The following is a 70,514-nucleotide window of genomic DNA, read 5'->3' on the forward strand; positions in this document are numbered from 1 at the left end:
AGGCACCAGGCACCCCGACTCGCAGAGCCCCCTGCAGCCGCCCCGGCGTTCGTAGTTCCTGCAGGAATAGGGCTAGTGTGTTTTGCTGCTGGCTCCGGCGGGGCCCTGGCTACACCTGCCCTGCTGAGGGACTGGCAATATGCAGCTGCCTGGGAGAGTCACCAGCTGGAGTATGAGTGCTCAAGCCTTGTTTCCCTTGCTGGAAAACACTCCATTTTTAAATACAGCCTCTCAGCGGTGAGATCCAGGCAGTCAGGATTGCTTCCTGTAGGGAGCAGCCTGGTGACTCGAGGCTGCTGCCTTCAGCGGCGGAGCTGGACGCTTCTCCTCGCTGATGGGATGAAGCTATAAAGAATCACTAGGAGAGGCTGCAACTAAAGCAATGATTAACTCAACCTATTGAATAAGCTCAGTAAGAGGTGGCAAGCTTTCTGAGGCACCTGGGCTATACCAATAGACAAGGGAAGTGGGTTAACGGTGTGTTGCCATCAAAACCATATAGCACAGAGAAGAAATGAAGTTCTGTAACAACAAGTAGAGTGCAGGTGCCCCAGGAAGGTTCAGCTGAAGTTCACCAAGTTGTTGACCACTAACGATCTCTAAAGACCCCAAGAAAGGCCCCCAGGATCAAAGTGACATACCCAAGTGCCTTATGCATATGTAAATAATTTTGAGGAAGTAGGTAGTACAAAGTACATCTTCCCATCTGAACATGCTCAGAAAAGACCCTGAGGGGCTGGATATCGAAGAGTGGAGCGTGTTGATGGGTCGTAGTTTGGGTTTTTTCCTTCCCACACAAAATTCCATTTTGTTTTGTGGGTAAGCAAAACTGCATATTGCAATGTCTTTCCTTGACTGGTAGTTTTTTCATAACAGGTGGGATCTCCAGGTTTAAACCCTGGTGCCTGAAAACCCCAACAAGGACACATGCTTGGAATAAGGGTTCACAAGTCTGGGGTATGCCATGCTCCATTGTTCTATTCCACGATTCACAACAAATGGTTCACAAACAATTCCTGAGGGGAGTGTTTTGATGGGGTGGGGGATTTATTCCCATGTTTCAACTCTATTATCTAGATTGGACAAAACTGTTTAAGGCACCAAGGCCATACCCCATTTGTTAGCCATTTGAATATGCCAACCTGGGGATAACATGCCTTTCTATTCGTGGTGTATGGATTCACCGTGGGGTCTCAATACATAGCGGATCCCCCCTTTGCAAGGGGCACAGATCCCCTGCCCAGCAGGCAGCTCATTGAGGAGCCCGGCAGGACCTTCTTTGCCAAGCTGCTTTCCAGCAAGGTGGCCCCCGCCTGTGCTGGGGCCTGGGCTTGTTCATCCCCAGGGGCCAGAATCGGCACTTGTTGGACCTGATGAGGTTCATGCTGGCCCCTTTCTCTAGCCCAGCCTGGTCCCCCCATTCTAGCACACCCACTGTGGTACCAGACACCCCCATGTCCCATTTTGTGGGTGCCAGCAGTGCCCACATCCCTACTGGGTTCAGGCACTGAGGGTGACACAGCCCCAGAAGCGGGATGGATGGATGAGCCCCAGCACCAGGATAGAGGAAAGATTTAACATTTCAGATGGGGGTGCACCCCAGAGGGTTCCCAGCCCTGCACCCCGCAAGCTGCTCACTGGCAGGGCAACCCACTGCTCTTGTGGGAGCAGCGCTGCCACCACGGGGGCTTGCAGAAACAGACACAGTGGTGCCGGCAGTCGCATCTCCACCAAGCCTTTGGGCAGCTGCACAGCTGGGAGCAGCCCTCCTGCAGGCACAATCCTGCCCAGCACGGTCCTGAGGCTGCCTGCCCACGTGCCCTGCCCATGGGGACATGGTGCTGGGACCTGGGGTCTGCTGGGGCAAATACCCAGCAATTTGGTATTCCCCATTCCCCTGCGGGCCAAGCCATCGTTGAATGCATGAATGATACTCTTAAATGCCTGCTTGAAAAACAGAAAAGGGGAATGACCCAGAGGCACGTTCAGAGAAAGCATGCTATATTTTGAACTTTTTGAAAATCTCTGTCAACCATGCGGTGCCTTCCATTGTACGATATTTTGTGTCAACTGGTGACAAGCAGCAAAAGCACCAAGGTGTCTTAGTACGTGGGAAAGACCCTCATACCAGGCATTGGCAGGACCACATGGATTGTTAACTTGCGGGAGAGGTGATGCTTGTGTTTCTACAGATGAAGGTCCGCGATGGATACCTGCTCGCTGTGTGCGGCCTGAGCTTAGCGTGCCGGACCGTGGGAGCGCTGCTGCCGCCAGTCAACCCAACAACTGATGTGTGGGTCTCCTTAGCACAGCAACTGAACACATCCTGGCTTGGTGTGCCCTTCCTGACTTGCAAACGTTGTTGCAAACAAGTGAATGTATGTGGGGAATGAAGAATCTTGCTGAAAGCCTTGATATCGGGGATAAGTGATTACCTCTGTATAATGTTAATCCAAAAGAAGCTGATATTGTTTGCACTTTGAGCGTCGATAGTTGCCTTTAGGTAGATGCTAATGTAGTAGGAGGCTATGATGGGACCATGACACCCACATAAATCAACACGTGAACATGTTGATAAGCATAATGCGCTTAAACGCAATATAGCTTTGGATGAAGCAGGTAATGATGTAGTTGATTTATGGAACTGACGCGAACATACTGCAGTGGTTCTTCTCTTATCCGGAGTAACAGCAGGGAAAGCATTCAAGAGTTAAATCACCTTGTTTGGTAGGTAGTTAAGAACGTGAGTCAAATTGGCCACTATTACATACAAAACAGAGCAAGGATTGGCTTTTTGTTGTTGGCTCAAGGACAAGGCTGTGAGGATTTTGATGGTATGCGCTGCATGGATTTTAGGCGCCCCATTGCAGCAACATGTTATCAAAACCTGAGAAAATGTCAGCCTTTTTGGCATCCATTCACTCAATTGGCAGTATCGTTTGTTTGCTATTGCCTTGTTTGCCGTCATGTTTGCAAGGGCCCTGCAGAACATGGCAAGCCTGGTACTAGCTGTTCAAAAAAAACCCCCAAACAAACGGGGGGTGGGGGAGGGGGATCCTGGTAAGTGTAGAATCGTACGGAACAGAGACAGTGGGATAATGTGCAGTTTTGGCCTTGCTTTGGCGATGTGCAGCTGAGATCCTGCAGCAAAGAGGTCAATAACTTTGAGGGAGTATGAGAAGAAACTAGGATGCGACAGAAACAAAGGAGGAATGTGATGTCACCTCTAGAAGATAAGGAAACAGCATGAACAGTAGAGAGTAGCCTATAGTGAACAGCGCTAAGGAATGTGTTGTATGAATTTGACTGATCACTCGAACTCTATTCATAAGCAGCTTGCAGAGTTGAGAAAAAACGTACAGGCCATAAAGGTTGAGAACGGGTTAACGGACTGGCTGCAGAGTTTAGGAATTACTGGAGGGTTAAAAGACTCCTTTCTGCACGGGGATAACGATGTTAATTGCCATTGTAATCTCTTTAGTGATAATGGGCTGCGTGTGGAATTGCTTTATGAGAATGATGAACAGATTGATAAAAGGGGTCTGGATCGCTCAGAAACAAAAAGGGGGATTTGTGGAGTGGCTGGAAGACAACGGACATATTATGAGCAATGCAGACCACGTAACGTTGTTGTAATAGCAGGCCAAGCAGGCCGCAGCTGTAACAAGCAGCAGGTGTTGTGAAGGACATATGCAAGGCCAAGAGAGACAAAGAGACTGTGTATTCGCAGAGAGATAAGGGAGCTGGACAGAAAAGTGAGAAAAAACCGGATGCGTGCACAAGGGGGGAGCAGTGTGTGGGCACCACACCGGGACTAATCCTAGGGGAGGTGGAAGCGTGTGAACGAGTCGTTATAACCTATCACCTTTTACATAACAAAGCCTGCGTAGAGTGTGTATTTTTAGCTGGGGGTATAAATTGCTGTGAGTCTGTTAATAGCATCTGTAGAGTATAAATTGCTGTGTATCCCTTAATAAAGTGGCACCAACTTGATCACATTGGTCGTATCAGTTGTGTCCGAGCCTTCTGCGTCAACAGGGTAGTGCCACTGGCTCTGCCATCACAGCAGGCCAGTGGTGTGGGACACAGTAGAGGGAGCCCAGGGTAGAAGAGCCGCTGCATGACAGCGACAGCAGCAGGGCCTGTGCAGACTGGTGCTCCCTTGGCAGAACATCTGCGCTCGCCCTGCAGTAGAGGACAGGGAAGAGAGAGAAGGCTGTTGCCCTGCAGTGCTCATGCACATGTGCAAGCCCACGTGTGCAGGTCCAACTTCTGTTTAGTGAGGACTGGCAGGTTTCTTGGACAGACACTGGGAAGGCAGTCAGGTGTCGGGTGGCCTGAGGATCCTGACCTCTTCTTCCTCAGCCAAAGTCCCACGAGTCCCAGAATCACACAATGGTCGTTGTTGGAGGGAACCTCTGGAGATTATCTAGTCCAACGCCCTGCAAAAGCAGGCTGTGCTAGAGCAGGTTGCACAAAATCCTGTGCAGGTGGTGCTGCAATGTTTCCAGAGCCTCTCTGGGCAGCCGGTGCCAGTGATCTGAAGCTGGAGTGCTGTGCAAGGGTCCTGGTGGGGGGCAGTGCCTGGACTAGCTGCAACATCAAGGCACCGCAAAGGGGCAAGGAGATGATGAGCACAACAAGCCCATGCCACGCTCCCTGCCTCCCCACATGACAGTGCCTGTGCCCAGGTCCCTGATGGCTGTGGAGGCCACCTGGCACTGGGCACCCTTTCCCCTGGCTACCCGGAGGCTGCCTTAGGCTCTCTCTAGTCCACTCAGGCCCCCTTCTGAGGCCTTCGTTGCACCCCAGAGCCCTCTGCAGAGCCTCAAGCCCTCAAAAAGACACCGGACTGGGGGCCCGGTCCCCTAGTCTCGACCATTCCACTCGAGTCCCCGCAGCACCCCTCCATAGGTGTCTGGTATGCCCCAGGCCTCCGGTTGCTCCTCTAGCGTGGCCGCTACTACAGCCAGAAGGCAGCCAGGGAGGGGGGCAACTGCCCAGCAGCAGCAGCAGCCTCTTTGCTCCCACTCAAAGCTCATGGCGCTCCCTGCAGCCACTGCAGCCGTAGGCTTGGGCTTGGAAACGTGGTGCAGCTGTGAAAGCAGAGCAGCCTGGGGAAGCCCAGGAACTCCGTGGCATGAGCAAAGGCCCCAGCTCGTGGATTTCCCCTGAAGCCCAGCTGGCCCTGAGAGGCCACTTTCAAGCTGGCTTGCGCCTCGTACAGAAGCCCACGGGGATGCCAGCAGGAGCCAGACCAAGGCATTCTCTGCTTCCAACTGCCACCCCCAAGGCCCTGAGCCCTCCGATGACCTGCCTTCCTTCCTTCCACTGTTCCCTCATGCTTCTCTCGGAGCAGGCAGAGCTTCAGCCCTTTGCGGTGACCCTTTGTGCCCGGCTTGGCAGCCTGCCTCCTTCGGCAGGTGCCGGCTCTGGAAGTCCTTGCCTCGCACAGGAGACTGCAGTGCACTGGCGCATGGTTAGCCATGCCAAGGGAAACACTTTATTGCAAGAAGGCAGCCTGCTGAGTTCTGCCGCTGCGAGGAGCGTGGGCAGGACAGAGCAGGCCTTTGTCACTGAGGCTGCCTTTCATCAGCAGGAATTGCCCCAGCAGGAAACGGTCGTCGTGCGCTGCAGCCTGCCCTGGATGCTCCTCATCGTGCTGCTCCAAGCTATTTCGCTCTTAGGTACTGCAGGAGCTCCTGCAGCCGAGTAAAGAAGTCCAGCAGCTTCTGGACTGGAAACGGGCAGGGTGGAAACCGGCTCGATTCTGTTGGCCTTGGCCTTGGCCTCTGCACGGGGGTGTAGGTGAAGACTGGCTGTGGCCTTGCAGTAGTGGTTACTGCTGGGCGCAGGCCCATCTGCACCAGGATCCAGTTGTAGAAGTGCTGGGTGGAGGTGTAGACTCCGGGCTTCCTTGCTCTCGCACAGCCCGTCCCCCAGCTGGTCACGCCAACAAGCCAGAAGTAGTCGGCGCTCTTGTCTTGGCACACGAGAGGCCCACCGCTGTCCCCCTGCAGCACAGGAGAGAGGATGAAGGGGTTGTTGGGTGGCCACCGTCAGCCCGGTGGCTGGCTCCTTCTCTCTCAGGGCACCTGCCAGAGCTGCATTCAGTGGCCAGCCAAGCTCTGTAGAAGCTTGCCTGGCAGGGGGCGGTGGGCCTGTGAGGCAGGGCTCGCTCTCACCGCTCTTCACGGTGGTAGTGAAGGTGTGTCAGACGGCTGGGATGGTGGAGCTCTGGGCTGCCAAGGGCACCGGGTGGGCCTTCTGGGCAGCGTGCCAGGCCTCTGGGACAAGGCGGGCAGGCCCTGGGCAAGGGCTTGCCCATGGGGAAGGGCGGGTAAGGCCCCCAGCGGTGGGGACCCAGCCTTGGGAGTGTGAGTGGCCATCAAAAGGCCGTGATGGCGCATGTTTGGGCGGTTGTGGCGGGGCTGCCTGCGCTGCCGGGGCTGGGCTTGTAGCACGCTCCTACCTGGCAGGTGTCGATGCCGCCCTGCGGATAGCCGGCACAGATGTTGTGGGTGTGGATGGCCCCCCTGTACCAGCCGCTGCTGTTACAGACCCTGGCATCAATGAGGTGGACCTGGGCCTCCTGCAGCGCGTATGCTGATCCTCCAGCTGTGAAGAGCACAGAAAGGAATGAACACCCAGCTGCTCATTGCCAGTTCTCCTCCCCCGTCTGGCTGAAGCCCTCCCCCGGGGCTTGGCTTTGCGTGCGGACAGGCGCTGGACCGCTCTTGCTTTTCTGCCTTGCTCTGGGTCAATGGCTCCGGCCCCTCTCTCGAAGAGAGAGGCTTAGGCCCCCACAGCCTGACTCTGGCTTTCGCCTCTGCCATCAGGAAGCGCATCCTGCTTCCCCAAGCTGGCCAAGCTTGCACTGGCACCGCCACTGCGTTTGGGCCACTCATCTCTTGCTTTCCTGGCACCCCAGCCACTGACGTAGCAGGCTGTCAGCTCTGAGACTCTCAGCGAGGCGTCGGGCACACAGGCAAGCTGTACGTAGCTGTTGCACTGGACAGGCTGGTCCAGTTCCAGCAAGGCAATGTCGTTCCTCTGTGTGACGTTCCAGTAGTGCTGGTGAACCAGCAGCCGCCTGACGGTGCGCATCTGAGCCTCAGGGCCCAGCTGAGTCAGGTGCGTAGCACCGAGCACCACGCACAAGACGGTGATGTGCCTGGAAGGCAGATGGAGAGAGGGCTCAGAGGGAGCGCAGCCACGTGCTGCAGCAGCCCGGCACTTGCCCTGCCTTCTGCTCGACGAGGGAGAGAGGCAAGCAGCGCTAGGGAGGCTGCGACTGCCCTCGCGTGCCCTGGGCTCAAGCAGTGTCGAGCGGGAGGCTGCTGGGAAGCAGTGGCACGAGCCCAGCCTTCTCCTGAGCAGCCTCTCGGCGGGGCTCCGGAGTGCCCAGGCACTGGGCGTGCTGCAGGGCAACGGGACGGCAGTAGCACGTGCTGCTGCGCTCAGGGCACCTGCTAGTTTGTGGGACTAGCCCTGACCCCTGGTCCTCCTTACCTGACCTCGATGAAGCAGTGGGCTGCTGTGAGGACCCACTGTGGGCTGATGAGGGAGCCCCCGCAGATGTGCGCCGTGCCTCCTTCCACGAGAGCCTGGATGCTGACGATCCAGGGCCAGGCCCCTGGCTGGGCATCTGTGCCACCCACGACGCGCGACATGCCGTAGTGCAAAGCCATGGGCCGAAGCCTGCAGCTCCCTCTGTAACCAGAAACTCCTTACTGTGCTGCTGGATGGCTTGCGCCGTTGCGGCTGAAGGCCAGCCGTCTTCCCTCCCCACAAGGCATGGCCAGACGGGCCGAGGAAACCCGTGGGGCCAAAACCCGCTCCCCTCGCCCGGCTTTCTGCTTCAGCCCGTAGACGAGTTGTGCCGGCAGCCTGCCGGCTGTCTGTCAAGGCACTGAGCCTCCCACATGGCTTTCAGGAACCTGGGGGGTGGCCATGGGGGACAAGCAGGCCCCCTCCAGTGAAGCCCACAAGGCTTGCCCAAGCTCCCTCCCAGGGCCTGGGGCCACTTACCCACAGCTGTCCCATGTGCCGTGCACAGGACAGCACACGGCCAGCAGGACAACGAGGAGACGCAGAAAATCCATCGCTGCCAGCGACATGCGGCAGCTGCAAGGACGAGGGCTTGTCGCCACCAGTACGGCGGCCGATGTACTGCCCGCAGGATTCCCATTGCCCGGGGTTCCCTTGGACGTGGGGCTGATGTTTTTTTGGTGGGTTTTTTTTTTTTGGGGGGGGGGGGGGGAGGGTAGGGAGGGGAGGCAATAGGAGGGGTCCCAAGCAGGAGTGGAGGCAGAAGCTGGGACCGCTAACCCCGACAGAGCCTTGTGGAATGCCTTGCTTGCGCCATCAGGGTGGGCAGGCCCCATGGCAGGCAGCGGCGCCTGGCTCCCAGCTCTGCCTTCTAACAGCTCACAGGACAAAAGCGAGCATGGCCTCGCAGCCTCTTTGGGAAGTTCCCTGCCGCCCTGCTCTCTGCAGCCCTATGCCACCAGCTCCTTCCCAATAAAGAGACACCAGAGAACGAGGCTACTACAGGCAGCACGCGCATGCCTGGGTGTCCAAGAGCCAATCTCTCTTACGGCTGCTGTGCAAAACCAGTGACCTTGCCAGGTCCTCGGCATAATAGACTCGAAAGGCAAATGAATATGTGTGGTTTGATACACTCTTCCAGAAATCTCCCTGCAGTGTTGCCTGTGAAAAGCCACACTTGTGCTGGCATTCGAGACACCTGTGAACGTCGACCCTACAGCCCTGTGGCAGCCTGTAGCCGTGGGAGAAACCTGCATGAGGAGGAAATCGGCATTTCATCCTCGGCGTAAGCTTGGGGTGTTGTTCTGTAGAAGGAGGAGTGCTGCCTTATTGCCCCAGCATGGGGTAGGGGAGCGCGGAGGTGGCGGCTCCTGAGCCTGGGACAGTGCGCTTCAGCCTGGAGGCAAAAGCCATCGGTGGGAGTCTTCCCTCCAGCCTCCTGCCTGATCTCTGCAGGGGCCAGGGGACGTGTGCTGGGGCTGCAAACACTGCCATAAAGCCAAGAGATGTCGCCAGGGGCTGCTCCCAGCTCTGCCTGGGCGCTGCTGCTGTCAGATTCAAGCACTCGCAAGTGATTCCTGGCCCAGGAGTACATGAAAATGTCTCCATTACTTCCACCACAAACCTGTGTCCACCTTGAAAACACAGAACCTTTTGCATCAGCAGTACCTTGCCAAAAATGTTGGGAGGAGGAAAACAACTCCTGGTTTCTCATGAAGGTCTCTCACATCGGCTGAGCAGGTTTGAGGTGAACTTTTCTTCTCCACAGGAGTTTGCATCGTGCCCAAAAGCCATTTTCTGTCAAAAGGGTTTTTGATGGGAAATGTTTTACTAAACCTCTTTGAAGCCCATCCTAAGCATTGCCAAGAAAGAGGGAATGACTGAAGCCTGTGTCAGCTACTTGGCGCAGTAAAGGAAATATCACCCGCCTTCCCAGAGCCTCAAGAGGGTGGCTGGGTGGTCCTGGTGCTGGGATGGTGGGGCCGGGCACATCACAGCCCCCGGCAAAGGTGAAGCTAACAAACCAACCTGCTTCCCTCAGCAGCCAGAGCGTAGCCTCCAAAGTGGCCTGAAGCTTTCTAGTGTTTGGCATGTTTCCTTGCAAGGAAGGCAGGCTCTGAATTCCAGCATTCCAACCCAAAAGAGACATCTCTAAGAAGAGCCCTTCCGCATGGTGGGACAGGATGCCGTCAGGAGGAGGAAGGGTTGGAGGAAACAAGAAGTGCTTCCCCTGAAGAGGCAGGCTGTAATTGCCAAGCGATGGGTTTCAGTTCTGCCTCTGGGTGATCGCCCCTGGAGTCTCCAAGCCCATGGAGGTGGCTTGGAGCTGCCGATGGCTGGAGACCCGAGTGGCTCACTGGCTCCTTGGATTGACGGATCCCTTCCTTAGGGACCTGCTGGCCAGCCTGCAGTGGAGCTTTGGGTCTGCACAGGTTCAGAGATATTTATTACCCACCTGGCAGTCCCAGCCCTGGGCTTTTTCTGGTGTCACCCTTCTCCTTACTAGCCCCACTTAGAATGGACCACCAAAGCGTGCAGATACATTCATGCCCAAGGACGCCACGTCTGAAGTCCCCTTTCCAGCAGCCCATCTGCACAGAAGCCCTTGCGCTTGCCTGCTAGATTTCCCTTCCCCTTGCTCTTCGATCATTCAGACACCTCCCAACACTCCACTTGCTTCTTGGAGATTCAGGCAGTTAAAAGCTTGCCTCTCCTTCACTACTCCGCCCAGTTAAGCCTTTAGCCAGCTCTTGATATGTCTTTATTTTATCATTTCCTTTTCGTCTGGAAGATTTCCTGCATGGTGATGCCTTGTGGAAGATGAACCTCATTGGTGGCAGCTTGTCCTTGGCATAGGCCTGAGGAGTGTCTTTTGTTTTAACGGTGTGTGTTTTTAACCAGTTGCGGAGATGTTAGCCATGTCCGCAGGAATCTGGTCCACTCTCTCTGCCTGAGCAGGGCTTGCTCCAGAAGAGCCCTGGGTGCGGGAGCCAAGTGGGAGCTACTGTGGGAAAGCCATTGCGTTCTGTTGTCGCTGGGAGCACGGTCCTGTGTTGGAGGACCAGTTCTCATCCCCGCTGCTGAGGGGTGGTACTCTGTGAACTGCCTGTGGAGATCATAGCGGTGCCACAGGGATCTGCTCCGCGCTCTCTGCATTGGCAGGGTTTGCTCCCTGGGAGCAGCCCTGGGTGCGGGAGTATACTGGGAGCTGCGTTTGGAGGGCCCTGGAGCTGTGTTATCCCTGGGAGTGTGGTGACAACTTGGAGGACTAGGTCTCCTCCTCCTCCCTGTGGAGCGCTTGCAGTCTGTGGTTTCCACGAAGCAGCTGTGGAGATCATTTCTGCGCTGCGGGGATCTGCTCCGCGTTCTCTTCCTGGACCCATTCCTCTGGCAGCGGGAAGAAGGGCTGAATCGGTGCTCCTCTTGGTGGCTGTCTTCTCGCGCAGTGTGCAGCACGTGGTCAAATGGTGGACGGCGCTGTGGGCATGCAGCTCTAGTGCAGGACTCCAGCCTCCTACAGACGCAGGAGTGATGCAAGGGCGTGTCCACATGGGAGGTGATGCTGAGCCCGCCTGGCCAGGAGCTGCTGTCCTCTGCAGAGTCCTCCATGCCCGTCGCCATATCCTGCCAAGAGAGCTGTGAAAAGGTCCTGTCCTTTCCTTCTGGAGGGGATGGAGCAGTGGGAAACCTCCAGAGCTCTCTGAGGCGACAACTAAAGACCTCCCCGAGGCCCTCCTGGAGGGCTGCAAAGGCAGAGGGGCCAAAGGCACACAAGTAGGTTGGATCTAGGGGCGATGCTTTGAGACGGAGCAGCGTGGTGGCTCTGAAGAAAGCTGCAGTGTGTGGGGGCAAGGAGAGCAATGCCAAGACCCCCGAAAGAAACCCGCTGTCCATCTGCTGCCCTGACCCACCTCCCCAGAGTTACCTTAGTCCAATCAGGCTGATCCCGTGGTCCCACAGGGTCTGCCTGCTGCCTGCCGCCCTGCTGCTGACCGAAGAAGGAGCGGGCATATGATGGTGCTGGTGACATTGATGCCTGTTGACTAGATTTCCCATCAGAGCATCTGGGGAAAATAAGAAAAAAGAGTGATGTCCACTTAGGGCTGCTCTTGCAACCTCCACTGGGCTTCACTCATCGACTCGGAGCGGTTTGTATGACAGAGAGAAGACATGTCAGGCTACAAATGGGGACTTCACTTGGGGTCTTCCCACCAGCTCTGCCCCTGTCACAGCAAGACCTCCTCTTCATACCCGCTATGGCCTCCATTTCGTGGAATCGTAAAATCACAGAACAGTTTGCGTTGGAAGGGACCTTGGCGATCATTTAGGTCATGTCCCTTGCCACAGGCAGGGACACCTTCCACTAGACCGACTTGCTCAAAGCCCTGTCCAAGCTCGCCTGGAACACTTCCAGGGAGGGGGCATCCACAGCTTCTCTGGGCAACCACTTCCACGGTCACCCCACCCCTGCCATAAAGTAATTCTTCCTAACATTAAATCTAGATTTACGTTCCTTAAGTTGAAAACTAATGGCCCTCACCCTATCACTACGCTCCCTGAGCAGGAGTTCTGTCCTCCTCCCCACCCCCACCCCCCCATCTTCCCTGTAGGCCCCTTTAGGGACTCTGCTCTCTATCAGCCACCTACAGAGAGCAGACAAATAGCGGTTTACATGGGGGCAGCAGCCTAAAGCCCAGCCAGGGAAGGGAAGGACTGGCGGCAGGTAGGTCACGTTCGACAGCCCTGAGTGGTGCGGGTAGTAATTGCCTCCTGGGACGGAACAACTCAGGAGGATCAGAAGAGAAATAGCAAAACCCTGAAAAGGAAACGTGTTCTGAACACCTGTTAGTCCTGGCTGTTACCTGATATAAAACAGTAAGTAGGCTTGCTGCCCGAGAGCTGTGTTGCGGTCACAGTAAGCCACAGACGTATCATCCATCTGGTACCAGAGTCCATTGCTGGCCTGTCAAAGAAAGGCAAGGACATGTGGAGATGAACTGCATGGTTTCTCCCGAACGACACAGGCAGAAAACTACACAAGCAAGAGTCCGCCAAGGCAAATCCCATCCAGCTGGTCAGGAGACCTTCTCCCCCAGAACCTTGGCTGCCAGAAAGAGCGCCGCCAAAGTTTGCCTTCCCCAGCACACATAGTCCCCGAGATGAAGGAAGTGGCTCTTTACCTTTGTGTAGCAGAAATAGTGTCCTGCCAAGGAGCTGCCACCGCTGTGCACCAGGACAGCGTATAAGGTGTAGAGGGGCGGTTCTGCAGCTCCCTGAGACATGTATGGCTGGAGATCCAAGTACTGGGGATACTGCACAAACTGTGGAGAGACCAAGAGGGCTCATAAGGGATCCTGGCATACGACGTGAAAGAGCCTGGCAAGACCGGGGCCCAGCTGTGTAGAAATACATCTCTGGGGCTCATCAACACTCGCTTGTCCCTGAAGCAGCAGGTGACGCCTTGGGTGGCAGGAAACTGCTCTCGGCCAGAGCAGCTCTGTCGCAGCAGAGCATGTGCTTGCCTTGCCACAGGAGCTCTCCTCTCCCCAGAAGGGAACACCAAAAGCTCCACCTGAACAGCTTGTGACAGAGCGTGCTGCTTTAGGCAATCTCCTGCTCCACGACGAGAAAGAAAGTGGCCCTCCAATTGCGTACACACCTTGCCGATCTTCTTGCCGGAGAAAAAGCGTTTCAGGCAGAGCGTGAGAACCCTGGGCGCGCGCTCGATTGTAAACCTCTTGAGGGCGGTAACCTTCTTGCCACAGCTTGAAAGCAAGCAGAGAGAAAAGCGCTGAAATGCACCCTAGCTTGCCCCACGGCAGCCAGACAACCTTTCCCACCTCACACGTCCTCACGCCATTTCATGACTTCAGAACCGTTAGGCTGGAAGAAAGAAAAGCTGTGCCTCCTGATTGTGCATGGAACCTCCTGAGGCTCGATGACACGCAGCATCTCCACACAGCTACAAGTCTTAACCTGGTGTTAGTCATCCTCTTACCTGTCACATCGAAAGCTGTTCTCACCAGCCAGCTGCTCGGGTTTGACAAAGTCCTCCAGAGCTGCAGTGACAGATGAGGCTGCCTGGAGGGGTGAGAAAGGAGAGCTCTGAGCTGGGGGAAATGCCCTCGCCCAAGCACTCAGGAGGAGTTGCCCACAAGATCCAGGGAGCTGCCGCTGAGGAGATCCACTGTGACCCTGCAAACCTTGGCCAGAGGGAGGCAGAAAGAGGGTATGATGCCGAACATTTCCCTCCCTTCCCAGAGATTCCCGGCCGGCACTATTAAGAGCTACCTCACCGTGCCACCGCTCAGTTCAGATACCGATGGTGTGCAGGGTCATCAGGAATGAAAACAACACGAGCCATCAGCCTGGGAGCCAGATGGGTGTTGAGGGAGGGCAAAGAGAAGGTGGCTGAGAGTCCCTCAGGGGTGCAGAGAGGATAATGCGTGCTTGTCCAGCTTCAAAGCCGGCATCTACAAGGAGTCCACTGCCACGGCCGTTGCAGGAAGACACCACCCATACCACTTCCCACCACCCCCACAGCTCTCCTGTGTTCACAGTGCACTTTTCAAAGCCAGCCGCGCAGATTCTGGGAAGCCACAAGGAGCTTGGGACGACTTGAAGCCCTGTGAGAAACCCTCTTACTGCGATATCCAAAGGCACATCCAGGAAGGCCTCGTAGGAATCGGAAACTGCTTTGCAGCTGCAGCACGTGACTGGAAGGCAAACGGAAATGATCAGCGACAGGCGAAGTCGATTGACCGTGCCCGTTTATGCTCTTCATCCCTACTCGAGCCAGCCCCACGCTCAGCTGTCTCTCACAGACACACGGCAGGGCACAGGCAAGTGTAAGGAGAGCAACAGTTGTGGAAACATACCTCTGGACCTCAGGAAGCCCCCAAATATTTGGTGGACGATGGTAGTATATTGAGAAGAGATGTCCCAGCTGGAAGGAAATGGTAAGGCAGAGAGTTATCTCCTCCAAGAGTTTTCCTGTGCCTGAAAGCCCTGGGCATAGGCTTTCCTTGATGGGGTACGTCAAGGAGGCCAAAACGCTGGGCAACATTGAAAGGTCGTTTGCTTGTGCTTACGCGCTGCTTCCAGCCAGACAAGCTGTCTGCATGGCAGTGACAGTACAGCGTAAGAAGTCGTGGGCGTCTTCCTGCATGCCAAGCGTGAAATGCCCTCCTATTCCTAGTCAAGAGGAAGGTAGTACTTCAGTCCTCTACCAACAGAGGATAGCATGTCAAAGCAGCTGAGATGACTTACGTGAGAGGGCATTGATGACGGCCCTGGGCTGGATGGCACAGGCTGAGGTGGACAAGGCATCGTTAACGTGCGCTTCCATGATGCACATCATGCAGAAGCCTTCCTGCTGACCTGAAGAGGAAGGGAGGGAAGGAGGGAGGGAAGAAAGCAAGCTGGTCAGGTTAGTCAAAGAGCCGTTGTGATGGGAAACCTCATGGAGACCTTGGAGTTCTGCTAGGACAGTCTCCTAGTCGTCCCCAGGTGCCAATGGCCCAGCAAGCCCACGACATCTCAGTACACAGAAAACATGCTTGAGAGGGATGCCTCGCTGACAGAAGTTTTCTGTGCAACCAGCAAATATGTAGGTTATATGTAGGAATAGGGAACGACGGGCAGCACTAGAAAGAGGCGTCTTTGTGACAGCAAACACGCCTCGATAGGCCAAGCGGCTTGTAGGCTTGAGTGTTCCAAGAGCACCACCTTGGCGGTGGCTGAGAAAGAAGGGCTGCTTTTCTCCTACATCCAGCGGCAGGTTCTGGGGGTCCTTGGGAAGTGCCCAACAGACTGACAAGGAGATCTTCCAGAAAGTACTCACAGGAGTCGCTGTGCTCACAAGAGAGCAGGTAGTTGGCCAGAGGTGGGGTGTACGTCAGGCACTGCAGCACGGAGTTGAGGAAGCACGTGTTGCCCAGGTTGTAGAGGCCTGCTCCAGCTCTCTGCCTTTGCTGCCAGCCCATGCAAATCTTCTCCGGGGGAAAGAGGATCCTTTGTGGTGGAGCCATTCCCTCGGCAACGACTGCAGGGAAATGATGGTTTTGTTGCACAAAAACCCTGGGTAGGCCTGGTTGCTCTCAGGAAAAGCCCCAGAATTCCCTTGAGGTTGTCCCTACAGCAACGTTGCGGGATGGAACACCAGCCGTGCCCACTGCATTTGGGGATTCACCAAGGCCAAGGCTGCCGGTGAAACCGTTACTCACAGGAGTTGTTCCCCATTGCGGCCATCGCTCCTCTCAGCAGCGCAGCGGGAAGCTTTGGCTGACAAAGGATGTCCGGACGCAGTCCAGAAAAAGAAGATCAGCTCCAATCCCGTCACCTGGTTGCAATGAAAGAAGCGGAGCTCAAGAAAATCATTCAAGCACCAAAAAACCCAGAGGCCAGCAGTCACCATCAAACGTGTTCCAGTGGTCGTTTGAAGTGCCTGTAGCGACTGTTGGCAGCAGAGCCCTCTGGCTCTCCAGCCCACATTTGCCCACCCTGTCTGCAGGAGTGACCGCCTTTTGGCCGCTCCTTTAACGGTTGCCATTGCTGGGCTGTGTTTCCGGTCTCCCTTCCTGACCCACCAGTCAAGGTGGGCTTCGGGTCAGGCTACGCTGAGCCCAACACCTCGGGCTGCCCCCTCCCTACTTTCCTAGCCTAGGCGATGGGAAAGACATAGGAATTAGCCAAGAGGAACGCTCCCCATAGCGCCTGCCTGGCCAGCCTAGAAGGGTGGAAGAGCTCAGCCTAGAGGTTGGGAGGCAGAGAGCGGCCTCCACTTTTATTCCCGATCTACCTCCTGTAGGATCTGTGCCAAAAGTCAAAGCCAACTTACCTTTGAAAGAGGGTGGAAGGTGAGGAGGGGTCAGCAGGAAAGGAGAAATGTTTAGAGAGAGGTAGCCACGCAAGTAGCTCAAGAAGGAGTTGTCCCAACGGGCAGCTCGGCCCAACTGGCCCGCTGCTCAGGATGTCCAGCCCTGGCCAGGTGAGGTCACAAGTTCCGGGTGGGTGTCGCATCACTGCCCCTTTGTGACACGGGGCTGCACGGGGACACACGGTGGCCACGCAGCCACCACCTCCCCTGCAGCCAGCAGGCGGCTGCCGCTGGGCTTCCCCACGTGCTGCTGGCGAAGGGCTGTTTGGCCGCCGGCACAGCTCCCACCTCTTCCCTGCGCCGCACAGCCAGAGGAGGAAACTCCTGCCCAGGGCTGGAAGCTGCCCGTGCACAGCTGTGGCTGGCACCGTCCATTGCGCAGGGTTTCTTTGCCACTCTTCTCAGCTACAGGGCTGTGCACGTGAGACTCGTGGAGCAAAGCACCTGGGCTCTGACAGGTCCGCTGCCAAGGAATTTCATCTACCCGCCGAGACAAACCCTGACCTTGAGGCATCCAGTTTGGCCACCAACTCGCTTGGGTGGCTTTTGTTGACCCCTGCCCCTGGGGACGGCTGGTGTTTCCCCTCTCTTGCCTGGGGAGGCTGCTGGGAGAAGGCGTGCCCCGGGGCATGCTGGGAGCTGTAGGCCGGGGACAGCCCCATGGCCAGGTTGTTCCCAGGGCATGCTGGGAGCTGTAGGCCCGGTGCTGCAGGGCAGCCATGTTGTTCCCGTGGCATGCTGGGAGCTGCCATTGCCCACCCTCAGCCTCCCAGCAGCCATGTGGAGCTGGGCAGGCGCAGCCTGGGCTGGGCTGGGGCCCTGCTGGGGCTCTGCCCTTCAGCGGCAGAGCTGGGCGCTTCTCCTCGCTGATGGGGTGAAGTTATAAAGAATCACTAGGAGAGGCTGCAGCTACAGCAGTGATTAACTCCACCTATTGAATTAGCTCACCAAGGGGTGGCAAGCCTCCTGAGGCAGCTGCGCTATAACAGTGGCCAAGGGAAGTGGGGTAGCGGAGCGTTGCCTTCCAAAGCATAGAGCACAGAGAAGAAATGAAGTTCTATAAGAACAAGTAGAGTGCAGGTGCCCCAGGAAAGTTCATCTGAAGTTCACCAAGTTGTTGACCACCAGCGCTCTCCAAAGACCCCATTAAAGAACCCCCAGGAGCAAAGGGACATAGGCAAGTGCCTTATGCATATGTAAATCATTTTTAGGAAGTAGTTAGTGCAAAGTACATCTTCCCATCTGAACATGCCCAGAACGGACCCTGAGGGGCTGGATATTGACCGGTGGAGCGTGCTGATGGGTTGTAGCTTGTTTGTTTTCCCTTCCCACACAAAATTCCATTTTGTTTTGTGGGTAAGCAAAACTGCATATTGCAATGTGTTTCCTTGACTGGGAGTTTCTTCATAACAGGTGGGATCTCCAGGTTTAAACCCTGGTGCCAGAAAACCCCAACAAGAACACGTGCCTGGAATAAGGCTTCGCGCTTCTGGGGTATACCGTGGTTCTATTTCACAACTCACATCAAATTGTTCATGAACAATTCCTGAGGGGAGTATTGGGATGAGCTAGGGGATTTATTTCCCATGTTTCAACTCTGTTATCTGGTTTGGACGAGAAACGTTCAAGGGACCAAGGCCATACCCCATTTGTTAGGCATTTGAAATGCCAACCTGGGGATAACATGCCTTCCTATTTGTGGTGCACGGATTCACCGTGGGGTCTCAATACATAGCGGATCCCCCCTTTGCAAGGGGCACAGATCCCCTGCCCAGCAGGCAGCTCGTTGAGGAGCCCAGCAGGACCTTCTTTGCCAAGCTGCTTTCCAGCAAGGTGGCCCCCGCCTGTGCCGGGGCCTGGGCTTGTTCCTCCCCAGGGGCTGGACTCAGCACTTGTTGGACCTGATGGGGTCCCTGCTGCGCCCTTTCTCCAGCCAGACTCGGTCCCCAGCTGCCAGCACACCCACTGTGGTACCAGACACCCCTACCCCCCATTTTGTGGGTGCCAGCGGTGCCCAATGCCAGACCATCCCCACTGGGTTCAGGCCCTGAGGGTGATGCAGTCCCAGCTGCAGGATGGATGGATGAGCTCCATAGATAGAACCATGGATAGAGAAAAGATTGAACATTTCAGATGAAGGGGTACGCCAGGGCTGTCCCAGCCCTGCACCCCACCAGCTGCTCACTGGCAGGGCAACCCATTGCTCTTGTGGGAGCAGCGCTGCCACCACGGGGGCTTGCAGAAACAGACACAGTGGTGCCGGCAGTCGCATCTTCTGGCAGATGTGCTAGAATTCTGATGCAAAGAACCTGCAGACACTTAAAGGAGCATTGTCACTGCGCTGTCCTGTGACTGTTAGCGGGTGGTTACTTGACCACTGGCTTGCAGGGTCCCACCAAACCTCTGTCTTGGTGGGATCCAAGCCTCTGTCTCACTGAAACCCCCCTTCTTCACTCACCTTGATGTCTATAGGGTTGTTCTCTCACATAATTCTCACCCCTCTCCCTTTGTGTTTTGTCCTTTCTGCCTTAGGTTTATCACAGAGGTGCCACTAGAATTGGTCATTGGATCAGATTTGGGCAGGGGCTGGTCCATTTTGGAGTCAAATGAAAGTGGTTTTATTGCCATGGAGTCAGCGCTTGATCTCTTCTCACCTTTGCCAGACCTACAAACACCGTGAGCACCACCAAACCCTTGCCATGTAAACCCACAGCATCTCTAAATTCCCCAAGAAGATGTGAGGTTATTGGTCCTAAGGCTTCCTCACGCTGCTTAAATAAGACTTTTTCCCATTCCTCTCCCCGATTTAGGTTATTTCACAGCAGAGGTGCGCTGGACCACAGCTGTGTCATCAGGGCCAAGATCAGACATGTCACAAAAGCAGTAATAATGGGTAACAAGTGTCCAGGGTCTGAGGAAAGCAAAGTTTTTTACAGCAGAGAATGCGGAGGTGGTGGACAGAGGTCACTGTAAAGGTGAAATGAGATGTCCCTAAGGAGAGCAATCCATGCTGTCCTTGGGACCAGAGAGATGCAGGGCTGGGCTGTGCAGTGCTGGCAGGAGAGGGCATCGCTGCAGGAGCGGGCTTGAAACTAGGACCATGCGTGGCAATCAGTTAGCTGAGGGGAATGTGCTCGAGCTTGTCTAGACAACAATTAACATGATGAGACATGTTTGCAGAGCACAGGGGAGTGGGAGACGGATGGCGCCAAGGATGGCGCCAAGGAAAGGTAACACCTTGCTGTTAATTGATGGCAGTTAACCACCAATCAGGGATTGCCTAGTATGCAAGGCTTAGCTTCAAGAACCAATCTGTTTAAAACGCGCAGCTTCTGAAAGTGTATATAAACTCGTGCTTCTGTACAATAAATTGACATTTGCTTACATCAAGCTGCATCCCGTCTCTTCATTCGCTGTAAATTGGTGACCCCGATGTGATGCGTTTAAGGATCTGACGTGAAGGGCTCTCGAATCGCCTATCTGAGCGACATGCAGCGAATCCCACAGAACTTTGAATGATCTGCTGAAAGGAAGCAGGAGCCGGCCAGAAATCCCTCCGGAGTTGAGAGGTGAGCTGTGGGAAATCCGTAACGGGGAATCAGGGTTCGTCCCCAGAAAGAGACGTATATGGACTCATGAAGGGTCTTCTAGTCAGATCAGGGAGTCCGTGCCTCAGTTTCCTCTAATGGTGACCCCTATGGTGGTGTTCCGAAGCCTTGGAAGAATAAGGACGGAAAAAAGACAGCTCGTGGAAGAGGGCTGCGTTCCGAAGGAGACGGCTTGGCTGAACTTGCTGGCTGGACCAGGCGGACAACCTAAACCCCGAGGATAACACCTGTATTCATCGAGACAGGTGAGCAGCCAAGAAACTTTAGAGACTTTGAAAGAATGAAAGTGTGTACATACAGCAGCCGATTGTATGATGCTGCCGCGGAGGGGAACTCCGTGTCGGGAATGCATTTAGCATCTTGGTGGCAAATTCTGACTACTCTTTGCCAAGTGTGGACTAATTCTACTAATGGGGCTAAACCAGAGGAAGCTGTAAATTCCACCGACAGCACAACTCTTCTCAAGACACCGTCAGTGATGGCGATTCTGTCCACACCTCCTCTGCCCCCAAAGCTTCTGTCACTGATTGCAGCGACCCTCACAACACAGGACCAAGCACGGGAACAGGACAACTCGGACAATGATTTTATTGACACTGATAAACCTTTTGATCCAGGTCCTATAGATCTGGAAAAGGAGCCAGACCTTTCCCCCACCCCCTTGTCTCTCCTGATGCACTGATTGTATTTTTGGGGAGGGTGAAAGGGAGTCTGAGGGACTGGTGGCAGGAATGCAAGTGGGAAACACTTAAGTCATGGGATTTGGGAGTCGCTATGGCATGTTCAGTATTTTGTCAGACAAATCAACCTGCAGAGTGGCAGCCTGTGCAATACGAGGCTGTTAAAGAGTTAAGCAAAGCAGTGCAGGAAGGGAGGATTCATAATACATTTGCTATGTTCCTTCTTGAAGTGATGGCAGAGCCTTATACACTCACACTGCATGATTGGAAGTCATTGCTTTGTATGGTACTAACTGATATAGTATATGATGTGGTTATCTGATTTTTGTGAGCTATGTGTAGTGGCCTTGACTGAAAACCTTAATCGGGGAATTGCTGTTAACTATGAGCCGTTGGCTGGAGAAAATAACTGTGCCGATTCTGTGACTCAGGCAAGGTATCCCAGGGACAACTGTTTGCAACTGAATGAGATGGCTATTAAGGCAGTCCGGATGCGGGAGTCTTGCCACAGTCTTGCCGGGTCCTAGAGAGTCACTAACTTTAATACTAACTTTATTGATTGGCTTCAGAATATTTTGCAACAAGTTGAACATCAGGAAGCTCAAGGGTTGCTTTTAAAACAACTAGCTGTGATAATGCCAATGAAAATTGTAAATGGGCAACTTTCACAATCGCAACCCCAACATGTGTCAAATGATTGTAAAGCAGAACTCACAGCAGACTGTAATTCTCAGGCTGAGTTCTGGAATGCAGCATAATACGTTTTTGCTTCTCTAATCTCTTCTGTAAGAATAGTACACGCTCTTAACTTGCTTAGTAAATTAGGCTGCTAGCTTGCTAAACAAAGTAATACTACAAATACTGTTCTTTTTTTTCTGGCTTATTAACACATGTTGATTCTGTCCATCATATGTTGCTACAGAACCGAGTTGCTATTGATTTTTATTATTAGCACAGGGACACAAGTGTGAAGACTTTGATAGGATGTGTTACGTGAATCTGAGTGACCACTGTGAATTAATTTACAAAAGTATACAAAACTCAAAAGCCTTAAAACAAAGATCTGCAACAGAGCCAGGGACGGGATGCCTTTGGTCTCTTCTCACGGCTGGGAAACTTTGGGCCATGACTCAAAAGTATTACAGGATTTATTATAATTATCTTTAACCACCTTATTGATGTTTGCCTTATGTCTCCCATGCTTTTTTTTCCTGTATTCAGTGTTTAGTTGATTGTAACATAAAGCAGGTCATGGTCACCCAGCTACACACACCCTTTGCCTCCTCGCAATTAAGCAAAAAAGGGGAGGATAGAGAATGTCTGAAGAGATATACAGGAGAGGAAACTGGAGAATATGTGACCTAACAAGAGATGAGAGAACAGCTAGGTATTGTGAAGGAGAACAGGAAAGATAAACATGGTTATCTAGTGTTTAATAGGTGTCTGCATGCTTGTAGTGATATATAGCTATGTAACTGCATGAATGATTTCTGCCCTGAGCCTAGTGGAGCATACAGCTGCGGTTTGTGTCCGGGCTCAGAGATGTAAATAGGGGCTTCTCTGTTATGGTAAAAGTGTTTCTCTTTGCATAAAAAAAGAGGGAATGAAGGGAATGACCCCAGAGGTATGTTCAGAGAAGGCATGCTATGTTTTGAACTTTTTGACTGAACCAGGTCTTGTTTGGTGTGCCCTTCCACCTATGTATCATGTTAATCCAAAAGAAGATGATACTGTTTACACTTTGAATGTCGATAATTGTCTTTCTGTAGATGCTAATGTAGTAGGAGGCTATGATGGGAACGTGTCACAGCAGTTCTTCTCTTATCCAGAGTAACAGCAGAGAAAGTATTAAAGAGTTAAATCACCTTGTTTGGTAGGCAGTTAAGAATGCGAGTCAAAATTGCCACTGCTTTTTGTTGTTGGTTCAAGGACATGGCTGTGTGGATTTTGATGGTATGTGCTGAATGGATTTTAGGCGCCCCATTGCAGCAACATGTTATCAAAATCTGAGAAAATGTCAGCCTTTTTGGCATCCATTCACTCAATTGGCAGTATCGTTTGTTTGCTGTTACCTTGGTTGCTGTCATGTTTGCAAGGGCCCTGCAGAACATGGCAAACCTGGTACTAGCTGTTCAAAAACAAAAAGGGGAAATTGTATAATTGTATGGAACAGAGACAGTGGGTTATTTTGACATTGATAAAATGTCTCAGTTGGGTTTTTATTTGTTCTATTACTTATACCTTGTTTTTACTTGTTCGGTTTCAAAGGTTCTTTTTGTGCAACAGGAAGGGGGAGATGCAGGAGCGGGCTGGAAACTAGGACCATGCGTGGCAATCAGTTAGCTGAGGGGAATGTGCTCGAGCTTGTCTAGACAACGATTAACATGATGAGGCATGTTTACAGAGCACAGGGGAGTGGGAGACGGATGGCGCCAAGGATGGCGCCAAGGAAAGGTAACACCTTGCTGTTAATTGCTGCTAGTTAACCACCAATCAGGGATTGCCTAGTATGCAAGGCTTAGCTTCAAGAACCAATCTGTTTAAAACGCGCAGCTTCTGAAAGTGTATATAAACTCGTGCTTCTGTACAATAAATTGACATTTGCTTGCATCAAGCTGCGTGCCATCTTTTCATTCGCTGCAGAGCTCTTCCTAATGCAGCCCAGGATGCCATGGGCCTTATTTGAAAGGTGCAAAGCCAGGAGAAGAGAAGGTTTTTGGAGCACCTAATAACAGCTTTCCCATGTGGTCTTATTTGATTTTTGTGAGCTATGTGTAGTGGCCTTGACTGAAAACCTTAATCGGGGAATTGCTGTTAACTATGAGCAGTTGGCTGGAGCAATTAATTGTGCCGATTCTGTGACTCAGGCAAGGTATCCCAGGGACAACTGTTTGCAAATGAAGGAATGGCTATTAAGGCAGTCAGGACTGAAGTCAAGACTGAAGGTTAGTCAAGTTGTGCTCACCTACAAGACAGGCAGAAAGGAGGATAACTACAGGCCTGTCCACCTTATCTTAGTGACAGGGAAGGTTGTGGAGCTGATCATCCTGAGCACCAACAAGCAGCAGGTGCAGGGAAACCAGGAGGTCAGGACCAGACAGCATGGGTTTATGAAAGGAAGGTCCTACTTGATGAAACTGATCTTCTTTTGTTACAAGATGACCTGCCCAGTGGATGAAGGAAAGGCTGTGGATGCTGTCTACCTGGACGTTACAAAAGCCTTTTTGCTCCATCTCCCACAGCATTCTGCTAGAGAATCTGGCTGCTCATGGCTTGGCTGGGTGTTCTCTATGCTGGGTTTGAGCTGGATGTACATCCAAGCCCCAAGAGGGGGAGTAAATGGAGTGACATCCAGGTGACGGCCCATAAGGAGTGGTGTTCCCCAGGGCTCAGTGTTGGGGCCAGTCCTCTTTCAGAACTTTATCAATGATGCAGCCAGGGGGATTGAGTGCACCCTCAGTAAGGTTGCCTACGACATCAGGTTGGGTGGGAGGGCTGATCTCCTTGAGGGCAGGAAGGTTCTGCAGAGGGATCTGCACAGGTTGGGCTGTTTGAGTGAGTCCAATTGTATGAAGTTCAACCAGGAGAAGTGCCAGTTCTGCACTTGGGTCACAACAACCCCACACAACACTACAGGCTTGGGGCAGAGTGGCTGGAAGGAAGCCTGGTGGGAAAGTACCCTGAGGGTGCAGGTTGACAGATGGTTGAGCATGAGCCATCAGTGTGCCGGGGTGGCCAAGATGGCCAATAGCATCCTGTCTGGTATCAGAAAGAGCATGGCCAGCAGGACCAGGGCAGTGATCGATCCCCTGTACTCGGCACTGCTGAAGCCAAACCTCGAGCACCATGTTTCCGTCTTGGGCTCCTTACTTCAAGAGAAACTTTGAGGTGCTGGAGTATGGCCAGAGAAGAGCAACAAAGCTGGTGAAGGGTCTGGAGCCCTGGTATGTTGATGAGCAGCTGAGAAGGCTTGGGTTCTTTAGTGTGGAGAAAAGGACGCTCATGGGGATTTTACTGCTCTCTAGAAATACCTGAAAGGAGGTTGTAGATGGGTGGGGATAGGTCTCTTCTCCCAGATAACAAGAGACAGGACAAGAGGAAACCGCCTCAAGTTACACCAGGAGAGGTTTACATTGGGCATGAGGCAAAACATCTTCACTGCAAGGGTGGTCAAGCTTTGGAAGAGGCTGCTCATGGAGGCGGTGGAATCACCAGCCCTGGAGGTGTGTCAGAAATATATAAATGCAGTGCTTGGGGACAGGATTTAGTGATGAAATTGGCCGTCCTGAGGTAACAGTTGGATTTGATGATCCTTGAGGTCTTTTCCATCCTAAATGATTCTCTGTTTCTATGATTCTATGACATTGCAAGCCTACCTAGAGCAGATGCTGAGAAAGCTGGTCTAGCTCGCCCTGCCTTAGTATGGGGGTTGGACTAGGTGATATCCAGAGGTCAGTTCAACCTGAAAAGAAGCCATAGAGCTAAAAGAGCATATATAAATTGTGTCAACACCAATACAGGAGTTCATGTGAAGAATGTTTCTCCATTCAAATTACTTTTCTGAAATGTATTTGATCAATCAGGAAGAAGCGAGCCTGTTTTTTCTATGGTCAGGTGGTGGGCCAGGAGGAGGGTGATGGAGAGGTATGGTATTAGGAGGGCAATTGAGTCTCAGGAACCCCTAATGCAGGAGGAAGTTCATGGCTGTGAAGGGGCCTGTGAGGCCAGCTCTGTCTCTGGAGGTGACAGGCCAGCAACAGGAACATGTGGCTGGGGAAGTCCCTCTGCCAAGGTACAGCTTAGGACCTCTCCAGGAAGAGGCCTGGGATACAGATTGTCATGTCCATTTTGCCTGTGGACATGACAAGACAGCAGCAGGCATGTGGTGTAGAAGACCATGTGGAGATTATTTCTCTGTGGTAAGTGGAAAGACCACCAGAAAAAGCAAACAGTGTTGGTTCCCTGCATAAAGGGGGGTTCCTGAGACGGTAAAGCTTTCCTGGGTAGTGGGAAAAAGCAGGAGAGAGGAAAAGATTTCACAAAGTGTCATGTTGAAAATGGAGAGTGGCTGTCAGGAGGAACAACTGTCACACCAAGGGCCCTGCTGCGGTGCCAGAGCTCAGCCAGAGGGAGCCTGGATCAGCCCATGGTTTGTGTTTCAAGGAACAGCCGGTGAGAGTGGAGGTACCTCAGCGAAGGTATGGCAATGTTGGGGTGAGAGCAAGGCAGGGCAGCGAGATGGTGCCTACAGCCTGCAGGGAAATAGGGGCAGTTGTCCAACCATGTAGAACAACCTGCGGTGGAGATGGAAAAGGTTTTTAGCAAGGCTGGAAAGCCTGAAGAGAACCCAGCTCTTTGTCCCCTTAGCTATGGCAGCTGTTTCTGACACTGAGGCCTGTGAGAAGACAAGTTGTCCTCATGGCACTAGAGCATTGTTGCCTCCTTGCAGCCCCATGGGGAAGCTGGAAGTTGTTGTGCCATTGTTGTCCTTCACTGGGCATTGGATCCCCCACCTTCCATGGTCCCCAGGAAGAGCCCTGAGCCCTCTGTGAGGGACAGCACCGACCTCCCCACAGGCTGCAGGTCACGGCTTGGCCTTTCTGCTTCATCAAGCAAGCCAAGGCTTTGCTCAGCAGCAGAGCTGCCTGCACAGCGCCTTTGCCTTCCTGCCCTCACAGCCTCCAAGGATGGGCTCTAACAGGGCCATGGGGAGGCTTTCTCGGTCATGGCCCTCAGCGGGGCCCATTAACGCTTCCAGGGACATTGGCGTTTGCTCCTGACTTGGTGTTCTTGAGAGGTTTCTTCAGCCTCCTCCGAACACCTGAAGTCCACAGCACCACAGACACCCTGGGCTCATTACAAGGCAGAAAGCCCTTAGGAGCCGTGTCTCCTCCATCAGGGACACCTGGTCTTCAAGTTTGGCTTGTACACTTCATGAGGTAAGGTTCAGCCGTACAGTGGAAGAGAAAGGCAGGTAATGAGCACTTTGGAGAAGTGATAGAAGGCTTTTCCAGTTGCTCTTGATGCAGAGTGTCTCCTGAGGAGGTGTGGACAGGTAGGGAAAGCAGTTTCTGGAGCTAAACACTGCATGGACAGCCTTGCTCTTCACGTCCCCAGCGTCACTATTTCAGGTGAATATAGCAAGTTCTTGGCAATAATTATTGGCTGCTTGTAAGCAGAACTAAAAGAGGGATAGCTGACAGGGAATGGTTGATGGTGGTGGTGGTGAGGGGACTGGGATAGAAATTAATAAATAAAAAATACATTTCTCAGCTGTATTATTGCTAGTTCAAGCAGATCCCCATGAGGTCTATTGCCACAACTGAAGAGTTGCCCATAGGGAATATTAGAGACACTACTGAAAGACAGTCCAACTTTTCCTCTCTGAACCTTAAAGCAGAAGCTACATCGGTAGAATGGGTTGGAGTGATCATAGAGGAAGAGGAGAAAGGCATCTGGAGATGAACTTCTTAACCCAGAGCTGTAAATCAGGAAACCAGGATGTCAGCGTATTCCAAATGTCTTGAATTCCATAGAAGGTCTCAACTTTCTGGGACTCATGACAAATACTAGGATGTTTCCAAATCTTTTTTTGTATCTGTAGAAATTCTCCCACTTTAACCTACATATACACCGCAACTGCTATTAACAACGGCACAGACTCTGCCTTCAGACGCCAGCTTCATATCTAATGCCATTCCATTTTGCACAGCTATAGGGGCTATTCCTCCCACTTCTTCCTGCAAAGCCTTCATGGCACCTGCAGGGTCCTTGCCCATCTCTTCCATTGCTGTGCATCTCTTTATCACTGCCTTCTCCAGTTCAGGAACCGCTGACCAAGGAGTAACCAAGGCCACAAGAAGTCTGATGATCTGGGCTGTCATTATGACACCCATTACATCTGAGAAGCTCATAGGCCAGTAGGAGGCACGTGGCCATGAAGGTGAGTTTGAGGTCCCTGGAGTGTCCAGTTCCCTTGGGGGACTGGCCATCAGCAGCCCAGCTGGTTATGGCTGCAGTAAGAAAGGCACTTGGACTCTGAGACAAAGTGTCATTTCAAATGGCCTTGGTTAGAGCAAACTCTCTACACACAGAGACAACCGTGTCAGCTGTATGCCGTCCCTTCCGAGGCCGGGAACACGGAGTTTCCAGCGTTGGGAGAGTGGTGCAGCAAGTGGTGCAGATCCTGCCTGCAGAAGGCTTATCCCACACTGCTCCTGTCAGCTCTTGAAGTGTTTTCTGCCAGGGAAACCCATTCTAGTCATCACTTCTCGTGTTCTAAGAGGAGGGGTTCACTTGGGAATTGGTAACTGCAGTCCCAGGCAAAGGTAAGGGCGTGAGGTTGGCCATTCACCAGCATCTTCCTGCAGATTCCTTCTTCCAATATGGCTTATTCTGCAACCCAGGGACACACTCAGCACAAGAGGTGTGGCCAAGAGGTACGTGGAGCACAGCACAGGCCTGCTCAGGTTTCCTGTGACACTCATCACTAACTCCTCCATGTACAATGGTCTTCTGCTCAGTATCTCCAAACCACCTGATGAAAATTAGAAGGAGGACAATGTCTCCTTTATACCGCTAGAGAAAGGGACCTGTACTTGAAGGCCTTGGTTGAAGGGAAGGTGGAAGATGATCCCCGACCAACATGGTGCAAATGCTCTGCAGGACTGTTTTTGAACAAAAAGTTGGCAGGAGTGGTGAAAATTCTAGACGACAACTTTGGGTCAAGTGTGCGTGAAGGTGGTAGGGTACAAAGCAAGAGAGGTCAGCAAGACAAGTTGTAGCAGGGCTGAGTAGAGAGGAAAGATAACCACCAACAACCCTTGGGCAGAGCTCTTCCTAATGCAGCCCAGGATGCCATGGGCCTTATTTGAAAGGTGCAAAGCCAGGAGAAGAGAAGGTTTTTGGAACACCTAATAACAGCTTTCCCATGTGGTCTTGGGTCATATCAGCAAGAAAAGGCAAACAGGTTTATGCCTCTTGTGCATGATAGGAGGATGAGGGCCAATGGGCATCAGCTGAAGCAAGGGAAGACAATCTTTCTCCCTATGTCCCTATGAAGACAGTCAAGCACTGGAGCAGATGTCCCAGAGATTTGTGCCTTGTCCATCCTTGGAGCTTTTCAAGACCCACTTGAAGGAAAGCCTGAGCTACTTGCTCTGACCCTGTCGCTGATCCTGCTTTGAGCAGCACATTGGCCTGGACATCTCCTGAGGTCCCTTCCAGCATGAATGATTCTGCATCTCCATCCACCATGGATCTTACCTTCATGATGGGATGGAAACCACTTAGGTTCCCGGTGACTGTTGAAGTTAAACAGAAAGTTGGTCAGATGACATGTGACTTTCTCTTCCCACTCCAAGCTTTGTAGCTCAGATGCAGGGCTGCTTGGCAGGTACCCCCGAACAGCCCTGATTGATTCCTGTTCTTCACCCTTTCCTTCTTTGGTACTTCTTTCCCCATGCACAATTGATTCTCATTGACCACCCTTGTATCCTCCCGTGCAAGCAGCCTGCCTCTCCTTTCCCTTTCCTCCCTGGCCATTGTCTGTGTTCCTTTGGGGATTCTGAGCTCTTCACCATGGGAGCGCCTACCATGGTCAGCAATACCGTTGAAGCTCTGCCTCCCTTCATTATCTGTGGCGTCCTGCAGTTCCTTATGCTGTTACCTTGCCAGAGGCACCACGTGGCAGGGTGAGCCATGTCCATGCACATACCAAAGCTGGTCCAAGTAGCACCTTCCAAAACACTGCGATTGTGAAATTGGGACCTCAGAGGTTTTCCAAGTAGACATGGTCAGCCCTTTAGCGGGGGCAGAATAACCGCACCTATGAGGGCACCTGAGTGGCTGAGGTACAAACCCAAGGAGGAGAAGGACCTGAGTATTATGGGGGATGCTTAGGAGCTACTGGTGCATGCTCAGCACATCTAAGGCCATCTGCATGTGGGGCTGAATTAGGGGGTGCGTGGCCACTCAGACAAGGGATTTATCATCCCCCTTAACTCAGCATCATCACCCCTGACACAGCACTGTTGTGGCCACATCGGGATTACCTGTGTCTGGGCTTTGAGTTTTCTCATTCTGGAGGAGTGGGGAAAAACTGGAGAGGCTGTGGAGGATAACCTGCCTGGATGGAGCTTGGAGCCTGTGGAGAGAGACTGAAGGTCCTGGGTTTCTTGAGACCGGCAAAGTGGAGCCTCAAGACACTACTGTAGTAGCATGCACCTGCTTAGAAAGGGAGTGTGAGAGATAAAGGAGTGATTCCTGATATTGGCAGGAAGAGAACAACTCCACAATGTGCAACTTGGAAGGATATGGTTGGATGTGAGGAAAAAAACTGTCCCTCTGAGGGTTGCCCTCTGATCCCAGTGTTCACCCAGAGGGAGCCTGGATCAGCCCATGGCTTTGACCTTCAAGGAAGAATCAGGGATGAGTGCAGAGTCATCAGTGAAGGCAGACAAACAAGGGTGTGAGGGCTGGGTGGGAAAGAAAGAAATGTGCCAACCCCCAGAGTGGAAAGAGGTGCCACATGGACAGTGCAGGGCAACTTGCAGTGGGGATGGCCCAGGGCTGCAGCAAGGCTGAATGGCCCCACAGGGGTCTGAGGCCTCTGTCCCCCTGGCAATGGTAGTTGCCCGTGTCATCAAGGTCTGTGACAGGAAACTTGATTTGGAGGGTCTTCTGTTCTGCCTGTAATAAGTAACTAAGGGTAATTTGCTGATCAAATGGGCTTTTAACAAAAGGAATGATCTTGCTGCAACAGATTTGAGAACCTTCTGTCTGGCGAGAAATGAGTTAACTGTTTACTGTGAGGTTGAGAGATGTACCTTCACAAGGCCAATGTTAAACCATAATCTCATGTTACTATGACAACCTTTGTCTTCGTCTAGACCTTAGTGTAAAAATAGATTAGTTTTGTAATATACAGCTTCTTGCTACGGGACTGAGAGCATAACTGTTTGCTTAAACCGGCTTTGAAGCTGAGAATAAAAGGGCTGTGTTACTTGTCAGAATTTGCGAGCCTGGATGGAGCTGCGCCTCCTCGGACGCCCAGCGCGCTGTTTTTGCTTTCCTGCTTTAATAAATACTTAGTGAATTTATTTCAGACTCTAGTTATTTCAAATTCAACTATAACAGGCCCCAGCATCATCCATGCTGTAGGTGTGTGGGTCTCTAGGCACAACCATAGACAAAGTCTAACCTGTCCATGGACCTTGTTGAATCAAAATTTTCAGGCTTACATCCCAGTTTGATTCTTGATGGGGTAACCAATGAAAGGACTTCATGGCCCTCCTAGTCCTAGGGCCTTTCTGCTTCCTTCCTTCTCATCCCTTCATCAGTTGATGGGAAGAGGGGAAGGAAGAGCAGGTCAGGCATCTGGGTGTCACAGACTGAAAGGGGGGAGCTAAACTGTTACCTTCAGCTCTTTCCCAGAGGCCTTAAATCTTCCATAGAACTGGAAAGCACTGACATTCTTCCACCACCCACTTTTAGCAAAGAAGTTCATACTATCCAAGCAGAGCATTTGTTTGCATTCTGTTTATAGCTTCAAGCACCCCATGATGTGGAGGCTGGTCATTGCGTTATCTCCTGCCAAGAACATTCTTATTTCCACATCTGACGATTGCCTATCACATTCCTGCCAGGCACCACAGCTCCAAGACTGGCTTCATCCTCCTGACCACCTCCCCATTGGGACTGGCAGGTCACTAGGAGGCTCCCAAGGCCTTCCCTTGTGCAGGCTGAACAAGGGCCTTGCCCTCAGTTTCCCCTCCCAGGAAAGTGTTCCAGCCCCTGAGCATCTCAGTGACCCTTCACTGAACTCACTCCCAGTCATACACATCTTCCTGGCTGTAGTGGCTTGTCTCTGGCCAAAAGCCCAGCAGCCACCCAGCTGCTCCCTCCCTCCTTCCCTCCCCAGTCAGGGCCCAAAAATAAACACAGTCACAGACAGGTGGTCTAACAAGCAATGAGTAGGGGGCACAATCACTTCCCGCCCTCTCTTGGCAAGGCACCTCTTCATACGCTCCAGGGCACTGCTGGCTGCCTCTGCTACCAGGTCACGGGGTGGGATTGTGTTTTGCCTTCTGTCCCCCAGCACCACCAGGGCCTTTTCTGCACAGACACTGCCCAGCCAGGCAGGTCCCAGGCCCTGCAGCTGCAGGGTGTTAGTCCATGCGAAGGAGGTGCAGGCTCTGCCCTTGGTCCGTCCTGCATCTGTGCAGCCCCTGACAGGGCGGCCACCCCACCTGCCAGGGTTCCCCTCCATGGCATCCCTAGGGCACAGGGATGGTCCTCGCAGTTTGGTGCCACCGACAGACACTGTGAGAGTTGCCTCCACTGGATTATCTTTACAGCTCTTGAAGTGTAAGCAGGAGAGTCCCCTGTGCTGCCCACAATGCCCCAGTGTGTCCCAGTGGCCTCCAGGTGGGGTGTGAGCCCTTCCCCACTGCTCTCTCAGCCTGACCATCCCACTGGTGTTTTACCCATCTCTTTCTGTACGCACCCAGAGTGTCATGGCCTCGCTTGGGCAGAAGAACACTGATGAAGACCATGACAAGAGTTTTGCTGAAGCCGAGGGAAATGACATCCACTGTGGAGCTCCTCACGCACAGCCGCAGGCTGTCAGGTTGGCGAGGCAGGATTTACCCTTGGGAAATCCACCTGGACAGTTACCCGCTCCGGTGCCAGAAATGTCACCCAAGGGGACTCTAACTGATGGCACACCCCTCACCATGGGGGTTTGTGCAACCTGTGGTTCCCCGAGCTGCACGTATGGACTCCTTCCAAGACAGTTGCAACACTTGCTTGTCCTTTCTCACAAGAGACCTCTGCTTATAAAAGGAGCTTTCAAAAGCCATACTTCAAGGAAATACTGATTTTATACCAGAACTTCACCATCATTATTACAATTATACCAGGTCCTTATTTTCCCCCATCTTTAACATATTTGCACCTGAGCAGGAGACAGTGACGACTTCTGAAGTCATCTTTTCAGCAGACTGTCTCAGCAAAGGCTCTTTCAGTTATTCACCAGTTTTCTCCTCCCTTTATTCTTTGGTCTTTTAGGTACCTCTCACCTGTGCTGCTGTTTTTACTTCAGGAAGGAAAAGCTTGCATGTCTTCCTGGAGCCAAACTGTCTCCTTACCCAACTCTTCCCCTGTGTTTAGATCTATATTTCTGTATCTACCACCTAACAGATTTCTCATGAGAGTGTCCCTTGCAGAAAGGCACCTCATCAGAGACAGCTTGGACATGGCATCTGCTTGTGGAGGGTGTTGGCTTATTTATGACACTTGATCATTCTTCACATTGCTTGCAGATTTGAAAAAGTGTTCAGCACCTGTGTGCAGCCTGTCCTCTAAGGCAAACAGGTGGGGATGGTGCAAAGGAGCTGCAGCACCCACCTGCAGAATTGAGGGGAGAAGTGTGATGTAAGGAGAAGGGATGTGAGTCCCAGGGGACAATGAGAAAAAGGGTGGTCTTGGGGACATTCTGAGCAAGGTTGTCCATCCTGCGTCAGACCTCAAGGGACTGCATTTCCTACCAGTCCAGACCTCCTCAGGAGATCCTCTGCATCATTATCACTTGGAGATTGCTGCTAGAACCTCCTCTCTAACCTAAAAAGTAGCAAAATATAACCTATGAAATAAAATATAATTATTTTCAGGTGCACTTTGAAATCTCCTTTATCTACATGAATGGAACAGATTCAATTAGCTGCGCAGGTCTTGAAGACTTGAAGGAAATGACAAAAAGGCAAATACCTCGTTAGGGCATTGGGGCTCCTGCCATGAACCTGAGCTACTGAGAGCAGACTGAACCAACCACTCTAGGAATGTAAGTCAGAAGCAACACTGAAAATACCTTCAAACATTGATGGGTCCCGCTGAGGGCCATCGCTGACAAAGCGTCCCCATGGACTCGTTAGAGGAGCTAATTAGAGGCCAGAACTGCAGGTAGGCAAAGGCACTGTGTCGATGGCTGTAATGCTGCAAAACACATTTGGATTTTTTTTAATGAAGCAGAAAGACCAAGCCCCAACCCTTGGAAGCTCTTGGAGGGCAGAACAGAAGACCCTCCAAATCAAGTTCCATGTCACAGGCCTAGATGACATGGGCAGCTGCCATTGCCAAGTGGACAAATCCCTCAGCCCCCTGTGGGGCCATTCAGCCTTGCTGCAGCCCTGGGCCATCTCCACTGCAAGTTGCCCTACACTGTCCATGTGGCACCTCTTTCCACTCTGGGGGTTGGACTCTTCCTTGCCTTCCTACCCAGCACTCACACCCTCATTTCTCTGCCTTTTCTGAAGTTTCTCCCCTCATCCCTGCTTGTTCCTTGAAACTCAAAGCCATGGGCTGATCCAGGCTCCCTCTGGGTGAAGTCTGGCATCAGAGGGCAACCCACCAAGGGACATTTCTTTTTCCTCACATCCAATCTTACCCTTCCAAGCAGCACTTTGTGCAGGTTTTCTCTTCCTGCCGCTATCAGGAATCACTCCCTTATCTCTGACCTCTCTGACAGCCCCCTTCAAGCAGGTGCATGCTACTACTGTAGTGCCTGAGGATCCATTTGGTCGGTCTCAAGAAGCCCAGAACCTTCAGTCTCTCTCCACAGACTCCAAACTCCATCCAGGCAGGTATCCTCCACAGCCTCTCCAGTTTTTCCCCACTCCTCCAGAATAAGAAACCTCAAAGCCCAGGCACAGATAATCCAGATGTGGCCACAACAGTGCTGTGTCAAGGGGGATGATGCTGAGTCAAGGGGGATGATCAGTCCCTCTTCTGAGTGGCCACCTATGGTGAAAACCTCCAAAGAATCACCAAAGGAGGACAGACAATGGCCAGGGAGGAAAGGGAAAGGAGGGGTGGGCTGCTTGCGTGGGAGGATACAAGGGTAGTCAAGGAGAAGCAACTGTGCGTGGGAAAGGTGGGGAAAAGGTAGGAAAGGGTGAAGAACAGGAATCAATAGGAACCAGCCAAGCAGCCCTGCATCTGAGCAGCAAAGCTTGGAGTGGGAAAGGAACGTCCCAGGTCATCTGCCCAACTTTCTGTTAGGCTTCAACAGCCGCTGGAAACCTGAGTGATTTCCCTCCCATCATGAAGGCAAGATTCATGGTGGATGGAGATCCAGAATCATTCATGCTGGAAGGGACCTCCCGAGGTGTCCAGGCCTACATGCTGCTCAGAAGACGATCAGTTATGGGGTTGAAGCCAGTAGCTCAGGCTTTCCTTCAAGTGGGGCTTGAAAAGCTCCAAGGATGGACATGGCACAAGCTCTGTGGGACATCTGATCCACTGCTTGATTGTCTTCTTGGGGAAGGACATTGTCTTCCCTTGCTTCAGCTGATGCCCATTGGCCCTCACAGTCACATCACGCACAACAGGCAAGAACCTGGCTGCGTTTTCTTGCTGATATGACCCAAGAAGATATGGGAAGGCTGTTATTAGGTGTCCCCAAACCTCCTCTTCTCCTGGCTTTGCACGTTCCAAATAAGGCCCACGGCATCCTGGGCTGCATTAGGAAGAGCACTGCCCAAGGGTTGGTGGAGGTGATCTTTCCTCTCTACTCAGCCCTGCTACAATTTGTCTTGCTGACTTGCCCTTGATTTCTACTTTACCAGCGTCACCCATACTTGACTGAAAGGTGTCGTCCACATTTTTCACCATTCCTGCCTTGTCTTTCTGTTCAAAACAAGTCCAGCAAAGCATTTCTGCCATGTTGGTGGGGATCATCTTCCACTTTCCAATCAACCTAACCCTTGAATTAAACCTATTTCTCTAGCGGTCTAAAGGAGATATCGTTCTCCTTCTAACCTTCATCAGGAGGTTGAGAGAATCTGAGCAGAAGACCTTTGCACATGGAGGAGTTAGTGATGAGTGTCACAGAAAATCAGAGCAGGCCTGTGCTGTGTTCATGTACCTCTTGGCCTTCAGGCTGTGCTGTGCTGAGTGTGTCCCTGGGTTGCAGAATAAGCCATATTGGAAGAAGGAATCTGCAGGAAGATGCTGGTGAATGGCCAACCGCACGCCCTTACCTTTACCTGGGACTGCAGTTACCAACTCCCAAGTGAACACCTCCTCTTAGAACACAAGAAGTGATGACTAGAATGGGTTTCCCTGGCAGAAAACACTTCAAGAGCTGACAGGAGGCAATGTGGGATAAGCCTTCTGCAGGCAGGATCTGCACCACTTGCTGCACCACTCTCCCAACGCTGGAAACTCCGTGTTCCCGGCCTCGGAAGGGACGGCATACAGCTGACACGGTTGTCTCTGTGTGTAGAGAGTTTGCTCTAACCAAGGCCATTTGAAATGACACTTTGTCTCAGAGTCCAAGTGCCTTTCTTACTGCAGCCATAACCAGCTGGGCTGCTGATGGCCAGTCCCCCAAGGGAACTGGACACTCCAGGGACCTCAAACTCACCTTCATGGCCACGTGCCTCCTACTGGCCTATGAGCTTCTCAGATGTAATGGGTGTCATAATGACAGCCCAGATCATCAGCCTTCTTGTGGCCTTGTGGTTACTCCTTGGTCAGCGGTTCCTGAACTGGAGAAGGCAGTGATAAAGAGATGCACAGCAATGGAAGAGATGGGCAAGGACCCTGCAGGTGCCATGAAGGCTTTGCAGGAGGAAGTGTGAGGAATAGCCCCTATAGCTGTGCAAAATGGAATGGCATTAGATATGAAGCTGGCGTCTGAAGGCAGAGTCTGTGCTGTTGTTAATACCAGTTGTTGCATATACGTAGATCAAAGTGGGAGAACTTCTACAGATACAAAAAAAGATTTGGAAACATCCTAATATTTGTCATGAGTCCCAGGAAGTTCACACCTTCTCTGGAATTCAAGACATTGGGAATACGCTGACGTGCTGCTTTCCTGATTTACAGCTCTGGGTTAAGAAGTTCATCCCCAGATGCCTTTCTCCTCTTCCTCTGTGATCACTCCAATCCATTCTACCGATGTAGCTTCTGCTTTAAGGTTCAGAGAGGAAAAGTTGGACTGTCTTTCATTAGCGTCTGTAATTTTCTCTATGGGCAACTCTTCAGTTGTGGCAATAAACCTCATGGGGATTTGCTTGAACTAACAATTATACAGCTGGAAATGTATTTTTTATTTATTAATTTCTATCCCACTCCTGTTTACACCTTGTAAGGAAAGCAGCCAATAATTACTGCCAAGAATTTGCTATATTCAGCTGCAGAGTTGGTTGAAGAAGTCTGATGTAAAGTGATGTAAGTGCCATGGGACTGAGGAGAGATATCACCGGGCTGGAGAGCTGAGGAGCAAGGCTGTCCACGCAGTGTTTAACTCCAGGGATTAATTTTCCTACCTGTCCGCATCTCCTCAGGAGACACTGTGCATCAAGAGCAATTGGAAAAGCCTTCTATCATTTCTCCAAGGTGCTCATTACCTGCCTTTCTCTTTCACTGTACGGCTGAAACTTATCTCATTAAGTGTAGGAGCCAAACTTGAAGACCAGATGTCCCTGATGGAAGCGACATGGCTTGTCAGGGCGTTCTCCCTCGTCGTGAGCCCAGCGTGTCTGCAGTGCTGTGGACTTCAGGTGTTCAGAGGACACTGAAGAAACCTCTCAAGAACACCAAGTCAGGAGCCAAGCCCACAGTCCGTGGAAGCGTTAACGGGCCCCGCTGAGGGCCATGGCTGAGAAAGCCTCCCCATGGCCTTGTTAGAGCCCATCCTTGGAGGCTGTGAGTGCAGGAAGGCAAAGGCGCTGTGCAGGCAGCTCTGCTGCTGAGCAAAGCCTTGGCTTGCTTGATGAAGCAGAAAGGTCAAGCCGTGACCTGCAGCCTGTGGGAAGGTCGGTGCTGTCCCTCACACAGGGCTCAGGGCTCTTCCTGGGGACCATGGAAGGTGGGCATCCAATGCCCAGTGAAGGACAGCAATGGCACAGCAACTTCCAGCTTCCCCATGGGGCTGCAAGGAGGCAACGATGTCCCCGTGCTGTGAGGACATCATGTCTTGTCATGGCCCTCAGAGGCAGAGACAGCTGCCTCAGCCAAGGGGACACAGACCTGGGTTCTCTTCCTTCCTTCCAGCCTTGCCAGTGCCCTCTGCCATCTCCACCACAGGCTGTCCTACATGGTTGGAGCCCTGCCCCTGTTTCCCTGCAGGCTGTAGGCACCATCTCGCTGCCCTGCCTTGCTCTCACCCCAACATTGCCATACCTTCGCTGAGGTACCTCCACTCTCACCGGCTGTTCCTTGAAACACAAACCATGGGCTGATCCAGGCTCCCTCTGGCTGAGCTCTGGCACCGCAGCAGGACCCCTGGAGTGACAGTTCTTACTCCCGATAGCCACTCTCCACCTTTGAGATAGCACTTTGTGAATTTTTTTCCTCTCACCTGCTTTTTCACACTACCCAGGAAAGCTCTACTGTCTCAGAAACTGCCCTTCAAGCAGGGAACACAACCCATTAGCCTTTTCTTATGGTCTTTCCCCTCACCAGGAAGAAGTCACCTCCAAATGATCTTCTAAACTACATGAGTGCTGCTGGCCTTTCAGCTTCTCCCAGGGACATGACCAAGCCCTGTGCCTGCTGCTGTCCCATCATGTCCCCAGGTGCAATGGACGTGACAACCCCTACCCCAGCCCTTCCCCTGGATGGGGCCTATGGGGTCCCTTGGCAGAGGGACTGTCCCAGCCACGTTCCTGATGCTGGCCTGTCACCTCCAGAGGCAGAAGTGACCTCACAGGCCGCCACACAGCCAGGCACGTCCTCCTGCATGAGGAGTTCCTGAGACGCAGGTGCCCTCCTGATACTATACTCTTCCATCACCCTCCTCATGGCCCACAACCCGACCACAGAAAAGCAGGCTTGTTTTTCTCAGATTTATCAAATACCTTTCCCGCAATCCATTTGAGTGGAGAAACATTTTTCAGATGAACGCCTCTATTTGTGTTGACCCATTCTATATGTGCTCTTATATCTCTATGGTCTGTTTTTCAGGTTGGACTGACCGTTAACTGCGCAGCTGAGGCAGGGTCAGCTAGAGCAGCCTGCTCAGCAACTCGTCTAGGTAGGCTTCCAATACCATAGAAGCACAGAAACAGAGAATCATTGAGGTTGGAAAGGACCTTAAAGATCATCACATCCAACCGTAACCTGAGTATCAGTAAATCATCACTGAACCATCTGCATCTGTGTATTTTTGAAACAGCTCCAGGGCTGGTGATTCCACCATCTCCCTGGGCAGCCTGTTCCAATGCTCGAACCACCCTTGCAGTGAAGATGTTTTTCCTCATATCCAATCTGAACCTCTCCTGGTCTAACTTGAGGTTGTTGCTTCTTATCCTGTCACTTGTTATTTGGGAGAAGAGACCTACGCCCACCCATCTACAACCTCCTTTCAGGTACTTCTAGAGAGCAGTAAGGTCCCCCCTGAGCCTCCTCCTCTCCAGACTGAACCAGCCAAGTCCCCTCTGATACTCTACAACAGACCGAGGCTCCAGACCCTTCACCAGCCTTGTTGCCCTTCTCTGGACATGCTCCAGCACCTCAACATTTCTCTTGAAGTGAGGGGTCCAAAACAGAAACACAGTGTTCAAGGTGTGGCAGGTCACCTTGTCCCAGAAGGAGATCAGATTCATCAAGCAGGACCTGCCTTTCACAAACCCATGCTGGCTGGTCTTGACCTCCTGGTTGTCCTGTGCTTACTGTTGGATGTTGCTCAGGATGATCAGCCCCACAACCTTCCCTGGCACTAAGATCAGGTTGACAGTCCTAGGAAGGATCCCCTTTTCTACGCTTCCTTCATGTGGGCACCACTTTGACTAACCCCCAGGCTTCTGGTGCCTCCCCACTTAGACAGGACGCTTGACAGTCACCCCTGTGGTGATGCATTAGAGAAACAGACCAACGATTTTCACAGTGTTCCTGGGTCACGAGATGTCCATAGCCAAGGACACTTTCCAAAGCACTTTGTCCTCCCTGGACATGAGGTTCACCTGCACCACAGGTCCTTTGGGGCTGCAGAGACAACACAGACAGACATGTCCTCTCCTGCCAGCACTGCACAGCCCAGCCCTTTGTCCCTCTGGTCTTCAGGACAGCTGGGTTTGCTCTCCTTAGGGACATTTCATTTCACCATTACAGTGCCACCTGCCAACCACCCCAGTATGCTCTGCAGCAAAATTTAGCATGCATTGGACTTTGGGTACTTGGTACCCGCTGTTTTTGTTACATGTTTGATCTTAGCCCTGGTGCCACAGCTGAGGTCCAATGCGTCTCTTCTCTGCCATAAAGAACCTAAATCAGGGAGAGCAAGGGGCCAAACTCTTACTTAACCAGCCTGCAGAAGCCTTAGGATCAACGACCTCACATCTTACTGGGGACTTTTCTGACCTCGTGGGTTTACATGGCAAGGGTTTGGGAGCGGTCATGGGGATTGTAGGGCTGACAAAGGTGAGAAGAGGTCAAGAGTTGGCCCCATGGCCAAGAAAGCCACATTCAGCTGGCTCTGAAATGGACCTGCTACTTCCCTGAGCTCATAAGAAATTCTAGTGGCACCTCTGTGAAAAACCAGTGGAAGAAAGGACATAACACAGTGTGCAGCATTTGTAAGAGAGAGGTGTGAGAAACAGGGCACAGGAACAGCCCTACAAACACCAAGTGAGTGAAGAAGGAGGGGGGGCAGTGAGGGAGAGGCTTGGTGGGCTCATGGAGGCCAACGGTCAACCCACTGACCCCGACGTTCACAGGTCAGCACAGTGACAATGTTCCTTTAGGTGTCTGTAGGTTCTTTGCATCAGCATTTTAGCACCGCTGCCAGATGGGCCAACAGCTGTGATGCTCAGCTGGATCTGAAACCCTGCGTCACCCCTGTCCACCTTGGCTCCAGCAACAAAGAAATGGTGGAGTCTCATCTCCCAGGGGCAGTGAGGCAGGAGAGCAGCAGAGTGCAGGTGCCGGGCCTCAGAGTGGCAGGCTGTGGCCAATGCTGGGAACTTTCACTGGGCAGTATCACTCAAGGGAGAAGAATTCAGTGCAAGTGGTCATAAGGAGGCCATGAGGCCCAGGGCCACAGGACAACTCGCCTTCTCATAGGCCTTGGTGGCAGAGACAATGGCCGTACGCAAGGCGACAACCCTTGGGTTCTCTTGGTGACTTCCAGCCTTGCCCGTGCCCTTTGCCTTCCATCTCACGCTGTCCTACGCCGTCCCACAGCTGCTGCTTTTCCCCGGCAGGCTGCAGGCACCCATCTGGCTTCCCCACCTTGCTCTCACCCTGCCCTTGCCACACATGCACCGATGTCTGCCCACCCTCACACGCTGTTCCTGCAAACACACACACATGGACTGATCTCAGACTCTTCCAAGGCTGCGAGCCTTTCAGCTTCTCGCATAGACACGAGCAAGCGGTGTGCCTGCTGCTGTGCTGCCATGTTCTCAGGCAGCAGCGACGTGACAAGCAAGAAATAAGCCCCTTGGTGGGGTGAGCCCAGGTCCTTAGGCAGAGGGGATCTCACAGCCCACGTGCCACCCAGGGGCCTTCTGCTGGCCTGCCCGAGGCACGGGCAGATGGAGCTTAACAGCACGTGTCCCAGCCGTGAGTCAGGGGCTGCCCTACGCGCTGTTTCAGGCAGAGGTGACCTCACCGCCCCTTTCCCAGGCACATTGCTGCTGTTGGGCTGTCCCCTCCGCAGGCAGAACTGGCCTCACTGCCCCCGTCACAGCCATTGGCTTCCTGCTGGGATGTGAGTCCCTGAGACACAACTGACCACGAGATACCGTCCTCAGCCATCACCCTCCCCGTGGCCCAGCACCCAGCAGATGAAGGGAAGCTTCTCTCAGCCAATTTATCTCATGGATTTCCTACCCACAGTTTGGGTGGAGAAACATTCCTCAGGGGAACTGCTCTGTTTCTGCCGGACCATGCTTTGTCTCTGCTTCTGCGCCTCTGTTTTCCCTTCTTCCCCCTGCTATCCCATCCCAACTGAGCTCTCCAGGGAAGTGAGTCGATGAGTCCTAGAATATCTCAGGTTGGGAGAGGCCCCTGTAAATGCCCTTGTCCAGCTGTCCTGCTGAAGGCAGGGTGAACTGGTTGGCATCGCTCAAGGGCTCTGCCCACTTTGGCATCATCCACAGAAGGGTCTGAAAAGCCACTTTGTCAACTTGTACTGGGAGACAATAAAGACATTCAACACAGTTGGCCCAACTGCTCACACTGGAAGATGCCACTAGTCAGTGGCTGCGACGAGCGAGGGGAAGCAAGCAGCCGACTCAATGTGAGTGATAAAGCAAGCTTCAATTTATTACGGCGCGATTATGTCTTATATACAGTTCCAGTTAATTTTATGCCTACAAATCATCTGCTAATTGGCTAAGCTCTAAAGGGTTACATTTTCATACGTCCTCCTACTTGCGGTTTCTGCGGATAGCTAGCTACATATATTTTTTTCTCTCTTGTCTACGCGAATTCCTCAAAGTTATTTACAACATTAGGCACAAGGTCAGTGTTTTTCTCAGCTTCCTTATCAGCATGCCTCAGCACAGCTGCAAGGCCTGCTTCAGCTAACTTACGCTAACTTTGTTTCACAAAGATCTTTAAGGGAGTCATGGCCGTGATCACACAGCCATTCTGCAACAAGTGGCCACCAGGAGGACTTGACCACTGGTGACATCTGGTCTTGAGCCCCTGTGGCGTATGATGCACCGACTCTAGGAGCGGATCAAAGGCACGAAGACACCTCGAAGACACTTTATTAAAATCAAGCAAGCCTTTTATACCTTTGCAGGGGGCTGACGTGTCAGCCTGGGACTGTGCTCAGCAATTTTCCACTCTTGGCTCTTTTTTTATTACAGACACAGCAGCTCAGCAACTCCCTTTATCTACAAGGCCACGAGCTCTGCAGACCACTCCCTATCTTGAAGTTCCTCTTCCTGCTCCCATGGCTTCCTTCCAACAGGCATAACTGTGTCTCTCTCCCAAGGTCGGTTTTTGCTCCCTGACGCCGTTGAGCTAGCTCGAGACATAGCCACAAGCCCCCAGCCAACTTCCCACCCACAGCATCCTCCATTTCTTCACTCCAGAAGTCACCCATCTGCCTATGAACAAACTGCAGGAGAAAAAGTCAAACCCCTTGCAAAGGTCCAGGTACAAACCATCCCCTTCTTTCCTCAATACGTATGGGTGCAGAAATCCCAAAAGGCTGGATGTCTGCCTTTTGCCAGGACCCCAGAACCTCCCTGATTGCTCGGACACATTTGAGGGCACCATCCAGAAAGGGTGCCGTGATCAGACAGAGGCACTTGCAATGAGCCTGCCCAAGGCGGGTGAGATGAATCTCCCTGGGACAGTGGCCTTTGTTCCTGCAGTCACACACAGGAACGGCCGGGCCCTGGGAGGTGTCCCCACCTCAGCTGGCCTCACGCACTGCTGCCGTGGTTGAACCCCAGCCTCACGCACACAGGGGGGCTCAGAGGCACGAGCCCGTCCCTGGCACGTGCGGAGGCAGAGCACTGCAGCGGGCACAGTGACTGCCTGGCCTCCTGCTGCCCCTGCCAGAGGCTGGCAGCACCTCAGCCCGGGGGTGTCGCGCCCTGCTCGGCACCTCTCGGAGATGGCCCTCGTCATGAGCAATGGGCACGGGGACCTCGGTTCAAGGAAGCACGTTGCAGTGCTGCATTCAGGTGGCTTCCACAAATCCAGAACATTTGATGGAGGCCAGCACCGTCACAGAGTGCCCGTTGCCTGCCCCTGCCTGCGCTCACAGGACTGCCACGCAGCACGGCGGTGACCAAGCTGCCAGAGCACTCAGGCCTTACACCAAGGCAGGGGGTCAGAAGGGGAGTGTGTAGGTAGAAGGAGGACAGTATTGGAGAGCCAAGGGCTGCTGTTCCCTGGCAATGCTGCCATGCCAGGAACTTTTCCCCTCCGTCTGTGGACTCAGGAACTGTCCCTGCAGCTCCAGAAAGGCCTTGGAAGGAAGAATCCCAGGAAAATTAAAATTGCTTAATGGCCCTTTGGTTTTGTTAGACAAAGAGAGAGCAGGGCACCTTCAGAAAGGAAAATCACAGAAGAAATTAGAATGGGAATGGCCACTTTATCAGAAATTAAATACCACAAGCAAATGCAAAAAATTCAGAAGACAGTCTGGGTCTGTGATGAATTACATTATAAACGCTATTCATAATGTTAATGCTTCAGAAGAACATCCAGCTATCAGTTTGCACATTGCACCCTTGAGCTCCTCATTCCTCATGCTGTAGATGAGGGGATTCAGTGCTGGAGGCACCACCGAGTACAGAACTGACACCACCAGGTCCAGGGATGGGGACGAGATGGAGGGGGGCTTCAGGTAGGCAAAATACGAGGTGCTGACAAATAGGGAGATCACGGCCAGATGGGGGAGGCACGTGGAAAAGGCTTTGTGCCGTCCCTGCTCAGAGGGGATCCTCAGCACAGCCCTGAAGATCTGCATGTAAGACAGAACAATGAAAACAAAACACCCAAAGAATAAAAAGGCACTAGCCACAATAAGCCCCACTTCCCTGAGGTAGGTGTGTGAGCAGGAGAGCTTGAGGATCTGTGGGATTTCACAGAAGACCTGTCCCAGGGCATTGCCTTGGCAGAGCGGCAGTGACAGTGTATTGGCCGTGTGCAGCGCAGCATAGAGAAACCCACTGGCCCAGGCAGCTGCTGCCACGTGGACACAAGCTCTGCTGCCCAGCAGGGTCCCGTAGTGCAGGGGCTGGCAGATGGCCACGTAGCGGTCATAGGCCATGACGGTGAGGAGAGAACACTCTGCCGAAAGGAAAAAGAGAATCAAGAAGAGCTGTGCAGCACATCCTGAGTAGGAGATGTCCCTGGTGTCCCAGAGGGAGTTGGCCATGGCTTTGGGGACAATAGTGGAGATGGAGCCCAGGTCGAGGAGGGAGAGGTTGAGGAGGAAGAAGTACATGGGGGTGTGCAGGTGGTGGTTGCACACTACGGCGGTGATGATGAGGCCGTTGGCCATGAGGGCAGCCAGGTAGATGCCCAGGGAGAGCCAGAAGTGCAAGAGCTGCAGCTCCCGTGTGTCTGCCAATGGCAGCAGGAGGAACTGGGTGATGGAGCTGCTGTTGGACATCTGCTGCCTCTGGGCATAGGGTCCTGTCACAGGAGAAAAAGACAGTGATAATTTATGGGAGACTTCTGCAAGCAAAATCAAAGCCATTTCCCACAGACCATCCCCCCGTCACACACAGACATCCCTCTCTTTTCTCAGAGACCTTCCTGCAGCTGTGTGGCTGCAGCCCTGCTTGGTGCTGGCCGTGTGGGCGATGAAGAGCAGGGCATCTGCCCACGGGCTCTTGACCAGCCAGCCCCACTCTGCAGCAGTGGGTGGGGGCAGGGACCAGTCCTGGTGTTTAACTTTGTCCTGTGAAACCAGTGCCAACGCAGAAGGGCTGGTCAGCATCTGCAGCGCCAGTGCTAAGGAACAGGAAGTGTGAAGGCATTTTAAGAGAGTTTTAGTTTTTTTCACAGCTCCCCCCCATCTCTCCTGTTGTGTATTCTCGGATGTCAGAAAAGCAGAGCATTTTGGCTGCCCTCCGGTGGAACAGAGTGAGGTCTGTGAGGCAAGAGGATTGCCTGTGGGTGAGTGCCCAGTGAGGGGAGGTGGTCTGTCCATCTGGTTCCCAGTTTCTGTGGGCTTGCACCTTCCTGAGATGAATGGTGGCAGCACTCCCATGTTACCCTGAAATACCACAAGGCACTGCTGAGAACAGACTGACCCACCACAGACCAGTAAAGGTTGTAGACGTTCATCAGAACTCAGCATCCCACCCACAGCAAAGGATACACAGCTCATTTCACCCACCCCAACAGCGTTTTCTCCATCACAGAAACTCTACGCTTCTACGTGGGGCTTTCAGATCACTAATGGGTGCGAGGGGACAGGTTTCCATTCTGGAGGGCAACTCACTGCTTGGAAGGGAACTTCAAGGAGGTAGCCAAGTGCCCTAACAAGAGCATCAGATTGAGGGAGAGCCAGCCCCTTGCCCAGCCCCACATAGGGCATTGCCCACAGCCCCACAGGTGAGAGGAAAGCTGGGACACTTGTTCCCATGGACACACCTGCAGGAGAGGACCCACAAGGTCAGAGTGTGACTCTGCAGCTGAAACACCCATCCCCAGAGAGCCTGACAGCAAGAGCAAGAGAATAAAACTAACACAAAAAGGCAGAGAAAGAAGTAAAATTGCACTGACGGTCTAGGCAAGAGTGTCCAGGGCGAGCGTGCCAGGCACTGAGGGCAGCGCTGCCCTTGCCCAGCTCTGCTCGCCACCTCCCACACACCAACATTGCCGGGCAGCTGCTCTCAGCCCCTGTGCTCTGCAGAGGGACCGGGGCACGTGGCTGCAGAGCTGCACCGCGGCTCTGCTGGAGCTCTGGCTGCAGAGGGGGGGGCTCACACCTCGGGACCCCCAGCCCTGAGGGCAGAGGCTTTGCTGGGGGGAGAGCAGCCAGGGGGATGCCTCAGAGAAAAGGGGTCTGCACTGCACATGGTCAGAGAGAGCTTTCTGATTCTGCTTTCAACAACAATTCTGTCTGAAGTTTCCTATCAGTCCTTGCAATATCCTGGATGTCAGGAGATTTTCCTTGTGGGAGGTATCTCCCTGTGCCAGGTCTTTCCCTGTCAGCGCTCACAGACCACATCTCTGCCTCTGTGCACTGGCCCCGCACAAACCTGCCTCTCTGCAGGGCACTGGCTGGGCGCAGGGTCCTGTCCGCAGGGGGAAAAGGGCAGCTCAGAACGACCCTGATGGCTCCAGCAAAGGTGCTGCTGCTGCTGTTCATAGGCGGAGGAGTGGCTGAGGGCACTTCAGGAGGCTCCTGGCAGACCTCCTCATCACTCAGAGTTACAGCTGGCAGTCTCAGGGACATCTTCAAACTCGAGATCTCCATTAACATTTCTGCCTTCCCTCTCCTGCCCCCAACAACAGAAAGCTGAAAACACAGATTGAGGAGAGCCCTGGATTTATCACAGCAATCCCTGCGCTGACCTTCGATACGAAAAGTCTCGTCCAGACATATTCTGAGGGTAACCTATCCTTGTAAGCAGCGCTCAGCCATGCAGCACACTCTCAACAGCAGAGAGATCCTTCCCGATCGGGGCTCAGTCCATACGCCCCCAGAGCTGTGGGGAGCCCCCCGGCAGGCTGAGAGCTGCCCCTGGCAGGCGGCAGAGCCCCTGCCCCAGCACACAGCCCCCGCGGCTGCAGGGACCCTGCTGGCAAGGACAGCCCTGGGCACCCCTGCCTGCACAGCCACCTTCACAGCCCTGCAGCCGGCCCTGGCACAAGGCAGCCCACATGCCCTGGCCCTCCCACGCTGCAGCAGGGAAGCCCTGCTCTGCAGCACACTGGCCTCCTCCACAGCAAAAGGCTCCCACACGGTCCCACAGGCTGGGGGTGCCCCAGCTGCTGCAGACCCGGCTAGCAACTGCAGAGGCATTGCCCTGCAGCCACACACTTACCGGCTCAAGGGCTCTGCACATTTCTCCAGCAGGGAGCTCTCAGCAGCCTCCCACCAGCTTTTGAGCTCTCCCTGCCTCCCTCCTCTGCCCCTCTGGGCTCCCTCCAGCTGTCCCTGGGGCTGCAGGGGAACCTGCTGGGCAGCAGGATGGTGCAGTCACTGATGTTTGTCTCTCAGCTCTGCAGACACTTATTTCCAGCAGTGGAATTTCTCCTACTAGAAAAAAAAGCTTTCAGCATGAGTGTCACCTTTTGTTAACCCTTCAGTAGACAGTACAGAAGGAAGCTCACATGAAAGCAGCTCAGATCTCCAGTGTGGGGGTTTGGGGTGTGATGTTTTCAGCTACTCTCACACAATGCAGGCATGTAGCTCTGGGTTTGTAGTCTCAGGGCTAAAGACTCAGCTCTCCCTTGCCCGGGCCATGTCTCTGCTCTGAAGCAAAGCCTTTGCACCCACGGGCTCGGGGACACTTGGTACCCGGCTGCCTTATGGCCAGGCACAGCTAAGCTGGTGCCACAGCTGGGGGGCTTCAGCCCAGATGTGCAGCAGTGCCCTCAGCCAGGGGCCCACGCAGAGGCAGCTGGAGCCCGTCCTGTTGCAGACAGAGCTGTGACACTGAGGGAACCAAGTGCCAAGGCAGGTGGCAGAGCTCAGCACAGCTGCTCGGCAAGGACAGCAGCCTCCAACAGGTCCAACATTCAAAATGGACTTTATACTTCTGAGGCAATTCCAGGGAACCCTAAGGAGCGTTCCCTCCTTCTGCACAGGCCACAGCCTGCCAGTGTGTGACCTGGCACCTGCACTCTGCTGCTCTCCTGCCTCACTCCCCCTGGGAGATGAGACTCCACCATTTCTTAGCTCCTAGAACCAAGGTGGACACAAATGATGCAGGGTTTCAGATCCAGGGGAGCATCACAGCTGTTGGCCTATCTGTCAACTGTGCTAGAATGCCCATGCAAAGAACCTGCAGACACCTAAAGCAGCATTGTCACTGCACTGCCCTGTGACTGTCAGTGGGTGGCTACTTGACCACTGGCAGGATCCCACCAAGCTGCTCCCACCTTCTTCACTCACCTTGATGTCTATAGGGTTGTTCTCTCACATAATTCTCACCCCTCTCCCTTTGTGTTTTGTCCTTTCTGCCATAGGGTATCACAGAGGTGCCACTAGAATTGCTTATTGGCTCAGGTTTGGGCAGGGGCTGGTCCATTTTGGAGTCAAATGAAAGTGGATTTATTGCCATGGAGTCAGCGCTTGATCTCTTCTCACCTTTGCCAGACCTACAAACACCTCCAAACCGCTCCCAGACCCTTGCCATGTAAACCCACAGGATCTCTACATTCCCCAATAAGATGTCAGGTTATTGATCCTAAGGCTTCCTCACGCTGCTTAAATAAGACTTTTCCCCTTCCCCTCCCTGATTTAGGTTATTTCAGAGCAGTTACCCCGAACCACACCTGTGTCACCAGGGCCAAGCTCAGACACGTAACAACGAAAATAATAATGGGTACCAAGTGTCCAAGGTCACACGCAAGCAAAATGTTTTGCTGCAGAGCATGCTGGGGTGGTGGACAGAGGTCACTGTGACGGTGATATGAGATGTCCCTAAGGAGAGCAATCCACGCTGTCCTTGGGACCAGAGACATGCAGGGCTGGACTGTGCAGTGCTGCAGGAGAAGGCATTGCTGCCAGTGATGCCTCTGCAGCCCCAGAGGACATGTGGTTCCGGTGAACCTTATACCCAGAAAGGACAAGGTGCTTTTGATTGTGTCCTTGACCATGGACATCCCGTGATGCAGGAACACTTTGAAAATCACTGGTCTGTTTCTCTATTGCCTCAGCACAGCGATGACTTTCAACAGTGCTGGCTAACTGGGGAGGCCCAAGAAGGCTGAAAGTTAGTCAAGTGGTGCCCACCTACAAGAAGGGTAGGAGGGAGGATCGGGATAACTACAGGCCTGTCAACCTGATCTTAGTGCCAGGGAAGGTTGTGGAGCAGATCAACCTGAGCACCATCACACAGGAGGTGCAGGAAAACCAGGAGGTCAGGACCAGCCTGCATGGGTTTATGAAAGGCAGGTCCTGCCTGATGAACCTGATCTCCTTCTGGGACAAGGTGACCTGCCCAGTGGATGAGGGAAAGGCTGTGGATGCTGTCTACCTGGACCTTAGGAAAGCCTTTTGGCTCCATCTCCCACTGCATTCTCCTGGAGAAACTGGCTGCTCATGGCTTCGGTGGGTGTTCTCTATGCTGGGTTAGAGCTGGCTGGACAGCCAAGCCCCAAGAGGGGGAGTAAATGGAATGACATCCAGGTGACGGCCCATAAGGAGTGGTGTTCCCCAGGGCTCAGTGTCGGGGCCAGTCCTGCTTCAGAACTTTATCAACGATCCAGACAAGGAGATTGAGTGCACCCTCAGTGAGTTTGCATACAACATCAAGTGGGGTGGCAGTGCTGATGTCTTTGAGGGCTGGAAGGCTCTGCAGAGGGGTCTGCACAGGTTGGACCATTCGAGTGAGTCCAACTGTATGAAGTTCAACCAGGAGAAGTGCCAGTTCTGCACTTGGGTCACAACAGCCCCACACAACACTACAGGCTTGGGGCAGAGTGGCTGGAAGGCTGCCTGGTGGGGAAGTACCCTGAGGGTGAGGGTTGACAGATGGTTGAGCATGAGCCATCAGTGTGCCGGGGTGGCCAAGATGGCCAATAGCATCCTGTCTGGTATCAGAAAGAGCATGGCCAGCAGGACCAGGGCAGTGATGGAGCCCCTGTACTCGGCACTGCTGAAGTCAAACCTCGACCAACATGTTTCTGTTTTGGGCCCCTCACTTCAAGAGAAACGTTGAGGTCCAGGAGCGTGTCCAGAGAAGGGCAACAAAGCCGGTGAAGGGTCTGGATCCCTGCTTGGATGAAGAGTGGCTGAGGGGACTTGAGTTGTTTAGTCTGGATCGTAGGAGGCTCAGGGGGGACCTTACTGCTCTCTAGAAGTACCTGAAAGGAGGTTGTAGATGGGGTGGGTAGGACTGTTCTCCCAGATAACAAGTGACAGGACAAGAGGCAACAGCCTCAAGTTACACCAGGAGAGGTTCAGATTGGATATGAGGAAAAACATCTTCACTGCAGGGGTGGTCAAGCATTGGAACCAGGGAGCTGGTGGAATCATCAGCCCTGGAGGTGTTTCAAAAAGAGGTAGATGCAGTTCTTCATGGCATGATTTAGTGATGGAATTGGCCGTCCTGAGTTTACATTTGGATTTGATGATCTTTAAGGTCTTTTCCAAGCTAAATGATTCTCTGTTTCTGTGCTTCTGTGATATCGCAAGCCTACCTAGACGAGTTGCTGAGAATGTTGATTTAGCTGACCCTGCCTCAGCTGGAGGGGTGGACTCGATGACCTCCAAAGGTCAGTCCAACCTGAAAAAACACCATAGAGCTATAAAGGCATATATAAAATGTGTCAACACAAATAGAGGGGCTCAGCTGAAGATGAGCTTGTGGGAAATGGCTTGCGGGAAAGATATCTGACAAATCTGATGAAACAAGCATGCTTTTCTGTGGTCAGGACCTGGGCCAGAATGAGGGTGATGGAGGGGTGTGGTATTGGGAGGGAAAATCAGTCTCAGGAACTCCTCATGCAGGAGGACGTGCCTGGCTGTGAGGGGCCTGTGAGGTCAGTTCTGCCTCTGGAGGTGACAGGCCAGCATCAGGAACGTGGCTGGGACAGTCCCTCTGCCAAGGGACCCCATAGGCCCCATCCAGGAGAAGGGCTGGGATAGGGGTTGTCACGTCCATTGCACCTGGGGACGTGATGGGACAGCAGCAGGCACAGGGCTTGGTCATGTCTCTGGGAGAAGCTGCAGTTACGTGGTTTGGGAGACCATGGGAGTATTCCTTCTCTCTGGTGATAGAGCAGAGCATAAAAAAAAGGCTTCCTGGCTGCATTCCCCGCGGGAAGGGTATTTTCTGAGATGGTAAACCTTTCCTGGGCAGTGGAAAACAGCAGGAGAGAGGAAAAAATGTCACAAAGTTTCAACTTGGAAAGCAGAGACTGGATCTCAGCAGGAAGATCTGTCACTCCAGGGGTCCTGCTGCAGTGTCAGAGCTCAGCCAGAGGGAGCCTGGATCAGCCCATGGTTTGTGTTTCAAGGAACAGCCGGTGAGAGTGGAGGTACCTCAGCGAAGGTATGGCAATGATGGGGTGAGAGCAAGGCAGGGCAGCGAGATGGTGCCTACAGCCTGCAGGGCAACAGGGGCAGGGCTCCAACCATGTAGGACAGCTTGAAATAGAGATGGCAGAGGATGCTGGCAAGGCTGGAAGGCACCACCAGAACCCAGGTCTGTGTCCCCTTGGCTATGGCAGCTGTCTCTACCAGGGAAGGCTATGAGAAGACATGATGTCCTCACGGCACGGGGGCATCGTTGCCTCCTTGCAGCCCCATGGGGAAGCTGGAAGTTGCTGTGCCATTGCTGTCCTTCACTGGGCATTGGATGCCCACCTTCCATGGTCCCCAGGAAGAGCCCTGAGCCCTGTGTGAGGGACAGCACTGACCTTCCCACAGGCTGCAGGTCACGGCTTGGCCTTTCTGCTTCATCAAGCAAGCCAAGGCTTTGCTCAGCAGCAGAGCTGCCTGCACAGCGCCTTTGCCTTCCTGCTCTCACAGCCTCCAAGGATGGGCTCTAACAGGGCCATGGGGAGGCTTTCTCAGCCATGGCCCTCAGCGGGGCCCGTTAACGCTTCCAGGGGCTGTGGGCTTTGCCTCTGACTTGGTGTTCTTGAGAGGTTTCTTCAGTCTCCTCTGAACACCTGCAGTTCACAGCACCACAGACACCCTGGGCTCATTACGAGGCAGAAAGCCCTTACGAGCCGTATCTCTTCCATCAGGGACATCTGGTCTTCAAGTTTGGCTTGTACACTTAATGAGGTAAGGTTCAGCCGTACAGTGAAAGAGGAAGGCAGGTAATGAGCACTTTGGAGAAATGATAGAAGGCTTTTCCAGTTGCTATTGATGCACAGTGTCTCCTGAGGAGGTGCGGACAGGTAGGAAAATTAATCCCTGGACCTAAACACTGTGTGGACAGCCTTGCTCCTCAGCTCTCCAGCCCCACTGTTTTTTTCCTCAGCCCCATGAGACTTACATCACTTGACATCAGACTTCTTCAACCAACTCTGCAGCTGAATATAACAAGTTCTTGGCAGCAATTATTGGCTGCTTTCCTTAGAGAACGGGGCGTAAACAGGAATAAAAGAGGGATTACATATCGGGGGGGGGGGGGGAGTGTTATAGAAATTAATAAATAAAAAATACATTTCTCAGCTCTATAATTGTTAGTTCAAGCAGATCCCCATGAGGTCTATTGCCACAACTGAAGAGTTGCCCATAGGGAATATTAGAGACACTACTGAAAGACAGTCCAACTTTTCCTCTCTGAACCTTAAAGCAGAAGCTACATCGGTAGAATGGGTTGGAGTGATCATAGAGGAAGAGGAGAAAGGCATCTGGAGATGAACTTCTTAACCCAGAGCTGTAAATCAGGAAACCAGGATGTCAGCGTATTCCAAATGTCTTGAATTCCATAGAAGGTCTCAACTTTCTGGGACTCATGACAAATACTAGGATGTTTCCAAATCTTTTTTTGTATCTGTAGAAATTCTCCCACTTTAACCTACATATACACCGCAACTGCTATTAACAACGGCACAGACTCTGCCTTCAGACGCCAGCTTCATATCTAATGCCATTCCATTTTGCACAGCTATAGGGGCTATTCCTCCCACTTCTTCCTGCAAAGCCTTCATGGCACCTGCAGGGTCCTTGCCCATCTCTTCCATTGCTGTGCATCTCGTTATCGCTGCCTTCTCCAGTTCAGGAACCGCTGACCAAGGAGTAACCAAGGCCACAAGAAGGCTGATGATCTGGGCTGTCATTATGACACCCATTACATCTGAGAAGCCCATAGGCCAGTAGGAGGCACGTGGCCATGAAGGTGAGTTTGAGGTCCCTGGAGTGTCCAGTTTCCTTGGGGGACTGGCCATCAGCAGCCCAGCTGGTTATGGCTGCAGTAAGAAAGGCACTTGGACTCTGAGACAAAGTGTCATTTCAAATGGCCTTGGTTAGAGCAAACTCTCTACACACAGAGACAACCGTGTCAGCTGTATGCCGTCCCTTCCGAGGCCGGGAACACGGAGTTTCCAGCGTTGGGAGAGTGGTGCAGCAAGTGGTGCAGATCCTGCCTGCAGAAGGCTTATCCCACATTGTATCCTGTCAGCTCTTGAAGTGTTTTCTGCCAGGAAAACCCATTCTAGTCATCACTTCTCGTGTTCTAAGAGGAGATGTTCACTTGGGAATTGGTAACTGCAGTCCCAGGCAAAGGTAAGGGCGTGAGGTTGGCCATTCACCAGCATCTTCCTGCAGATTTCTTCTTCCAATATGGCTTATTCTGCAACCCAGGGACACACTCAGCACAGCCCAGCCTGAAGGCCAAGAGGTACGTGGAGCACAGCACAGGCCTGCTCTGATTTTCTGTGACACTCATCACTAACTCCTCCATGTGCAAAGGTCTTCTGCTCAGATCCCCTCAACCTCCTGATGAAGGTTAGAAGGAGAACGATATCTCCTTTAGACCACTAGAGAAATAGGTTTAATTCAAGGGTTAGGTTGATTGGAAAGTGGAAGATGATCCCCACCAACATGGCAGAAATGCTTTGCCGGACTTGTTTTGAACAGAAAGACAAGGCAGGAATGGTGAAAAATGTGGACGACACCTTTCAGTCAAGTATGGGTGACGCTGGTAAAGTAGAAATCAAGGGCAAGTCAGCAAGACAAATTGTAGCAGGGCTGAGTAGAGAGGAAAGATCACCTCCACCAACCCTTGGGCAGTGCTCTTCCTAATGCAGCCCAGGATGCCGTGGGCCTTATTTGGAACGTGCAAAGCCAGGAGAAGAGGAGGTTTGGGGACACCTAATAACAGCCTTCCCATATCTTCTTGGGTCATATCAGCAAGAAAAGGCAGCCAGGTTCTTCCCTGTTGTGCATGATGGGAGGATGAGGGCCAATGGGCATCAGCTGAAGCAAGGGAAGACAATGTCCTTCCCCAAGAAGACAATCAAGCAGTGGATCAGATGTCCCACAGAGCTTGTGCCATGTCCATCCTTGGAGGTTTTCAAGCCCCACTTGAAGGAAAGCCTGAGCTACTGGCTTCAACCCCATAACTGATCGTTTTCTGAGCAGCATGTAGGCCTGGACACCTCGGGAGGTCCCTTCCAGCATGAATGATTCTGGATCTTCATCTACCACGGATCATGCCTTCATGATGGGAGGGAAATCACTCAGGTTTCCAGCGGCTGTTGAAGCCTAACAGAAAGTTGGTCGGATGACCTGCAATGCTCCTTTCCCACTCCAAGCTTTGCTGCTCAGATGCAGGGCTGCTTGGCTGGTTCCTATTGATTCCTGTTCTTCACCCTTTCCTACCTTTTCCCCACCTTTCCCACGCACAGTTGCTTCTCCTTGACTACCCTTGTATCCTCCCACGCAAGCAGCCCACCCCTCCTTTCCCTTTCCTCCCTGGCCATTGTCTGTCCTCCTTTGGTGATTCTTTGGAGGTTTTCACCATAGGTGGCCACTCAGAAGAGGGACTGATCATCCCCCTTGACTCAGCATCATCCCCCTTGACAGAGCACTGTTGTGGCCACATCCAGATTATCTGTGCCTGGGCTTTGAGGTTTCTTATTCTGGAGGAGTGGGGAAAAACTGGAGAGGCTGTGGAGGATACCTGCCTGGATGGAGTTTGGAGTCTGTGGAGAGAGTCTGAAGGTGCTGGGCTTCTTGAGACCGACAAAATGGATCCTCAGGCACTACAGTAGTAGCATGCACCTGCTTGAAGGGGGCTGTCAGAGATGTCAGAGATAAGGGAGTGATTCCTGATAGCGGCAGGAAGAGAAAACCTCCACAAAGTGCTGCTTGGAAGGGTAAGATTGGATGTGAGGAAAAAGAAATGTCCCTTGGTGGGTTGCCCTCTGATGCCAGACTTCACCCAGAGGGAGCCTGGATCAGCCCATGGTTTTGAGTTTCAAGGAACAAGCAGGGATGAGGGGAGAAACTTCAGAAAAGGCAGAGAAATGAGGGTGTGAGTGCTGGGTAGGAAGGCAAGGAAGAGTCCAACCCCCAGAGTGGAAAGAGGTGCCACATGGACAGTGTAGGGCAACTTGCAGTGGAGATGGCCCAGGGCTGCAGCAAGGCTGAATGGCCCCACAGGGGGCTGAGGGATTTGTCCACTTGGCAATGGCAGTTGCCTCTGCCACCAAGGCCTGTGACATGGAACTTCATTTGGAGGGTCTTATGTTCTGCCCTGGAAGAGCTTGGGGGTCAGGGCTTGGCCTTTCTGCTTCATTAAAAAAATCCAAATGTGTTTTGCAGCATTACAGCCACCGACACAGTGCCTTTGCCTACCTGCAGGTCTGGCCTGTAATTAGCTACTCTAACGAGTCCATGGGGACGCTTTGTCAGCGATGGCCCTCAGCGGGACCCATCAATGTTTGAAGGTATTTTCAGTGTTGCTTCTGACTTACATTCCTTCAGTGGTTGGTTCAGTCTGCTCTCAGTAGCTCAGGTTCATGGCAGGAGCCCCCAATGCCCTAACGAGGTATTTGCCTTTTTGTCATTTCCTTCAAGTCTTCAAACATGTGCAGCTAATTGAATCTGTTCCATTCATGTAGATAAAGGAGATTTCAAAGTGCACCTGAAAATAATTATATTTTATTTCATAGGTTACATTTTGCTACTTTTTAAGTTAGAGGGGAGGTTCTAGCAGCAATCTCCAAGTGATAATGATGCAGAGGTTCTCCTGAGGAGGTCTGGACTGGTAGGAAACGCAGTCCCTTGAGGTCTGACACAGGATGGACAACCTTGCTCAGAATGTCCCCAAGACCACCCTTTTTCTCATTGTCCCCTGGGACTCACATCCCTTCTCCTTACATCACAATTCTCCCTCAATTCTGCAGGTGGGTGCTGCAGCTCCTTTGCACCCTCACCCACCTGTTTGCCTTAGAGGACAGGCTGCACTCAGGCGCAGAAGAATTTTTCCAGTTTGCAAGCAATGTGAAGAACGATCAAGTGTCATAAATAAGCAAACAGCCTCCACAAGCAGATGCCAGTCCTAAGCTGTCTCTGATGAGGTGCCTTTCTGCAAGGGACATTCTTATGAGAAATCTTTTAGGTGCTAGATACGGAAATATAGATCTAAACACAGGGGAAGAGTTGGGTAAGGAGACAGTTTGGCTTTGGGGAGACATGCAAGCTTTTCCTTCCTGAAGCTAAAAACAGCAGCACAGGTGAGAGGTACCTAAAAGACCAAAGAATAAAGGGAGGAGAAAACTGGTGAATAACTGAAAGAGCCTTTGCTGAGACAGTCTGCTGAAAATATGGCTCACACACCCACATTCATATTATACAGAAATGTTTTCAAATTGCCAACATCAAAAAAGTAAAAATGTAAAAATAATCCTATAAGTATTAATCTTACATACACGGATAGACTCCAAATTATCAAAACTTTCAGTCTTCCAACTAAAACACGGATTTCCAATATTACCTTAATATTAAAACAAATATTAAAACAGAATCAGAGTTCAAATACCAAAACAGAATCAGAGTTCAAATACAGGAACAGAATTAGAGTGCAAATATCGGAACAGAATCAGAGTTCAAATACCGAAACAGAATCAGAGTGCAAATACCAAAACAGAATCAGAGTTCAAATACCCAACAGAATCAGAGTTCAAATACCAAAACAGAATCAGAGTTCAAATACCGGAACAGAATCAGAGTGCAAATATCGGAACAGAATCAGAGTTCAAATACCAAACCAGAATCAGAGTTCAATTATCGGAACAGAATCAGAGTCCAAATACCGGAACAGAACCAGTTCTTTGAGCTAGATCTGTTGTTTTTAATAGACGTGCTGGTAACAATGAGCGCACCTGTATTTCTTCCAGCTTATTTCTTACAGCTAGTTTGATACCTGAGGGCAAAGCTCACTGTGGGGACATGTACCCTAACTTTGTGTATTCTAGTTTTCTGATCTCATATTTTGCTTAATACAGTGTTTTGTAAGAGGTTGTTTCAATTTAGCAACCTTATTTCTGAGTTAAAAACACTTACTATGTCAACTGTCTAGGCAGTGTTCAACACCTGTTAGATGCCCTTTTGGAGAGGATATGAATATAAGAGGATATTTTGGAGAGGATATGAATATAAGAGGATATTTCGGAGAAGAATAGCTTTTATTTTGTTTTATTGGTTTTATATTAGTTTTATTATAAGATAACATTGAGTGATCTTTGGTTTTATTTCTTTTGATGTTGTGTTGTGTTTTTTTAAGGAGAATACTAGTGTTAAAAGTGAACCCAGGACATCGGAGACAGAAGAGAGACAATTTACTTCAGGAGCTGAGCCTGTGAATGAATCTGTAGGACAGACAGATTCATCTGTAAAATCTTTCTCCAGGAAAAGACACGGTTCAGACACAGGCAACTCTCTCGGTAAGAAAGATTCTACGTTTTCTCAGAGATTACGGCGACAGCTACTCTGAAACTAACTATTACAGAAAGGGGAGAGTAGAAGAATTTAGTTGTTGCCTGCCGTGTAAGTACCCCATTGTTCCTTCAGTTAAAATATTAAACTTGTACAACCTCTTAGTGTACTTACCAACACACTTCTATAGATACACTTATGCTAATTACTCTGATGTGGGAAAGGGTATAAATTATGTAAGTAAATAAAACTTGAAGTTCTGGGAGTTGTGCCAGAAACCTGGATGTCACAATATTGAGATTAAGTCCATAGCTGTGTTTGCTGGAGGGCGACTGTGCTGTGAAGGAAACACTGAGTAATGAGGTAACTATGGAAGTTCCAGGGGCAAAACCCACCAAACTGATGAAGTTAGTGTAGAAGTCTGAACTCTTTGTCTCAGATCACTGAATACATTGTACCAGTCTGATACGTGTCCTGAAACACATGAGAAAAACAAGCAGCAGAGTATCTGAGGCTAAAAACTTCACAAATCTAGTAACTGAAGGAAAAACCTAAACGTCCACAGATTAGAGAGATATAAGAGGACACAAAAAGTACTTGGGATCCATTCTAGAGAATTTGGTTCAGCTTGCAAGTCTCTAAGAAGCTGTTTCCCTCACAGGTGTTCATCAAAAAGCTGATGGTAGAGTTTGAAGAGCTGTTGCTCACTTCAAAGGGTAGTTTCTAGATTCCAGATCATGGTGCTAATTAATAGTTCAACTCATAATGCCCATCAGTTTCAAACATTTAGGTAAGGAATAAAGTATTTCTGTCAGGAAGCTGAGAAAAAAGGTCGGATGCCACCTTGAAAGAAGACAAGCTTTTGTTTAAAACACAGAATCGAGAGTTCTTGCTCAATTACTTCCTGGTATCACGAATAATTAGCAAACTTCTCAGCTTTCATATCTTTATATGGAACTTTAATGTGCCAGTTGTAAAGTTATGTACAGGAACATGTTGGAAAGCATTCCCATGGGATTGTTCCACAGGGATGAAACACTGTTATGCTAACGCTCATTAGCAACAATTGGCATAGTCTGCTCTCTGGGAAATGTGACGGTCATCCAGGCCTGCATCTCCACTGTTGTACCTTTGAGGCTTGGTGTGCGTGTAAAGCGTAGACATAGACAGCACACCTGAGCCAAACGTCATCAGGCTCAAGCTAGCCCAAGGTCAGTTGGGTGTGTGATACAAGCCTCCAGGCTGGCGTAGCCTGTCTGCTGCATGTCAGCTGTAAGCCTGAAGCAGGCAGGCTCAAGTGCAAGCTGACTTCTGCTGCTCTGACCACACCTTTGTCTGTCAGCACCTCCTGTCCTCTGTGAGACTTTGGAAACAACTTCTTTCTTAATCTGTCTGTGCTAAAATGCATCACGATGATTTCCAGGTGTTTCTTGGCAATTTACCCTCTGAGTGTGTTGGAGTTCTGTCTGTTTTCCTGTTTTCCTTTGGGCACTCCTTTGCAAGTTTTCTGAGCCTGCACTTTGATACATATACCCTGCTGTGGAAAAGGCTTTTGTTCCATCTGTTTCAGTAGGCTGTTGACATGTTCACTTTTCTTTGTTACGGGGTGACACCGAGTTCTAGATGCCACACGGCGAGAGCCAATATAATGTGGTACATAACGAAGGGGGAAGGGTCACTTCAGTGACTGGGAGCAGCTCTGAGCCCAACCCAAGGTGTTAATCTGTAAAAACGCACCAAGAATCAATCAAACCTGCCTTTGTGGAGAAGGCATTGCTTCCCTCCAAAGAGCTGGACTGGACTTCTTTGCATTTCACAGCTATTCTGTAGCAAGAAAAGACAAGCGTCCTTTCACTAAAACACCGTCCCCAGGGTTTCCCTCCATAGCTGCCAGCCCATCTCTGCAGCACCATAAATCACTGAAATAGGTTATCTGCTTCCTTCAAATGGAAAAACAATGTATTTAACCAACCTTCTAGTTTAGCAGTTTTAAGAACATTCTGCCCAGCAGAGTCAAGATGAGAGGTGTCTCTAGTTCATTGTCCTGGCTCCAACAGTGTCTTTGGCATTACTGTACCATTAAGCAGAAAAGGCCTCAGTAACCTTTTCCTCAATTGATTTTTAGAGTCCCTTTTTGAAGCTGTGCAAACATTTAGCATCCACTGTGGTTTCTATAAGTTAATGTCATTAATGCAGGTTAACTACACAGTGGGTGAAGAACCCTCCTCTTCCTTTGTTTTGGATGCAATTGTTCACTTTAACCATATCTTTACTCCTTATGCACTGGTTTTCTTTGTGCCTGACAGTTTGGCAGAGGGACCCCGTTTTCTTTGCTAGCAGCAGGAGAACAACAACTATTTCTGAGTCCTCCCGGGAGCCAGAGTCTGCTGCAGAGGGTGCAGAACTTAACTCAGCACTAAGATACATCATTGCAAATGATTACAGGCTGTGTCATCTGTTCCCTTCCCATTCCTTTTCTTGAGAGGCGATGGGTATGGTGCTCTAGCTCCTGCCATGTTTATCACACAGAGGTGCAAGGAATAGTTCACCTTTCAGGGGCTGCTTTTTTCAGCCCCAAGCTCGCTCTTAGGACATAGATTTGAAGGTGCTGATGATGCATCTGCTTTTCCCACTACTTTCTAGCTGAGCTTGTCTGTTAAAATGGGAGTTTTGAAATAAATCTGTTCGCTTTTGTTGGCAGCATACGCAATTGCAACAGGAGTCCTTTTGGACTTCACAAAGGATTGAGAGGAATTCTGTAAATACTTTTGAGTCTCCTTCCCCATCTCCTCTGTATTGTGCTCCACAGGTACACTCAGCTAGTGAACACAGCTGTACTGGACCTAATACCTGCGGCTTGTGCTTCCTCTTCTAAAAGAGCACGGGAGAAGGACCAGATTCTGATGGGAGGAATTTTTGTTTGCACCCGTCTTTCTGGAAATAGCAATCTCAGAATGGAGTAGGGGGAATTTGTTACTTCTGGATTGAAGCATTTAAGATGATGCTGAGACATTAAGGAAAAAAACTTTCTTTCTCGATGGCTGACCATATACCTTCTGTGAGTCGTCTAGTCCTTCAAATAATCTGATGATTTTCTCTGACTTTTTTTCTTTTTTTTTCCTGCAAGAATGCAGACATAATACTGAGATGCTACTGTCTCAGGTGAATCCATCACTATCGTGCTGCAAGGGGCCCTAGACATTTACCACCCACTCCCATGCCACTGCAGTTGTGTCACCATGCGTTCTCTCTCATTCCCTCCAAGGTAAGTAGATTTCTGGGTGCAATTGCAAATCTTCATTCGGGCAAGCTCTCCCATGCTATCATCTGTTCCCTTGAACTGTTTCCTGCACCTTCCAGCCAAAAATATTGTTAATATTCATTTAGTTTTCCTAGCGGGTCACAGTGAGATCTCTTCCTGCAAAGGTGTTAAGAGTTAATGTGGGGACAGGCCTGGCCCTGAACTCTTGAACATCTGTGTGAAGCCCAAAGCAAAGTTGCTCTCGGGGGTCCAAGCGGCAGCTGCTTGCTCCAGCTCAGTTGCCATTACCTTGATGTCATTATATATTCATTGAAGGCATTTCAAATTGCCTGTCCTGGCAGTCTGCTCTTTGGGATGAGTGGATGTTATACCCTGTGTCCTAACTTGACATAATTTAGAGGTGCATCGTTACAAGCCCCCTCATTTCTCCATCCCTATGCATTTTCAAGATGTGTTCCCAACAGAGTCTGCTTTGGCAGGAGGCAGCTGTCAGAAAGTGCAAAAGTGGTGCCTATCGGGCAGGAACTTTGTAGTACAGAGAACGAACAGAGGCTGGAAGATGTGAATGTGTCTGTTTAGAGGTTAAATTTCTTGTGGGTGATGTTTGCAGTGGTAGCGCTGTTGTGACTTTATCGGGGTACTTGTTTGCTTTCTTGACCTGCAAGATCTGGCCATACGTGGCAAGTATCTCTGTTTTGCTGTGGATCGAGGTAATTGTCAAAAAAGGAGCCTCTTGTTCGTCCTCTCTGTGACACCACGACTTTTCTCTGGGATCCTGGCGCTGGCTGTGGTGTGCTTTGAGGCAATTGTGGTAAATCTGGGTAAACAAAGGGATACGGCACAAGCAGGTCAGGCCTTTCTGTAGATACTGCCAGGGGTTTATAGTAATTAATGTTTGGCTTTTGGTATCCACGGTAGCGAAGGCACGTCTGAATAATACATACTGAGGAATGGGAGCACTTTTCTTATAATCTGCTTTGTTGGGTTTTTATATTTAAATTTTTGAAAAATTGGAAGAATTCCTATTTCTTTAAACAGTAGGCCTCAGGTGATCAGGTTATAGTCTGACATTGAAAGCATATTTTATAGTACCTGATAGAAATGCGATTGCTCTGAATGCTGCCAAGGGAAACATACGCAAGCACTGATACGTACTCAGCATTCCCTTTTCTTCCTAGATCTCCGTCTGCTGGTGGATGTACCTCGGAAGCGGGGGTGCTTTCTGGAGGACGAAACAAGAGAGTGAGAAGTGGGTGACAAATGTGCAGCAGCTGCCAGCTGGATTCCCCTGTCAGACTCCAGCAGCAGTGGAGCTTTGCCCACAACAGCCACTTTGGATCACTTCAGCTGTGTTTAAAAAAAATCAAAAAACCAAAGACCACATGCAAAAAAGCCCAAAACAACAAAAAACCAACAAATAAAACCAACAAAATAACCGGCCCCACACCACTCTATTTTTTGCTTTCTCTTTAACTTGGTAGGGTATTGTTTAGTAGGCCTCTTTCATTACATTTTCTACCTGTCAAGTTATAAAGCACCTAGTGGTCAGAGTAATTAATATGAAGTAATTACTTAGCTGTATGTATTCTTTAGATATGGAAAGTCTGAACTTTACAGGAAACCTTAAAAACTTTCTTGAGACATCCTTACTGGGAAGCAAATGGGTTTTAGTGCTCTCTTAGGAATCTATTTAACTCGTTATTTATATATTTAATGTTGTTGGGAGCTATAGTGTGCTCAGCATAGATGGTGTCTGGTGCTCTCGCTTGTCTTTGCTTGCAGTCATACTGTGGCCCTTTACTGGGGATCGTGTATGAAACAAAAGCATTGGAAAGTCGCAAGGTTCTGGGTCTGAATGGGTCAGAGATTTCAGGAGAGCAGCTAAAGGAAAGATGAGCTAATTTTCTAAGTGATTAACCAGGAAACCTTCTTCCTTCCTGAACCAGCTCTCTGTTCCACCAGCAAGTGTATGTATGTCACAGCTGCTGATCTTTTACGTTCCTGGGGAATTCTTCTGGTTTAATAATTTTCTTTTGATGTTAATGCTATCTGTAATGATAAGTTATTTATTATTATGTTATTTATTGTTCTAGTACTCTGTTCTACTTATGTCTTGAAAAAATTTTTTAAACTTTTAGAGGAAGATTGTACTTACGTTGATAGCAGACCTTAAGTTTTTAATAGCTATACATTTCTGTTCATGTTAAAATACTGTTTGAAGGATAAAGGGGGCACATCCTCTGTTTGTGGTGTTAAGGAGATCCATGTGGAAGAGCACCTAAACCATCAATGTAATGGCTTCATGCGTGCTCATACGAGCCGGCCCTGAGCGAAACGCACGAGAAGGGAGCAGAGAAGCTGTCAGGACCACCTCGGCTTGTGTAGCTCCCAGCTGTGGCCAGGATGTGCTAAGGGAGCACCGGCCAGTAAGATGAATTGAGGCGAAACCTTTCCTTACAGCTTCTGTAATAAGATCTTTCTTAAGCAGTAGTAACTTCTGTAATAAGATGGTTTGTAACAAGATATTTTTCAAAAAGGTAGTAACTTTTGTAATAAGATGTTTTGTAATAAGGTATTTTAAATAGGTAGCAACTTCTGTAATAAGACGTTTTTACCGACAGTCTTGTTACCGGGAGCAGGGTGTGTAGGACAAGGCCTCAAGGACAGGAGTCCAAGTACTGATAGCCTGATGAATAGAGACTTGTTAGAACTCATAGGGCACAAGCCCTGGGAACCAAGGAACAAGCTAACTGCAGACCCCTGAGCCGTTACAGCTGAGGAGGCAGCCAGGCGGACAGAGAAACAAGTAGCCAGATAAGGGAACGGATGGCACCGATATGTAACTTTGTTAATCAAGAAAGCCGCGTAGAAAGAAACCCCCTAATTTTGGAATAGAAACTGTTGCTATGTCAAGGTAAACTAATAAGTTCCTACTGTTCTAACGGTGTGCCTTAAATGTCAACCAATCAGTGTTTTTTACGCTTAAGATTTAACCAATCAGTGTGTAATATGTAGAAGGTAGAAACGTATATAATTGTAAGAAAATCACTAATAAATGGACAGCTTGCTTGCATCAAGCTGCATCCCGTCTCCTCATTCGCTGCAAGGGTGGTATGTGGTTTCCCTTGTGTGTCCTGTTGTACCCCTGCCCAGGCAGGGTGGGCCTCAGGTGATCAGGTTCTAGTCTGCCGTTGGAAGCGTATTTTGTAGTGCCCGACAGAAATGCGGTTGCTCTGTACGCTGCCAAGGGAAACATACCCGAGCACTGCTGTGTACTCAGCACTCCCTTTTCTTCCTCGATCTCCATCTGCTGGTGGACGCACCTTGGAAGCGGGGCTGCTTTCTGGAGGTGACAGATGTGCAGCAGCTGCCAGCTGGATTCCCTTGTCAGACTCGTAGCAGTGTTGCAATAAATGAAGCTTTGGCACGGCAGTGGGTGTCACATTGGGTTCTCTGCGTGTTCTCGATGACCAAGGGTGAGCTGGGCACAGCTGGAAGAAACAGCTGCTTCCTGTTCCAGCGGTTCTTGCTGACACGTGTATCCCCCAGCGGCCGCTGCCCGGCGGAGCAGTTTCCAAGACGGCGGCCCGCTCTTCCTCTGCGCCATGTCCCAGTTCCTGCGGGGCGGCTGCAGGGGCGAGCCTGGCTCCGCGGCAACGAGCCGCCCCGGGCCCTGGCCCTTCTCCGGGAGCCGCGGCAGCGGCGGCGGCTCCCAGCGCCGCGCCGGCCCGTGCGCGCTTTCTGCGCGGCTGCGGAGGCTTTGCGGGGTTTCCGCGCACGCCGCTTCCCGGCTGCGGCCCCACGCCGCGGTTCAGGTCTGACCTGCAGCGTTACGCACCGGGCAGCGCTGCCAGCGCGGAGCCGGCGCCGAGTTCCGGGCCCCTGGCATCAGCCTGAGCCCGAAGCTCCCGGCGGCAGCGCCTCGGGCGCGGCAGCGGCGGGATCGGGCCCCGGCCGCGGCGCTGCCCCCCCGCGCCCCGGCGCTGCCCCCCCGCGCCCCGGTGCCCCCGCCCGGCTGCAGGCGGGCGGCGGGGCGGGAGGGGGAGCCCGCGGTGCCGGCCCGGGGGAGGAGCGGCCGCAGCTGCCCGCGCCGGGGGTCGGGGGTCGGGCCGGGGGGCTTCGCCGCGCTTGTGCCGGGGCGGGGCGGCGGGGGCTGCCCGCCCGCGGGGGGCCGGCGGCGCCGGGCTCCGCTGCCGCGCTGCCCATGTGCCCGGCGCCGCTGCCCGCCCGCTCCCGGCGCCTGGTGCCCGCGGCCGCGAGGGGGGGGGGGGGGGCGCCCCGCGGGGGGGGCGGTGCGCGGGGATCGCGCTGCTGCGGACACTCCGCTCCGCTCCGCTCCGCTCCGCTCCGCTCCGCTCCGCCGCGCCGGCCCCGCAGCGCTGCCTGCGGCGGTGCTGCCCTCGATGCTGCCGGGGGCTCTGGGCTCCGCTCGCACCTGCCTGCCTGCTGCCTGCGCGCCGCGGGGCTGCCTGCTGGCTTCTAACCCGTTGTTATTAGAAATACCCACTGGGGCGGGGGGGGGGGGGGGTGGGGGGGTTTAAAGACCGTGACCAGACATCACCAGAACCACGCAGTTTTCTTACGCTGCAGGAAATAACTTTGGCCCAGGATTTACAGCCCAGTTTCCACCCGCCCCGGCACTGGGCTTTCCGGGCTGGGCCGAGTTGAGCTTCTCACCCACCAACACCCCACAGTCCTTCTCCTCAGGGCTGCTCTCCATCCATTCTCTGCCCAGCCTGTGCTTGTGCTTGGTATTGCCCCAGCCCACACGCAGAACCTGGCACTTGGTGCTTCTTTCCTGTTTCCGTTAGATCTAGAGATGTGGGTGACTTTCCTTCTACGGAACGTGCAGCAAGAGCACTATGTCAAATCAAGGTTCTCGCTCTTTGAGTTTCAATTTTTTTTCACAGATTGGTACTTGCGTAACGGCTGCTTAGAAAAGAAATCTTTGCCCAGAGGAGCCTGCTGTGTGGCCCAGCTCCCAACGAGGTGTTCAGGCCTGCACATAACTTTTAATACCAAAGTGCAAACCACTTCGGTTTTGATGGAGTTCTGAGAGTTCCGACACCGTTCAGGTAACAGCATGAAATGTTGGCATGTGGCTGAACTCTGTTGATTCAATAGCTGGTAAATATTCCCTGGTCAGCCTTCCAAAAGTAATCTGCCCAGGGGGATGCAGGAGGCTTGGCAGCAAATAAAGCAGGGCTTTGCAGGGTAGGGGGGTGGTTTCTCGTTGAACGTGTCCTCAGGGAGACTGACATGTTTGAAGCAAATGGGAGGCTGGTGGAACAGGTGCACACAGCCAGTGTGCATGTTGTAAATAGATGTTATGATTGCTAGCCTTAGGCTCTGTGTTAGCAATTACTATATCCAAATATAAAAACATTGGAAAATATCAGAGCTGCACAACACAGGACAGCCCTGGGAAGCACAAAAGCCAGGAAACAAAACCAGTGCATTTACAGGTACCTTAACTCCGCATCTTCGTGTTACATGGTTTGCTGTTAGATGCTGGCAAAACAAGAGTGTATTACTTCTGGAAGAACTAAATTCTGCAGCAGAGTAATAGTGAGTGCTGCTTATCGTATGGAGCCTTTCCCTCTTTGTAGACAAGTCAGCTAAGAAGTTAATTGTAATTGTGATTGTTTTGCTAAAAATGGTCTGGCGCTGGAGGCTGTCCCAGTGTGCCTCCCCAGCCGAGGGCAAAGCCGTGTCTTTTTGCTACTCTAACGTTGTTCCTTGCTTGATAATACCGCTGTAATGGTACCCAGTCATTTACAAGCGGAGCTGCAACCCTTTGCAGCCTGGGGTCAGATGAGAAGATGCCGACAAGTGATGTTACAAGGTGGGACAAGTGCTTGCCCCTGTGTCTCTCTCACTTTCATGCACTCTTCAGCCTTTGCCCTCAAGATTGAAGTCTTTTGGCCAGGAGGCTCCGTGAGGGCCATGGCTGCTTCTGGAGTGTCTTGTGCTGCATGAAAGGGGAAGAAATGAAAAGCCCTACACTCAGTTCCTCCTCCTCCTCGCTCATAGTTCAGGAGAGAGTGGAGAACCCAGCTGGAGTGTGTGCATTCCTGTAGGGGACTCTGTAAGCGTAAGACTGGTAGACTTCATAGCTTTGGAGAGCAACTCTGAATTCATTGGGTCACAGATCTATACAACATGACACCAAAGGTACCACGTGATCAGTTTTCTATACAAAGTATAATTTAGCTGCTAGGCAAAGCAGAAGTTCAGGTCTCCATCTCTGGGTCCTCAGTGGAGATGTACAGCAGAGATGCAGGAGCCTCCAGGCACAATAGTGAATTGTGTAAAACAAAGCCAGGGATGCAATTAACTATTTAGCTGACTGCAGAGGCAGACGGGCATTGTATGCCAGCCGCTCCTGTTATTACTCTCTGTCTACACAGCCACCTTAAGGCCTTGGGACTATGTTAGCGAGAGCTCCTCAGAGACACTCCGCATCACCTTGCCTTGTTCATGCTGCAGGGCTGTCAGGGCAGCAGCGGGAAACCAGTGGGTGTTGCTCCAGCACCACGGCCGCTCAGTCTCGGGCTCTTCAGATCATGCCAGAGTGAGCCAGGAGTTTAGTTGAGACTTGAGAAATTAAAGCACTTGTAGATGTGCCTCTCAGCTGGGAACCTTTAGGTGACAGCTGTGTAAACCCTCTCTCGGCTTTTCCTTGTTTCAAGCTAAGCTGTTTGACTTTGCATTGTGGATAAGCACTTTGGCCAGAAAGTAACAGAGAGGTTACTTGATGCTTTCTGGATGATTGTTATGGGCTAAATGGCATGTACTGATGGTATCAGATGCACTGTAGCCTTGTGCTCCAAATGAATCTGGGAGTAAAAGCTCAACTGATGAACTACAAATGCACCGCATACTCTGGCTTTGGGTTCTTGAGTCATTAAAAGTAAACTGAGGATCTCTAAAGAATAATTTTGTCCAAATACGTTAAAACACTATGGCACCTTCTGCCATTCCACTTTCAAGAAAGGAGCTTTTTCCTTTCCTTCCCCTCCTCCTCCTCCTCCTCCTCCTCCTCCTCCTCCTCCTCCTCTGCCGTGCGCGGCGGGCGAGAGGTGTGGGCATCTCCTCTGCTGGGCAAGCTCAGTCGGCAGCCTCTGCACTGCGAGGTCCAGCCAACTCGGGCGAATCGCCGGAGCCCCGGCGCGGCAAAGTCCCTTCAGTCCCTTCTGGCCACCCTGTCCGGACTGCGCGGCCGGGCTGAGGAGGGGGGTGGTGGCATCAGCGAGGGGGGCTGCTGCCCCGTCTCTCCCTCCCTCCCTCCCTCCCTCCAGCTCCCAGGCAGGACAAGCAAGCCAGCACCAGCGGGAAGCGCACGCACCATCATGTCAAAAAAAAAGAAAAATTGACTCCGAGTGCGGGGTGTTCCAAGAAAAGTGGACTTCTGATTATTTTTTCACAGAGTACAAAGAAAGAGCTGTTTGTCTGATATGCCAGAATTCAGTGTCTGCGTTCAAGGAATACAATTTGCATCGTCACTACGAAACTCAACATAAAGATAAATATGATTCTTTGGTCGGACAAGTGAGAAAAGATAAAATATTAAGACTGAAACATGGATTGACAACTCAGCAAAACACTTTTGTGAAGCAAAAGCAGTTCAATATATCATCACTTTGAGCAAGCGATCAAGTTGCCAATCTCATAGCTTGCACTGGCAGAGCATTCATAGGGGGAGAATTTGTTATGTGTTTTGGTAAAGCATTTAGAAGAAGAATTAAATTATTTAAAGTAACCCTGGTACTGAATTGGAAATTATAATTAAAAAACATACCTGCACTGTGGCAAAATATGTAGATACACTATTCATGGTGGGTGGTTTGTTTTTTTTAATGATCTACACAAGTGAGTAAGTGCTTCGTATGTGAAACTATTAGGAGTCATCTGAAAATAGTGAAGAAAAATAAAATATTGTGGAGGCAATATTGAGGCAAAACTCATCACTCGGATGCCTGGAAAAGGCAAGAGCACGCCTGCAGTTCCAGGCAGTGAGGCTGTAAAGAGGCTGTGTAAGGACACTGGTGATGACTAATACGTTGTCCTCTCTAGATGCAGACTTGTGTGGTTTGCAGCAAAACAAAATAGCATGTCAGTACAGGATACAGATGCATTTCCACAAGTCATGACAAAACGAGCTGGTTTGCCTTTACAATTCATTTATCAAAGCCGCGGGGGTCCTGGTCCCGGGGTCCCAGTCCCGGTCCCGGTCTGAGCCCCGTGGTTCCTGGTCCCGGCCCGGTCCGAGCCGCAAGGGTCATTATCCCGGGGTTCCTGGTCCGAGCCCGGGGGTCCCTGTCCCGCTCCCAGTCCCGAGCCGCAGGGGTCCCGGTCCTGGGGGTCCCGGTCCTGGTCATCCAAATCCCGAGCCATGGGCGTCCCGGTCCCAGTTCCAGTCCCGAGCCGTGGGGGTCCTGGTCCTGGTCCCGACCTCAGAGGTCCTCGTCCCAGTCGTGGTCCTGAGCTGCGGGGGTGCCGGTCCCGGCGGTCCCGGCGGTCCCGGTCCCTGTCCCAGTCTGAGCCGCAGGGGTCCTGGTCCCCAGGTCTTGGTCTTGGTGCGAGACACAGAGGGTCCTGGTCCCCGGGGGTCCCAGTCCTGGTCCCTGATCCAAGCCGTGGGGGTCCCGGTTCTGGCCGTCCCAGTCCTGGTCCCTGTTTGAGCCACGGGGGTCCCAGTCTCGGTCCCTGATCCGAGCCGTGGGGGTCCTGGCCCGGGGATCCCGCTCCCGGTCCCGAGCTGCGGGTGTCCCAGCCCCAGAGGGCTTAGAACTGGTCCCGGTCTGAGCTGCGGGGGTCCCGTCCCGAGGGTCCCGGTGCCGGTCTCTAGCCGCGGGGGTCAAGGTCCCGGGGGTGGCGGTCCTGGTCTCGAACCGCTAGGGTCCTGGTCCCCGGGGTCCCGGTCCCGAGCTGCAGGGGTCCGGGGCCCAGTTCGGTCCTGAGCTGCCGGGGTCACGGATCCCAGTGGTCCAGGTCCCAGTCCTGAGCTGTGAGAATCCCAGTCCCCACCCCGTCTGAGCCGCGGGGGTCCCAGTCCTGGGGGTCCCGGTCTCGGTCCCCAGCCGTGGGGCTCCCAGTCCCAGTCCCTGCTCCGAGCCGCAGGGGTCCGGTCCCGGGGTCTTGGCCCCAGTCTCGGTCCGAGCCATGGGGATAACTGTCCCTGTCCCAGTCCTGAGCTGCGGGGGTCTCGGTCCCGGGAGTCCCAGTCCCGGTCCCTGGTCCGAGCCGTGGGGTTTCCGGTCCCGGGAGTCTCGGTCCCTGTTCCAGTCCCTAGCCGTGAGCATCACGGTCCAGGGGGTCCCGGTCCAGGTCTCGAGTCGCAGGTGTCCCGGTCCCGAGCTGCGGGGGTCCCGGTCCCCGGGGTCCCGGTCTGTCTGAGCTGCAGCAACTAGCAAACTAGTTGTCCGATACAACAATTGAAGGGAAAGTCTCGCGCTTCCCCTGTTCCAGCCTGGTAGTCCTGCTACTTCCTTTGTGTGTTGAGCATAAGGACCGTTCAGCTGACGGG

At 51.9% G+C, this 70,514-nt stretch overlaps 1 protein-coding gene and 2 long non-coding RNA genes across 3 annotated transcripts; all 3 read right to left on the reverse strand.

Annotated features, from left to right (window-relative positions):
* Positions 1-8,607: 8,607 nt before the first annotated feature.
* LOC308057833 lies at positions 8,608-55,864 on the reverse strand. The gene is made up of 3 exons (XR_013925483.1): positions 55,066-55,864; positions 28,911-29,942; positions 8,608-11,462 (listed from the first exon to the last, which is right to left on the reverse strand). It is a non-coding gene; the product is annotated as an uncharacterized lncRNA (long non-coding RNA).
* LOC308057837 lies at positions 21,526-23,331 on the reverse strand. The gene is made up of 2 exons (XR_013925487.1): positions 21,673-23,331; positions 21,526-21,633 (listed from the first exon to the last, which is right to left on the reverse strand). It is a non-coding gene; the product is annotated as an uncharacterized lncRNA (long non-coding RNA).
* Positions 42,891-45,382, reverse strand: LOC308057819 (olfactory receptor 14A16-like). Its single transcript, XM_080411853.1, has one exon. It carries the CDS (start codon positions 44,893-44,895, stop codon positions 43,867-43,869), a length of 1,029 nt encoding a protein of 342 aa, XP_080267979.1. The 5' UTR covers positions 44,896-45,382; the 3' UTR covers positions 42,891-43,866.
* Positions 55,865-70,514: the final 14,650 nt, after the last annotated feature.

Source organism: Falco punctatus, assembly GCF_963210335.1.
Source record: "Falco punctatus genome assembly, contig: scaffold_46, whole genome shotgun sequence".
NCBI lineage: Eukaryota > Metazoa > Chordata > Aves > Falconiformes > Falconidae > Falco > Falco punctatus.

Coding starts and splice junctions, on each gene's coding strand:
- LOC308057819 (XM_080411853.1), bottom strand. CDS start 44,895: ATGGCTTTGATTTTGCTTGCAGAAGTCTCCCATAAATTATCACTGTCT.